Below are 71,785 nucleotides of genomic sequence, written 5' to 3'. Positions count from 1 at the left end.
TGTCTGGTTGCACCAGCTGAGAATCTGGTCCATACACTGTTCTTTTTTGCTGAATGCAGTGACTGAATTGTGTCTGTTACTGTACGGTTCATGGAAAAGGAAGAGGTGGAGGTTTCTGCAGACGAGTTTTAACGAGTACAGTATTTTAATCTCAGGGCATGAAAACCCTTATGACTGTACTCAGCCAAAACTCTGCTCCCACTGACACCAAGTAAGGATTGCTGCATGTGGCCCATTAACTCATATGCTGCACCGTACATTAGGGTCCAGGAAATGTTACCCTAAAGATGTGTCTAATAGTGAAATTGCTCCCAGGTACCTGCCTTCATGAAACAAGGACCAAGAAGCCCGCTGGTCTAACCAGCCCCCAGGAACCACGGTGGTGGTGGAAAACTCCTTCCATGCTGGCTGGGTGTATGGGCTGCGAGGGGGCAGGGTAGGGATGAGACTGGGTTGCTCACACTCCCTGCAGGCTCACTCCCAGGGTGCATGCTCTGGATGATGTCATCCTGTTTCCCTCATAGAGCGCAGGTTGGTGTCTCCCCGTTGCCATGGGAACCTGCTGTTTTGAAATCCTGCTTCCAGAGGGGCAGCAGCAGGAGCTGAGCAGGTAACGGTTCAGGCTGCGCCCCCCCGATCTGCCGCACCCTGCTGCCCCGCGCCAGGGTGGGAAGGGGGCGGCCTGCGGGTCAGGGTCACCGTAGCCAGTCTGTGGAGAAGGGGATGGTTTAGGGAACGGAGGATTTCTTGCCCTGTTGTCCTTTGTTCTGTATTGCGGGGGTTAGCACTGGCTGGGAAGGCGGGGGCAGTTGGGAGGCCTGGAGGGTGCTGCTGCTGTTTCCGGGCTGGCCGTGCGCTCGGGAAGGAGCTCAGTCAAAGCTCACTCTTATTTTCCACAAGGTGAGCTTTATTATTGTCACCCTTGGGAAGGGCCAAGGTGGAGATCATGCCCAGAGAAGATCTCTCAATACTGTGGCCCTGCAGTGTCCTATGGGAAGCTAAGCGACAGGAAGGCCAATAGGGTAAGGTAGCCACTGAGAAGTTCCCAAGGTGAGAAAACAAGATTGAAAAGCAAGATTTTATGGTGCGGGGAGGGAAGGAAGGTGAGATTACTGGGGAATCCTGCCATGTTTGGCCAGAGACAAGTGCAGATGATTTGCCCTTGTGCTGGACCTTCTTTGACCCTACATGGTACAAGGTACTGGTACCGTGTTCTATGAGTAACAAAGCTTTGGAGTGCTGCAGTTACTAGATGGGCAAACAAACCACGGAGAAAACCCTCACTCAAAGCTGTGGCAATGCTGGAAAAGGCAGCAGCGGGGAGAGAGTTTCATGAATGGTTGGTGTGGCATGTACAGAACCCAGACTTCAGAAGCAAGATGTTCAATGTTGGCTGTAAGGATAAGCTCACTTCTGTCAGTCACACATTTATCGCCAGCTAGAGAAGCTCGTTGGGAATGTATGCAACCCGGCTGCTTGCTACCAGGACCTGCTGGCGATACAGTCACAGAAACAACTTTGTCACCTAACAGCAGCCAAGAACAGCCAGAAACCAAATCCCATAGAAAATGGTTTCAAGCATTGGAGGCCACATGATCACTCTGAGTGTTATTGGAGCAGAATATGTGGTCACTTGACCAAAGCCTAGGAGGGTCCACAGACAAGAAACAGGTTCAGCAACCTAGAGGATTGGTACAGCTTCCAGTGAACTGCAGCCAATATTTGGACACGCCGTTTGGTGGAGGAAGCAAGGTTGTGCCAGGAGCACAGGGCCAATTCTGTAAGGAACTGGTTTTGCCTCATGTCCATGAACCCAGGGCTCTGTGCAGGCTTCCTAGGAACAGGGTCAAATCCTTGGAATGACTGTGAACCCTGGTGGGTTTTTACTCAGTGGTGCCCTGTATTATGTTGTTTCTGGCCTGAAACCTGCCATGTACAGTGCCGGTAGTGGCTGCTTTGTAGAACTGCCTAGGACACATGGTTAAAGCCTATTGGAGCTGCCAGGAAGCAGGATAAATACAGGTGACTGCAAATTCAAAGAACCCTCCACACAGTCCTGTACTGGCTTCACAGGGGAAGGTTTCATCCAAAAAATCGGCATTTCCTTCAGGGTGCTGCATTACTTTAGTCATTGCCTGATGGCATAAGGTATTACACTATCATCAAAAATATTAAGGGAGGGTACCAAGGAGCAGTGCTCCAGGTCCCCCTCACACCTTAATAAAGCTAAAGCATTTTTGTTCCTGATAAATTACACTAGTTTTGCACTCAGTCAGTGCTCTTGCTGCAGTCCATGTGAGAATCATTGTGGAAAGGGACTTTCTTGGGAGCAAGCTACTGCAGACATCTCTAGTAGCCAGTTAAGCAGCTAAACACGGTTTTCCACCCCAGTCTTCACTTCTTAAGGCCCTATATTGCAGTTATATTGGCATCTTATGGCTCAGCTGTTGGGTCAGGGACCAAAATAACTCTTAAAATGAGATCGATCTGACCAGCAGTTATTCTCAGGTGGAAAAGGAGCTTATTTTTGGAATCATTAAATGTCATGATTGCCCCAGTTCATCCTTGTCAGGGATTACATCACTTTTTTTGGTTACAATTTGGGGGCTCCTAAAAAAGAAGGGCTGCTTCTGACCACAGCCTCCCTCCATTGTTGGGCACTGTTGCTGGTAGCACAGGGCTGTGATATGTGCTATCAGAGAGGAGAAGGCAGATGCAAGTATGGTTATTTGGGCTCCCCCAATGGAATAACCCCACTCAGTGGGTGGCCCTCAGGATACATCTGTAACAGTTGCAGAGATTTCCTAAGCCCGCATCTCAAGATATGGTGGGATCCACAGTGAAAAACTGATTGAGGACGGCTGGATTCATGAGACTCCCTTGTGAGCCTACTGGAATTGTGGAAGCCCAGGTCTCTTTGCTGTAGATAAGAGATCTTCAGTATGGGTTGGAGATGGGAATTGTAGGCCATGTCGCGACCTGTGGGCTGTACCTGAGGTAAGGATGGCTGTAGCCTGCTCCATTATGTGTGGCAAATTGCCTGTGTAGCCTTCAGCTGGGCAAAATTTGGATGCCCTTGGTGTATTGCCTGGAAAGCTAATAATTGTCATGTCCTTTTACTTTTCCTTCAGGTGAGGTGGATCCAGTATCCTCGAGCCCTGCAACCATGGACATAATGACTAGGGAACGACCCCTGACCAGACAAGAGAAGTTGAAGATTGTGAGCAGTCTCTTGAAGCAGGCTCTGCCTGATGAATTCTGCGAGGCCTTCAGTGATCTGCGCCTGCTGGTGGGCGACGACAGCCTGATGTGCCAGGAAGCTGCCTCCCTCTGTGCCCTGCACAACAAGCTCTACTTCACCCCGGTCATGAGGAAGGAGTGTGAGGTGCTCCTGACCCGCCACAATGAGCTGGAGGAAAAACACTTCCTTGACTCCCAGAGACAAGTCTCTTTCAAATTTGACCACATGAGGAAAGAGGCAAGCGAGTTTCAGGCTCACCCACAGGAAGATGAGAAAGGTGAGGCATGGAGAAGGGCCCTCTATGAGGGCCTGAAAGCATACGTCAGCAGCCACTATACTGGGGGGATTTGCAGTGTCTTCATCAAGGATACAGCCATCCGGAAAATCCTCATCGCCTGCATTGCGGGTCGTCTGCACCGGCCCTCCGCCTTCTGGAATGGCCTGTGGAAATCAGAGTGGACTTTCACCCTGACTCCCACTTCCACTTCCACCCAGGTGGCCGGGACCATCATGGTCCAGGCTCACTACTTTGAGGACGGCAACATCCACTTGACAGTGTGCAAGGATGTGGCAGAGAGTCTGCCTGTCACCACTGAGACCCAGACCTCCCAGGACTTTGTGAAACTGCTGGAGCAGGCAGACAACCAGTTCCAGAATGGGCTGATGGAAGAATACCAGAGGATGAGCAATACCCACTTGAAGGCTTTCCGAAGACAGCTGCCCATCACCCACAACACGATTGACTGGGGGAAAATAGTGACAGCTAAGATAGTGGCAGCACCTGCTGTCCAATGAAAGGCCAGTTTGTATGGGATGTCTGAATAAAGTGTCCAGGGAAGGAAGAAAGTACTAAATACCCAATAAAATAAACAGAGAAAAGAAAAATTGAAAAAAAAATCAGAGAAAATGAAGGACAGGAAGAGTTCCGTGGTGTCAGTATATGGGGCGCTCTCCTGGGAGGTTGGGACAGCCAAGTGGAGGTGTTCTGCTGACCAGTGCTGAGCACAGGATAAGTGCTCACACAGATCAATAAACAGTCACATTGTGTTGATAAAGTTGATAAAGTTGATAAAGTGGAGTGACCAAATTTATGAGTGGGCTGTAGACAGAGTGTGATTTAATGATAGCGGGTAGGTGCTGTCCAGTGCTCTGTCTCCCCACCTCTCAGGCCTCTTCAGTACATAAGACCATAGTTATATAGTACACCCATTCTCAGTGACTAACTTATTAGCATATCATAACTTAAACAATCTCTCTTCCCAATCCCTCAGTGGGACATGGTTCTTCCTTTCTGTGGTCTGGCTGCTTTGCCCTTTCAAGCCATCTTTCTCTTCTCAGCCTCCTTCCGGACAAATACAGTTTCTCAGTCTCCCATTAGACAAACACAATTCCTCCTTCACAAAGTCTGGTCTTCAGTCATCCACAGCTGAACATACAACCTCAGGTTCTCCAGCTAGTCTCCCAACTCTTGTCCCTTTAGAGAGTCATGGAGTTTCCCAGGACTCTTTTCAGGCTGCTCCTAGAAGCAGGTTGGTAAGCCTTCACTCAGGATCTCGGTCCCAGCTCACTCCCCCAGCTGCTCCTGACTGCCAGTTCTCACGTCTTCCTCCTGGTGAAGCAGGCTTAACTTCTGAGTCTATAATCACTATCTATTATATTCCTTATACACTCATATATACACTCTCCACCTACTATATTCCTCATACACCCTAACCCTGTTCTATATCCGTAGACATTAGTTGGGCTTTTTTAATGTTACCCCATGTCCCAGCACTCTCCCTAACCCCTTCATAGTGTATTCTGTCACCTTAAAGCATTTAAATTCTTCGTCAAAATCCTTTTCTGGGAACACGCCCTGCATTCCCCTATCTGGTGATCAACTGTTTCTTTAACATTCCATATGTTATATAACCCCTTTTTGTGTCTAGTCAGTAACTATAAATCATCATCAAACCACATTCTTCCTTTTAGTCCTTTGGAGTAGCACATTATCCTCTGTTTTGGGGCATACTTCATAAAATCTTCCTCTTTTCTCCTTGGTCCACAATTCTTGCTATTCCTTTTTTAACTAAACTTTTAAATTCCTGCTTACTCAAAGGAATCTTTAGATCAATTTCTCAATTTTTAAAGCATTTTTTCTCTTCCATTTCATTGCCAGGTATCCCAGCGTGTGCTGGAATCCATGCTAGTATTATGTTCACACTCAAGCATGCTAGCATTGTTGTCAACAACATTTCATTTATTAGCTCACTTCTGCTTTCTGAGACACCCCTTTTAATTGCCAGTATACCTGATAATGCATCTGAAAAGATAACAGCAGTGGTAGGTCATATGTCCCTTATGTTAGTATTGCTATCATCATCAATCATCATCATCATCAATTCAACTGTCATCATGGCTACAAAATTAGATAGGTTTTTAGATTTCTTAGCTCCAGTCTCAGGGATTCAAAAGGCTATTCCCACTCTGTTTTTTCCCATCTTTAGATCCGTCAGTGTATATATTCGGCAATGGTGACCCCACTTTGAGTGTAAGTCAGACTTTATCAGTCATACAGGAAGACTCTCTCTTTATTTTATTATATAATTCTAAATCCACATCCAGAGAGATGATTTTTCCTGGTATGCTTTACTTTCGAATAACTATTGATTTTAATCTCTTCTAGCCCTTCCTTTTCACCTAACTCTTCTACCCACATTTTAACCCTAAAAGTATAAGGGAATTTATTGTGTCAGGCTACATTTTGTCTGCTTAAATCCCAACATTCAATTGCCCAGTTATCTTTTGTGTGAGGTTTCCCTTGACTTTAGCCCAAAATATCAGATCTAACATTTCATTCTTAAATTGATAGGCATTTCTCCACGAGTGACACAGGACATATCATAAGCACCACATGCAGATTTACAGTGCTTGAGCTTGAACTGATTCTAACTTTTTAAGCTTCAACACATATGCAGAGTTTACGGCTCGACATCCACAATCTATGACTGATCTTATAATCACTCTATACAGCATAGCCACCACTGCCTTATCTGCTCCCCAATTAATCCCAGCAATACTTTAAAGTAGATTAATCCTACCTTTTGTTTGTTTGTAACATTTTCTATATGGCCCTCCCAAGTTTGATGATAAACTAACAGTACATCCATAAACTTCAATGGTTAACTACATGCACCTTCATAAAATATAAATTACACTCATCTTTCATTTTTCTTCTAGAGAAGATCATTCCCTTTGTTTTAATGATTGTAATTTTAAATCCCCAAGCATCTCCCCAGCTTGAGACCTCCCTGAGGGCTTCATTGGATTCTTTCTCCAGTCACTTTAATTCTCCTGTTTAACCATATAGCACAATCGTCTACAAATAAGATAATACCCATTCCTGTCCTTACACTTTTTGGGAGATCATTTATCATAATGTTAAGCAAGGTAGGGTTGGCAACACTCTACTGAGCGGTGCCATTGGCAATACTATAGATACCTGATAAGACTTTCTTTACTCTAACCTGTAGGGTCCTCTCACTCAAAAAACCCAACCAACCAACCAAAAAACCAACACAACAACAACAACAAAAAACCTTATTCACCAAAATATTCTTCCTTTTATCCCTACCTTGACCAACTTATACAACAAACCCTCTCTTCATGACATATCACATGCTTTTTCAATGTCCACACAAAACCCACACAGTTATATACTCTCTTTGTTCCTCATACTTTTTTGTATTTCTGTTTCTAATTTGACAATATGATCAATCATGGATCTCCCTCCCCTAAAACCACTTTGCACATTATTTCAGATGTCATTTTTTCCAACTATGCAACTAGCCTCTCATTTATCATTCTCTTCTCATAACTTTACCCACACAAGATATGATAACAATTGGTCTATAAGCATCAATTCTCATAAGTAACTTGGCTGGCTTCCTTATTGGTACTGTCCCCAGATGCTTCCATTCTACTGGAATTACTCCTTTTCTTATATACTATTATATAATTTTAATAAAATCCTGAAACTCCCTGCAGGTCAGTATTCGAGAAAGCATCATATTACATTTCAAAAATAGTCTTCTTTAGTTCCTGACTATGTGGTATTAAGCGTTGTGCATTCCCACAATTTATTTAAGCACCATATTAGTTAAACTGCAGCATTGCCCTCACACAAAATTGCATTAACATGCAAATACTTTTCTGCAGCTTTTATTATCTGTATTCTTTCTGTTCCTTTCTGTTTGTGAAGCGCAGTTTATTACTTCTACCCTAAATGCTACAAATGCCATCTTCTCTGCAAATATGGCTTCCCCTACTGCTCTTATATTATTTACCATATCCTTTATAACACTGTGTTGTAGCAATGGTTCCTTTCCCTTACTGGTTTTCTCCTTCTTCCCCACCTGTCGCTTTGAATGCCTTTTAGCAGCTTCTGCATAAGATAGCTTGTTGGTAATCCTGGTTCTTTGTATCTCCCTAGCCTGTTTAGCTTATGGAGAATTCATGGTAGCTACTGTTCTTATCCCCACAGGTTTCATATGAATGCTCCTCTACACATTTACCACATCTTGTGTTTCCCCTTTATACACATCTGTCACATGGCCAAATTTTTGGCACTTGTAACATCTCAAAGGGTGAGGAATGTATGGGTTAGTCCAAAATATAGGGTATCCTAGCTTTACCCAGTCAGGTAAAACCCTTCCTCTAAGTGTTGTTTGCACACCTGTTGATGGTTTGTTTTCTCCCCCTCTAATTAATTGCTTGATGAATAGCACCTGGGCCTACCTGTACCTTTTTAAATTTTATCCTCAATCATTTCTAGTGGGATCCCATATATTACCCCGGTTGTTTCTGTCAGAAATTTGGGGGGCTGGCAAGCCATTTTTATTTCCCCAAGAATTTTAGTTTTAAGCAGTTTCTCAGCCTGTTCTTCACCCATACACTCCACCAATAAATCTCCACCCCGTAATAGTCTAGCTCTTGATATAGACCTAACATTTTCCCTAATCCATGTAGCTATTTGCAAAGGATTAATGTTGCTTATCTTCACTTCCTCACCCAGCAATTTGACAATTGCAATATTTTGGCATTCCATCCTACTCTTTGTTCCCCTCCCCTGCTGCTTCTTCTGATATTTCTCATCTTTCCCCAACTTTGCAGCCATTCTTCATTCCTAGCTTCTTCTCCCTCATTGTCCAGAGTGACTTCTGTACTATTCAGCCTATTTTTGCCTTCAGCCCTCCAAAACACCTGTCTCCCCAGCCCATCTCCCACTTGGTGGGGACAGGCATTTGGCTTGGCCTTCTGCTAAGGCTTGCAAACTTTCCCCACCTCTGCAGTGAATTCTCAGCTCTGCTTATATAGTCCTTCCTTAACTCTTTCCCCTGAAACACCAGCTAGGGTCAATTATCACTTGGTTGCTAGGTCACAGGCCAGGCTGAGTCCAGCTTGCCTTAAAGGCCCAGGCAGCCTGTGATAGGGACCAACAGGCCTGAAAGACAAATATGTGGAGAGGGAAAAGGTCTTTGTGGTCCCTCTTCCAAATCCCTACAGTCCTTGTCTGAGACGCAGATGACAGAGGAAACGGGAACCACGAAGTATGGAACAAGAGGAAAAATCAGCAAGACACACAATAATGTTCATGATACAACACCCATCCACATGGTTGGTTTTGCAGTTCCCAGAAGGAACCGTTGCTTTGGATGGTGACACACCATCAGACCATGAAATGGGCTGGCTGCACAGTCTCTCTTGTAGACCAGTGCATGTTCCACGGCTCCCACATCTTGCAGTGACTAGCATGGGGTGCAGTGTTAGATGGAAGCCTGCACAGCTGGCATGCCAGAGTCCTCTTTAAGGGTGCCTGGATGACTCAAGCGTGTAGTTAAATGATATGGAGCCTTTCACCTCTATATCACAAGTTCAAATCCAGCCTAGATCAGGAGTGCCCAAAAGTTGTTACCATTTGCTGGCCTTTTGGCAGTCTATGTAAAACCATTTTGATGGTGTGAGTTCAATTCCTCGTACCACCACAGCTGGCTCTGATTGGCTGTCTTGTGGGGCATCAACTCAGACACCAAGGACTGGAACGAGTATAGAGAATGAAGTCTCCTCTCATTGCTAGAGGTTAGGGCTAGGATAGTTCTGGCCTTGTGTTGCTGCACTCTCGCGGTGACTGAGAACTTCCTGCTCCAGCACTCGGAGGCTGACACCATTCACTGATACGTGTGAGAGTATCTCTTCTGTACCATTAAGGCCCTGCTCCATCTAAACTGGGAGACTAGCTCATTACTAAGAGCTGATCTCAGCAATTCACCCCGAGGCTGAGAAATGTTTCTAGTGCAGGTGGAACCAACACTCAGCTGAGCTTTCTGTAACAGTGCTGAAAATGATTTAGTCCTGGCTACACAAGCAGTGTGTGAAATTGCTTTTATAGGCTATCATAGAGGTCTATAAAATCATGACTCGAGCGGAGAAAGTAAATAAGAAAGTGTTATTTACGCCTTCTCATAACACAAGAACTAGGGGCCACCAAATGAAATTAACAGGCAGCAGGTTTAAAACAAACAAAAGGAAGTATTTTTTCACACAACGCACCGTCAACCTGTGGAACTCCTTGCCAGAGGATGTTGTGAAGGCCAAGACTATAACAGGGTTCAAAAAAGATCTATATAAATTCAGGGAGCATAGGTCCATCAATGGCTATTAGCCAGGTTGGGCGGGGATGGTGTCCCTAGCCTGTGTTTGCCAGAAGCTGGGAATGGGCAACAGGGGATAGATCACGTGATGATTATCTGTTCTGTTCATTCCCTCTGGGGCACCTGGCATTGACCACTGTCAGAAGACAGGAAACTGGGCTAGATGGACCTTTGGTCTGACCCAGTATGACCATTCTTATGTTCTTAAGCCTTCAGCACCAGTTCAAGGCGAGCCACCAGTTCCATTTCCCAGCATAGAGAAAGAGTAACAAACTCTCCACTCTGCATCTGCCATTTCCATTCCATTTTAACAGCTGTTCTGCATTTTTTATTTTGGTCCATAGAAAGCATGTTCGGTTTTACACTAGCAATAGTAAGAAGCCCACTCCAGGTTACTATAGGGCAGGGATCGGCAACCTTTGGCATGTGGCCCATCAGGGAAAGCTGCTGGCGGGCTGGGACAGTTTGTTTATCTGCGGCATCTGCAGGTTCAGCTGATCGCGTCTCCCACTGGCCGTGGTTCGCTGTCCCAGGCCAATGGAGACTGTGGGAAGTGGCATGGGCCGAGGGATGTGCTGGCTGCCCTTCCCACAGCCCCGATTGGCCTGGGATGGTGAACCGCGGTCAGTGGGATCTGCGATCGGCCGAACCTGCAGACTCGGCAGGTAAACAAACCAGCCCGGCCTGTCAGTGGCTTTCCCTGACAGGCTGCGTGCCAAAGGTTGCCAATCACTGCTATAGGAAATGCTGGTATAAGTTGCAGTGAGGTTTGAAATGTCCTTTTTAATGTGGGGGGGAGGGGGAGATAAAAGGGGGCCAGACCCACATATGGAACCAGACAGAGATGGAGAGCAAGAGAGGAAGAGAGTAAAAGGGAAAAGACAGGCAGGAGTAGAATGAGAGTGTGTGCCAACCTGTGTGGGAAGCTGCTGCTGTCAGTTGGGGGGTTATTAAAGACATTCATAGTGCAATACATGTGCTTGAATTCCCATTTGAGCAGCATCAATAAACTTTGTGTTTCATTCTCTTTGGAAGAGGAGCCTTAATTAGGCATGAAGAAATGTATCAAGCAGCAGCCTCCTGGAGCAGGTCGGTCCCAGTGACATCTGGTGTGATGGCTTCCTGCACAGTTCCAGACAGCAGCAGCAAGAATTTATTAAGATCCTCCCCCCCCACCTCCATTTGACTGAGAAATCCAAACTGCATCCATCTAATAGCAGCCATTACAGAGGGGAAGGAAAATGTGAAATTCAGCAGCTCCCGTATCCTCTAACAAAAAACCAACCCGCTGTATTGGCTTGTCTAGGCTCAGATGCTGGGTTAGTGCTGGGGTGTATTGTGCCAGTTGGCCTAGCCCTTTAGGTAAAGCAGGGATGGTAATGTAGATTTTCAGTGAGTTTTTCAACTCATTGGCTACCGCTGTCCATTGGAGCAGGCCTGGCAGCTGTCCAGATGTCATGTGAGAGCTGCCTAGAGGTGGCAACATGCTGAGTAATGTTTCACAGGATGGGGCTTTAGGGCCAAACCTAGTAAAGCTAATGGGATTCTTTCCAGATGCTTTTGTGCACACAAATAACTTATAACTGGCAGATCCTAAATATGATTTTTGCAGGTGATTATTGTGTAAAGCAGAGTCATTGTTTTAAACCACCAAACCTGATCCCACTGAAGAGAATGGAGGGATTTGCCATTGAGTAAATCATCCCTGGTTTAATGCATTTTGTTTCAAGAGTGAATGCCTGGGGTCCATTCCAGGAGCAGCAGTGTCACTGGGATACTATGCCTGCTGAGTTGCTTTGTGTACAGCTGGCATGTGTTTTGATTCAATCAAACAGCAAGCCCAGGAGCTGGCACATGTGAACCAGGGAAACAAAAATGCATTTTTTTTTTAAGGGAAAAAGCTGCCTGTTACGTAATGCCCTTGGCTAGAACTCATGAGGCTTTGCAGGTGTTTTAAAATATCTTGCAGGAAGACCTTTAAGTAATAGCCACACCTCCCTTTTAGCAAGGCAAGCAATCGCTTTCTCTTCTGAGGCCCCCAATCTCCGCCGCAAGGAAACTAGGCTGTGCTCCTGCCACGGACATGGAACGTGCAAGGGTACCAGCTATGGCCCTGTAGTAGCTTTTTATTTTCTAATCGGTTTACAAATAAAAGTCACACCATTTATTTTATTTCTGAAAAAAGTTATGGTCATAGAAATCGCTCCCTGGTCTAGGGCCACTCGCTAAAGGTAAGGAGTTGAGGTCAAGAATCCAGTGGCTTCACCTTTAGCCACCACCGCCTCCTAGCTGGGCATGAATGGCGGAGAAGATGGTCTGTCTTGAATGACCATTCATTACTCAATTGAGTAAAGCCTCTCATGATCATAAAACAGATTTGGTTTTTGATGCTTCTTTCTTTTTAATCTCTTCCCATCTCTCAAAAATTACAAGTAATTATATCAAGGTCCAAGGTAGGATGTATACTCAGAAAATCAAGATGAATTTAAAAACTTGGGCTAAAAAATAAAATAAGGGATATAATTTCCTTGGGTTAGGAAGAAACTTCTCCTACAGGCAGGTTAATCCATAATGGTTACCTGCTCCTTAATGTGAATCAGGTTGAACACTAATTATTAGATTAGACGGTCTTACAGGCATGGCAATTTTTTGTTCATAAACATGACATACAGTTTTACCTTTTAAAAGTTATGGAGGCCGGCACTCAGATTTCAAAGGATCAGTCTCAAGTAGTTTAACCCCACAATGTAGGCATGTAGATAACAAAAAACTAATACTAAGAGGACCTCTTTCACAATTAAAGACAAAATTCTGTAATGCCATTTGTTGCGGTTGTAGTTTAAATTAAACTTTCTGCACTCTTTGTAACCCAAACCCAACTGCGTTCTGCTGACAAATGAGAGATAGGAAAGGAAACTGGAATAGAAACAGGAAGTGAAATTGACTAACCAGATCAATCTAGTCTCACTGACAAACAAACAAACAAGAAAAGTGGAAAGCAAATTTGTTTTTTTAAGAACGACTTCACTCTTTTTACTGTAAGTTGTAATAGTAATGCAGGGAAGGGACTGATTTATTTAAACTCTGAGTGAAATTCACCCGTGTGTGGAGGGCCAGCTTGATATCTATATACAGTACCACTTAAGTCCTACCTAAGTCTTCAACATAAAGATTAGCTAGGTCTTAAGTAGTGCACAGGCTTCATGGTGGTTCTCTGCTCAGACGTGAATGTCACCTGTATGATTTAATTTTGACAGGGTCCTGTTACACCCTCACTTTTGAGATTTCTGCTTAGCTGAGACTTAGGCCCGTTACTAATTTTGGAGTAGGGAGAAGAAAGGGCTGTTTAGCAGGCAGTGATCGGGAAGCAGGAGTTACAATGTGCTTATGGTTTTCATAAGTTCTGGCAGATGCTGAGTGCCTTTGACAGTGTAAGACTTAGCACTGACTGCACTGGTTTCAGCAGCCCACCTGCTACGTTCCAGTGTTTTTGCTTTTTCTGTTAGTTCTTTAGGAGAGGAATAAAAAAACATAAACACAGCATCCTTCTGAGACCGTCAGCCCAGTCTGATCTTCACTAGCCCCTGTGTTGTCTCCCGCTCCCGGAAGGTCCTGTGTCTCCTTTGACAGCAAACTTCATTCAAATCAGCCTGCTTTTGAGGGCCCTGTCCGGTGTCTCCTGGAGTCACAGTCACTAGGGTGAGTCTCACGCTGCATCTCAAGGGCTCTGTCCAGAGTCCGGCAGCCTTTCCAAACAGGCTGCTCTGACGGTGGCACCCTTCTCACCAAACCACGTGGGATAGCTCTGAACTGGTAACCATCTGGACGATGTTGTGTGCCATTCACCGGGAGAGAGTATGGTTGTCCTGCTGCGGAGAAGGGACCACGGTGCTCAGCTGGGTCCTGCTGCGTTTCTCAGTTCCTGTCCAGTCATTCAGGCAACCTCTCAGCTCTTTAGCCACAAACAAAGGCTCCCTCTCCGCTCCCCCCACAACCCCATTATTAGCACTAAGCCAAGAACGCTATATACTGGGAAGTGCCAGCACGTGGGTTCTTGGCCAAACAGACCCTAACTACCCGCCTTGGACCAGTCACACACATGGCCTAACATTTACCTGTCACCCTAAAGTACTCTGAAAAACCAAGGTGACCTTCAAGCATTTTTGACGTTGTAGAACTAACTTCTTTCTGAGCCTAACCAGCCCAAGGCAAAGCCTCGAGCCCGGGCAGCAGCTTCAGACTCTTCTGCAATTCGTCTGTCCTTCCCTTGGGGAACACCAAACAGTTATACTACTCAGGCCAATATATATAGGCACCATGTATATATATGTTTTTGTCACTGTTCTGCACGTTAACAAAGAAAACCAACCCCACTAGCCACTGCTCAGCCTTTTCTCCCGCTCCCCCATCCTCCCATGGCGTGTAGCCTGCAGGAACGTGAGCCACAGAAGCCTGTCTTACGTGGCCCGATCGCACTCTCCGACAGTCAGTTTCAAGGCTCCTTCCTGGTGCAGCGTCTTTAGGGCTTTGAACTCCAATGGCATGGTGTGGGGGCTGGCCTGGGAGGTGTAGCCGTACTTCAGGCTGTCATAGTAGTGGTATTTGACGGGGTTCTGGTTCTGATCCCGGGGAAAAGGCCAGAAGCCATAGAGATAGATCCTGTTGCAGAAGCGGGTGGCCAGGGTGTACATGAGCAGGCCGGTGGTTGGTCGTTTTATGTGCACTTTGTTTGTTAGCCAGTACCTGGAAAGGGGGAGAAAAACAAATCCTGTTATTCATGCCATAGCAAGACTCGCCATGCGCAGCCTTCATGTCACATACTGTCCCCTTCCCTTCCTCTGCCCTCGCTACATCAAAGACAGATTCAGTAGTGAGAGATGGCTGATTGATGTAGCAGTTCTGCTGGCTAAGAAATAACTACTGCTGCATTTGGTTCATGACTGAGCAGCTGTCTCTCTGTCTAGGAATTTACAGCACACTTGTCACTGAGGTATCTGAGTGCTTTACCGTTCTTCAATCCCTTATGAAAAAAAACTCCTACAGTAGTGGCCCACAGTATTTCAGTCCATAAACATCTTCCTTACAGCAGAGAAGACCAACACTAGAGACAGGTCAAGTAGTCTCTGTCAACCTCTCAAAACACACACTCCCACGTACATTATATAAGCAGCTCATTGTTATCACTGATGCATGATGTCTTGACTCTCTAGTAACTGTAATGGGGTTGTGAACATTTTTGACTTTGAATAAGGGGTCGCTGAGTTGAAAAGCTGGAGAAACACCGAACTGCAGACTATTAAAGCCAGTGCTCACCTCTGTGGTCCCTTGTCAGAACATACCACAGCATTTTGGAGTAACCGTGCATAGAGCAGGAGCAAGCACTAGTGTTACTTAGATGGTTTGGGGCCAGCACTGTTAAATACTATATTATTTTTCATGAAGGATGACAGAGAAGATGGGTGGAAGTTGCATCCTGTTGCAATGGGTCAAGATACAACAGAAGCCCTATTGAAAGTGGGAGTGTTTTGGGCTGTGACTAGAAAATACTGCAGTAATATTGTATTGTCACAAAGAATGTTACTAGCTCCTGGAGTTTGACAGCACAGAGCATCTGTCTGCCTTCCTGAGCAGAGAGCACTGTAATGGGGGGAGGGTGGAAAATCTCCCCCAGGTGTATCCTTTCCCTACCGAATCACATTGATATTGTCCATGTTCTACACCTGACATCCCTGGCTGTAGACTGAACTGCCTGTAGTGCCCGCAGCTGCTGCTTGCCTGTGATCATGCTTGGCTTGCACTTCCCCAGAGTCAGCCTGTTCAAACGCCTGCCATGGGGTATGTTCACGTTAGATGCCCATGGATTATGGTTAATTGGGATTTCAAAGAGCCTCGTTTCAGACTCTGCAAGGCTGACTGGGCTTTCGATAGGAAATGCAGAGCAGGGTTTGGCGGCTCTGTGCAGCATTTCTGGGAGGTTGCTCAGCATTCTGAACTTCGATTTTGCCCTCACAGGTCCCACTCCACAGTGCAGGCCTTTACACTTGCGTGCATTCCCACTGACTTCTGTGGGACTCCTTGCAGGTGTCCACTCAGCGGAATCCCTGTGCAGGAGCTGAGCCTCAACCCTGCAAATTAGCTTTGCTGAGGAGCCATGAACATTTAGTAGCCCAGGTATAAAACCTACTTGTCTGCCTTCGATTAGATGGGGGGAAAATGACACTCCCCGAGTGAGCTGGTGAGTAGAAGTTTGTAAGTGTAGCTAAGTTGGAGTAGAACTCTCAGGACATGCTAGGAACACAGTCCTGCTTTCCTGTAGGTTAGTGGTGGTGACTGCTGGCTGCTAAGCATTCACATCACCTGCTATCTGAGCGCCTGTGGCTACGGCAAAGCACTCTGCTGTGACCTTTCTGGAAGGAATGTCTTGGTAAGATGGTGCTCCTTCGAATGGCTCACCTGCTCGCCAGACAGCATTTGAGAGGGGTGATGCTTCCAGGGTCTGCCAGGGAAAGAAACATGGTGATGTGCAGCTGCCTCTGAAAATCCCTGCTCAGAGGCCTTATCCCTGCAGCTTCAGCCCGGCCCCATATGTTGTCGTAAGAGAAAAGCAAACTTTGCTATTGTAAAGCCGCACAGGGTTATCCCACAGGTGGCCGCGAAACAGCTGTGCCTGTGTATGTCACACGGCAGCCCAGAGGGCAGCCATTAGACCAATACAGCCAACGAGAGACATGGGCTATTATTACAGCCATTTAATACTGAGAAGCCAGGGAAAGTCCTTCAGCAGGGAAGTTACTGTAATCCAGCTGCACTGGAGATACCTGTAAAGCCAAATTCATTCGTTCGTGCTGGTGGAGTTACACCAGGGATGAATTTATCCCATAAAGTTTAACAGCCTCAAAATTCCCTCTGCTACCGCTGCCAGTCTAGCACCGGCATTTTAACAGTATCTTATATTGTGCCACACCTTGGGCCGTCATACAACCCCACAAAGCAGAACACTGGCTGCATCGCAACCTATCAGAGGTATTTTTTTCAGGGGTTGTTTGTTTATAGATACCAGGAAACCTATGTATGGACCACAGCCTTGTTCAAGTTCCACTGCAAAGAATGGGAGGCCCGAAAGGATACCCAATGTCCCAGTCATAGAGACAGCTGAACCGTTAACGGTAAGTCTACATTGCAGTCAGAGATGTGACCGCAATACATGGAGATGTAGCTGAGCTTGCTTTGATCTAGGTAGCTCGAATGACAACAGCAGTGAACCCATGGCAGCATGGGCTGTCCAAGCCCACCCAGGACCCTGGGTATGTCCTCCAGCAGCTAGTCAGAGCTGCCATGTCTTCACTGCTGTTAGGTGAGCTAGCTAGATGCATGCTAGCACAGGTAAATGGACACGTGCGGAAGTCCCACTTCTGACTGCAGTGTAGACAGACTCGATCTGTCTCCACTGCAAAACAAACCCCACGGCAGCACATCTGAGTGCCCAGGTCAACTGACTTGGGTATGTGGGGCTCATGCTACTGAGCTAAAATTAGCAGTGCAGATGTTCTCACTCAGGCTGGAGCCTGGGGTCTGAGACCTTCCCCCTTGCTGGGTTTTGGAGCCTGGGCTCCAGCGCCAGGGAACGTCTATGCTCTATTTTCAGCCCTATAGCTTGAGTCCCCACAAGCTGGAGCCAGTTGACCCTAGGCTTGGAGACTTGCTGCTTTGAGGTTCTTTTTGCATTGTGGCTATACCATAAGGGTTTTAGTAATTGGGGCCTTAGGGCTGGAGTACCCAGTAGCAGGAGGGCATGAGCTTCCCTGCACTTCAGCTGCATTTCCTGGAAGGGGAGATCGGACAACCCTGCAGGCAAGGGGTGAACGACTATTTGTAAAGCCCCTGCCCTGAGGGGAGAAGGCCTGGCATGTGTGGTTTCTGGTTTGCACTTTTGGGTACCCTGGAAAGGGAGAGCTTTTGATTTGGCTGGCAAGCCAAATTGCCCAACTGCTAGGAAACGGAGGTACTGAAATGGGGGAAAGACATGGCTGCACCTGGATGCCAGACAGATACGGCCACTCTCTTGCAGTCCCTCCTTGCATCTATGTACAAAGTCTGAGTAATGCTTGACGTTTCATGTCATTTTAAAAAATGTTTTAATGGTAGAAAAAAAACCCAGTGCCAGCAAGAGGAGCAACCCTACAAAAACAAACTTATGCATGCAGCCCAATATTCACGAGTAACCCTACAATAAAAATCCATGCATCTTTCTCCTGTATTTCCTTGTATTGCAGATATGAAATTCTGACACCGAACACTGAGCCAGAAGTACTTCTGGGCGGCACATGGGCAAAACATTTTCCCTTCTCAACATCCAGGGATCTGCTAGTGCCAGTTGGCAAAGGTGCCTCCCGCCTTAGTGCTGAAGACTTGGGAGGGAGGGAGGCTCCAACTCTGGGCCCTTCTGGAGACAGAGAAGATGGATGTGTGAAAGGAAAGAGCTCAAGGGTTGTAAAGCGCTCGAGCTATGGCGCCGGCTCGACTGTGGTGAATGCATCTCGTCCTCGCTTTGCGGGAACCGAGAGCTCCTCCGGTGATGTCTGGAAAGGACACAGGGGGCGCTATTTAATGGGCAGCTTGTCATAGAGTATCAGGGTTGGAAGGGACCTCAGGAGGTCATCTAGTCCAACCCCCTGCTCAAAGCAGGGCCAATCTCCAATTTTTGCCCTAGATCTCTAAGTGGCCCCCTCAAGGATTGAACTCACAACCCTGGGTTTAGCAGGCCAATGCTCAAACCACTGAGCTATGCGGCCACATGAGTTATGCAGGAACAAATCACTCTCTTGTCGCTTTCACTGCTCTGATCAATTTAGACAGCATCCACATTGCCAGCGCATGTGCTGTTCCCAATTCGGGAGAACAGCTGGGGACTGAAACAAACACTAATTAATTTTGCAAACCCAAATGAGGCTGTCTGGGTGCACATGGGATGCTGTGTCAATAGCACACCTTTACTATGCAAGGTCCGGGATTTTAATTAGGAGGCAAGGTAATCTTGAGGAAGGCAGTAATTATTTTTCAAATTGGCTACTCCAATCACCATAACTATTAAGTGTAATGTTTTATGGAAGCAGACAGCAATTAAAGGAGACAGTTAAGAGGAAACTCTGCAACTTGAGACTCCCCTTTCCTGAGCTATTCTGGCAGTCTGGACCTTCTTCAGAAGGTAGCTGTATGGCATTTATGTAAATAAATCGTCAGAGGCTGAAGCAGCCACAGAGAAACGGGCTGATGTCTAGGTGGGCCTGGGTGAGTAATAGAAACTGTAATACCATCAGGCAAAAGCTGTCTGAAACAATTCTTGTACAGGATCCACAATAGTTACCAATGAAAAACCCAGTTAGATCATCATGTCTGTCCCCTGTAAGGACAGGATGCAGCTGCTTATGATGGACCTGTTCCCTATTAAACGGATACTTGATTGTAATAAAAAAGGCAATAGCTTCAAGAAATAAAGCCCCAGCAGTCTTGTGCTGCTTGGGACACATTGTTCCTGTGTAGCATTGCTAGAGGGACTATCTTTCGTAGATGACTTAAAACAGAGATCCTGAGCCCTGTGGTCACTGGAAGGTCCCATGGAACTGGTTTTTCCCTAAAAGTAGACCAGATATAACTGCCCCAGTTAGAAGCTGACCAGGACACTGGGCTGATGTCAATTTCCAATACAATTCCCAGTGGCTCAGTATTCCTTTTCACCTTGTCTTTTAAAGTGTTGCATAGCATTAGTGTGTGCTGTTCAACGCTTGGTATGTTCCACTCCAGAAGTGGTTGTATCCTAATCCTGGAGGAAGTGATCTCTGTGCAGTACCTCTGTATTGTAAAGTAAGTCCTGTGAGCCTCCAGGATGAAAAACACTCTGTCATTCTCCTTCGTGAAACTGTAGCCTCCACCGAGGATGGTGGCGGTTCCTCCACCCTGCACATCAATAAGATTCACAAGTCTCCCTTCCACTCATCTCTGCTTAGCATCACTCTGCATAGAGCCTGTCCGTAATTTGTGTGGAAAAGTTCAGTGTGCGGAAAAGTTCTGCACAGCCAGACAACATTGTGGGACTGCCAGCTGTTCGTTTCAATAACAGGGAGAGCTGATTTGCAGCTAAACATCACGTCTGATCCCCATGCTGATGGGTCCTACAAAAGCCTGGGTTGGATTGCATGTACCCTTTGAGTTGAACAGAAAAATCCTGTAATAGGAGAATGCCACTAGTGTGAGTATAAGAAACCCAGGTCAGCCAAGAAATCAGGTTATAGGAGCATCAGCTGCTGTTTTTCAGCGATGAACGTCACAATAAATAAATGTATTTATGTATGTATGTATGTAACTCCAGGCTTTTTTAAACCAACTTATTCATAAAAGTGAGATAAAAAATCAAACACACTCTTCTGGAGAAGCTGGTCCCTCACTGGCAGAAACATGCTATAGGTCTGCCCTCTATACAGCAGTCAGATCAGTGGGTCAAATTCTACTCCCAGTTACATTAGTAGAAACCTGGAGTAAATCTATTGCAGTTACTCCAGATTGACGTTGGTGTAACTGAGAACAGAATCTGGCCCATTATCTGTTAAGCGCCTAGCATGCTGTGGCTGCTATACATAATCAGAATGCACCTAAAATATAGGGACGATCATCCTTCCACCAGGCTAGCATCTGGCAGACCTATTCTGTCGGTCAATCTAGGTTCTTAATCTACCACGCTTAACTATGTAATAACTGAACGCCATATAAAACAATCAAACTTGCATTAGTCAATGTAGAAATGGGACCAGATCACCTTAACGCCCCTTTAACTTTGGCAGGAATTTAGATTCCAAAGCTGGATCAAGATCTGAATTTTACAGTTGGCCCTTACTGTATAACAAGCCAGATCAAACCCCTGCACTGTGCAGAGTTTGGAATCCACAACGACATTCAAAGTGTGTGGCTTAGGCCCATCTCTAACGATCAGACATAAAATCAAGTTGAGGGGAGAGAAGCCTTCACACATCACCAGTGTCTCTTGCTTTGAAAGTAAACAGCGCAGCCTTTACTGTACACAGAAGCTGTTATGTGCCATTCAGCCGCTCTCTCTTCATTCCCAATTCAGATCCTTTCTTACAGCTCACTCCTTGTGGTCTAACTTCTCCTTTGAAACTCACCTTAGCCCTTTGCAGTGACAGCTGTGTACTTTTCACAACATAAAGAGGAGAGAGCGTGAAAGTGACTCTCAAGAGAGCTATATGCCTGCCTGCCTTTTCCTCGCACTCCAAGCAGGAAGACATGTCCCTCTGGGCATATCCCCCTCCTATTACTTTCCTTTGCCTCTCCACTCCCCCACACCTGTCTGTTTCTTTTGTCATTTGTTGACTCTATCTTCACCTTGTAAGCTGGGACCTCACCTGTAAAGCCTCAGGCTACGGGTGGGACAGCGCAAACCCTAGGCCCCACTTCAATCCCACTTTAAGTCTTATTTTGAGGACGTCAGTGGTGCACAGACTTTGCGCAGGGCCCCCCCTTCACAGGGATGAATGTCACCCATTATTACTGCTCGGCCTTTTGGCTAAGATCAAGTGTTTAATTATTATTTGTGCTGCTGTAGTGCAAGCAGCTCCAGCCCTGGGCCAGGCCCCGTAGGTGCTACATCTGTACAAATGCAGAACACAAGGACCAGTCCCTGCCCCAGAGAGCTCACATGACTCGTACTCACTATTCTGATGCTGAACGCAAAAAGAGACCCCGTCCAGTAGGTTCAGGCTAACATTGATTTATCCATTTTTTTAACAGAGGGTGTTAATAAAAAGCCAATAAAATTAGAAATGGTCCAGCGCCTGGAGGCCATGGTGAGGGGTATAGTGACAATGCCAGAATAGACAATGGAAGGCAGACTGAAACGTGTGCATGAAGTTTCTATACAAACACTTACACTCAAACCTCCACATACACAGCCATTTAAATTTCACCCCCCATTCTTTTCTCCTACCTCCTGCAAATGTACGTCTCTAACACAAGCTGCTTGGCAATGAGATTACAGGGCTCTTAGGAGCCACTCACAGCTGCCTTGTCAGGTGGCTTGCTTGCTTTCCAGCCTGTGAGGGAACCTCTCAATTCTGCAAGCCCCTTGCCAGCTTGTTCAGGGGGCATTTTACAGAATCACTCAGAAGTGCTTGTGCATTCCAGGAACCTCATGGCCCCAGGGCTGCCCTGGAGTGCTGGCTGCAGGTGTGATGAGATATTAAACCCCATGTTTTTAGGTGCGGCTATTCTTATTCCTAGGTAGAAATACCATTTTAGAACTGCGATAGTCTCTCCCCCCTTCCCTGTGTCCCTCATGTCAAGATGTTCATGCTCCTTTGGCCTCCTGCCTTAGAATAGGATGACCAGACGTCCCAATTTTATAGGGACAGTCCCAATTTTTCGGTCTTTTTCTTATATAAGCTCCTATTACCCCCCACCCCCCATCCCGATTTTTCACACTTGCTGTCTGGTCACCCTAAGGAATCCCATCCACACCATAGGGATGCACAGCTTGTCGTGTCTGACTGCATAAAGACGCCCTCTTTGCCTGTTCCACAAATCATCTGGAATTTCCGATACCCTGCTCCACAGCATGGCCCTCAGGGTGCCTATTTAAAGTGCATTCCTAGCCAGAGAAGCGATGTTTCGGCTGCCATCAGGGTGGACAATAATAACCAATATTTTACATTTACAACAGCGCCTTTCCTTCCAAAGGATTCCAAAGTGCTTTCTGAACAACCCGGCGAGATCTTGTTCCAGCCACCACTGAAATGCAGCCGTCTCTGGGTGGAAGACAGCCACATTCTAGCGATGGTAAATAAATTCCTACTCTGGTTCCACCAGATCCTCACTTCTGATCCTACCCAGTGCACAGCTAAACAGCTTGTAAGACACAACTTTCTCTCTCCAAAGAGTGCTGTGGAATCTTTAGTAACTCCAAGCGTCAGGGCTGCTTGGCTGGCAGACAATCCCCGGCCCTGTCTTGATGACATTCAGCTCAAGCTGGCTTAAAGCTCACAAGTCCAAAGATATTTCCCCCTAACAGCCAGTTCTGAACATTCCTCCAGAACGGTCACTACATTCCTGCTATCCTGCGCAGACCCCGGCCCTGCGAAGGTTTAATCACGAGCGCAGTCTCAGCCGTGCTCCTGGGCTAGTGCAGCTGCATAAGCAGCTCACCTCTCACCCAGCCTCAGTGCAGCGATTGTCGTCATACTGGAAATTCACCCGCCAGCTTCTCTCCAGATGCTCTCCAAGCCAGCTAGTGGCTAACCCTCCGAAGTGCCCATACCCAGCCCTGTGTCCCTGAGGGTGACCTGGAGTCAGGATTGCAATGATGCACCGCTAGTCATTCATTAGCTCTCAGTTTGTGAGCTTGTTCTCCTGCCACTGGACTGATAGGGACGAGAGCCAGAGCGGGAGGGCAGGTCAGTCTGTCGCCTTCATGGCTGCAGGGCTGATCCTCTTGGTGGGGTTGAGCTCACTCTGTGCCTGTAATTGAATTAGCTCTGTTCTGTACCAGCTGCCAGCTCTCCTCGTCCCCTCTCCTCACTGCCATGCTCATTACAGACGTGACTAGTCTCGGGAAGAGCCAGCAATTCTGCCCTTGTGCCGCTCACTTCACTGGCTGCGTGTCCTGGCCCCTGAAGCCTTTAACTAGCCCAGTGGCCTCTGCTGTAGCTGTGACCAGTCATGCCACATGAGCCTGCCTGAAACTGGAAGGGGAGACCAGTCTGCCTTGAGTTTAATGGCAGCCCAGAGCCTCACTGAATGGGAGCCAACGTGGTACTTAGGATCTGTAGTCTATGCCTGGTCAACATATATCCAGCTTCCATTTGTAAGCAAGCCACCTGTGCACCAGTGCTCTGGCCTTCTTGGGCACCCATCCTAGCTCTGGGCAATGCATCAGTGCCATGGCCTTACTGGGCACCCATCCTAGCACCGGGCAGTGCACCAGTGCCATGGCCTTACTGGGCATCTGTCCTCGCACTGGGCAGTGTACCTGCCTCCTGGTTTGACTGGTGCTGTCTGGCTGGGCACCCTCGCTCACAGGAAACATTGTCAGAAGGCTGAGAGAAGGATGTCCCTTCCTAGCGTCCCAGTGTGGTTCCCTCTTGCTAGCAGATCCCATCAGATTCTTTACACTGTCACTTTCCGTGTCCTGAATAGTCACCGAGATCTGCTGATAGGGAACTCGATCCCAGAGCAAGGGAGCATGCACGGAAAGAGGCCCTGGGAATGCATCCCCAATTGCACCGAGAGACGCCACCTAGGGGCTGCCCGTAGCACTTCTGAGCCTGGCACTTCCAAGGCCCCAGGGTTCTGGGACGTTCACGCTTTGTGGCTCCTCCATCCCCTCATTCACTCAGGATCGCCAGCCCCGCTTCTCTAGCAGCTGCACTATACAGGCCGCATGCAGCTCCTCTTGCCAGCCTTGCATCTGGTTTATTTCGGGAGACACTCGGGAGAGTACAATATCCATCAGCTCCCTGTCAAGCCCTGACAGGCCTCCATTTGGCTTGCTCTGTGTGCCCGAGGCCTCCAGCCTGGCTTGATAGGCTGCTGCCGCAGGGAGCCGTTCTGCAGGGCCCGGCCAATCAGCGAAGGAGCTGCAGCATCAGTAGTCATGATCCATTACCAGACTGGCCCATGGAGCCCCTCCTTCGCCCTGCTCTCCTCCCACCGGGAGACATCACGAGGACCTTGCCAATATCTCATGCAGCGTCTCCTGTGGGGAGTTTCTTGCACAGGGACGTGCTGCAATCATAGGATTAGCAGCCTGTTGATTTAAAGGGCTTATTACAGGAGCTTAATTTTATTTTGACAGATGAAAGTAAGTCAATTACAGCTGGAAATAGCTCAAGGTTTGGGCTATATTTTGTGCTTCCTGTGTCCTGTAGGATCCTTCCCCCACTTCCTTGGATAGTGACTCTCCTGCCTGAGAGTCCTCTGACCCAAAGGAAACCACCACCCTGCCAAGGGAAAACAGGTATTAATTTTGAGCCCAATTTCTGGTTCGTCCAGACAACAGGATCCCCCTGCTGTCTGCTCAGGTGGCCGTGCTCTGAGTCAGACACTTGTGCAAACGTGTGCTCAATAGTCCTTTGGGTTTGTTTCTGCTGAAAACCAGCCCCTGCTCCCTTCACATACACACCGGCCCTCAGGTGTGTTCCCAGGAGCTGCCCTGAGTGTACACTTGGTGGTGACCGTTCTGCCCCGCCCAGGCTGGGATAAGGCTCTACGCAGCGCAGATCAATGGATCAAATGTACAGAAACTGACAACAACGCTCTGGGAGGAAAAACAACGTTCGTGGGGGAGGCAAAGCCACAAAGCGGCAGTGGGAGGGGAGTGCACGTGCAGACAGGTGTGTGCACAATTCACATCCCAGGGGAAAAACACCTCTGCAAGGAAGGGGTTGCTGCTGACCCCCCTTCAGAGAGCAAAGCTTGAATCATCTCTAATAGTCCAAGCTGACAGATCATGGCTCAGCTGCCCATTACCCAGTGGATTCTCCTTTTCTCCCTCTTTGGTTTACATGACACCTCAACCCTGCATTAATAAACCCCTTTCTCTTGGTGCCTAAACCACTACTCATCTGACCTGAACAACACATACATCTCACGGCTAACCCCCACTCACCTGAGGCTCCGCTGTCAAAGTGGGCAACACCTTCTCCTCCATTCCATCCATCCATCCATCCATCCATCATTAAGCTAATCTATACACCTGGCCCTCAGCACCGGAGCACCTTGTACAAACGACGCGACTGACCACCTCCAGCCTTCTCTTTGGCTTCCTCTGCCAGAGCAGTAGGATCAACGCCAAGTCCACACAACAGTGCTGAATTTCATAGCCGTGCCAACGACCGACCACCCCGTCCCAGCCTGCAGGACAATTACCAATTCCTCAGCGTTGCCACAACCTGACGATGTTGCATCTCCATGCAGTGTTACAATGGTAGACGAGGACAGTCCTCAGCTGTTACGCCAGCTCCCTCCTGGTTCTGTGAAGAAGAAAGCCAGTTCTAGGGAAGTTCTTGTTTATCTCCTGTGAGCCTGTGATCTCAGGAGTCTTTAGTAGAAGCCCTCAGACTTTCAACTTCAGTTTTGGATCTGATGCAATTAAAACAGGGAGCAGAAGAACTTCATCGCATCCTCACCACTCTTAAGCCTGCAGTGTTTCCAGGGGGAGGAGGATGTAATAGAGAGAGTCAGAAATAAAAGGGGAGAAGGATTCTGTATTGTTAACCCTGGGGAGAAGAACCAGACTGACAGCCTGCGAGTCTCTCTAGTCACAGAGAAGGTAGACCAGAAGCTCCCCTCACCTAGACGTAACCCCCTGAGGCGTAAAAGGAAGTTAAAGCCCATAAAGCTAGTCTCAAGCAATGAAGTTGCCACTTACGGTGATGGGGTTTTATGAGGTGAATGCATACCCACCAAGAAGGGGGCTGAAACCACCAAAGTCATTTCACACGGGCTACTCTGGAACAGCCATCAGATGGTAGCAACTTTCCTTCATTCCTGACCCAGGCTAGATTGGAATCAATGAAAGGCTTTGTAGCCCATTCCCAATCTCCTGATCCAACTAGCTCCGCAAGGACCATGCCTGTGACTGAGACAGAAGAATGGGGAAGGAGCAAGAAGATTAATCACTAGCTAAGCTGACCACAGCACAAATTCCTCACAGGGAAACAACAAATACGCCAGTCAAACTGCAGGTCTGAAAGTTACGCTGATCGGAAATCCAAGCCTAGAGCCAACAAAGCATTCACAGCCTGAGGGACACGGTGTAAGGTTTGCTATCACCCCAAATTCCAGGGCTATACACAAACACTTCCTGCAATGGGACCAGAGCTGGGAGCCTCAGCTTGCAAATGATCTAAAGCGAGGGTTCTCCATCTCTGGTCTATGGACCATCCATTGCACACCCAGCCCTTCCTGGTGGTCTGCAGAATGAAACACCGGGAGACTTGTAGTGGGTTTGGCTCAAGCCAGCTCCAGCACAAAGCGCTCTCACTCGAGAGGTTCATGAGATACCCGCTACTAAAACAATATCAGGAACATTCTGCTTTGTTGGGCCTGCAGCCCATCTGTGTCCAACTGCCAAAAACTGGTAGTAGATTAGCCAAAAAACCCCCACAGGTCCCCATAACCCATCCTTGTCACTGAGAAGCACCTGCCTAGTCCCCAGCGCAGTGTCCCGGCCCAGCAAGAGGGATGGGGAGCCAGGCAGGAATTCTCACCCTCGGACGGCGTGCAGCAGGCGCAGCGAGGGGTAGGCGGTGCGGACGTTGACGCGGTGCTTGAGGATGAGCTCGTTGACCCACTCCACGCGCTCCTTGCCCCCTTTGGCCATGAATGCCGGGATCCAGAGGATGCTGCCATTCAGGCTGTGGAGGTGCTGTAGCAGCTTCTCCCGCCAGGTCTCGTTCACCAGGTCCTCGAAGGCCCGTTGGATGACAGACGGATTCATAGTCACAAGGTCCGTCTTCATCCCCACGTCCCAGGCATAGTCCTGAACTGGGGCCAGATTACACCTGCAACACAGGAGAGAGCATCACAGGGTGCTCCAGGGAAGGGGAAGGACACACATTAGTCGGTGAATGTTAGCACTGGGGAAAGGTGCCTGATTGCCAGGCCTGGGGCTGCACAGCTATGGCACAGGCAATGCCAGGGCAAGCTCCCTTGCAACGCCCCGTGGCAGCGTGCTGCCATCCTGCCCCGGAAGGACGAAAGCGGAGCTCCGTCAGCCTTTGCCCTCTCTTCGCAGCGACCACCAGCAAAGGGGCCAAACAGCGTGGTGGTGACGCGGCAGCCTCGGGTGGTGGCGGAACACAGTTCTAGGGACCAGGAATGCCTCACTTTGACTCCTGGCTCTGCCACTGACTTCCTGTGTGACCCTGGGCAAATCCCGTAGACGGTGTCCCCTGCCTGAACGTCGGGATAGCAACCCCAGAGGGATGTTATGAGGATTGCTTAATGTTTTATAAAGAGCAGGGGAATGTTAATGTGATGAGGACACCTGCCTATTGGCGGAGTCTGTTCAGCGAGCTACATGAAATGCCTTTCAGTCACTACAACCCCAGGTCAGACTCATAGCAGATACTTTGAGGAAAGACCTTCTGCATCCCATTACCAATTCCCTAGAACATGACCTATCAAGAGCCTGCTAGGAATATTAGTGACTAACTAATGGCCCCTGGGCACCTGACTATGTTGCGAATGTGACTTCAGAGCACACAGTACTAGAATGTTATAGTAGTCATTCAGGTCAAGGCGATGGTTTTAATACAGAAAAAAAACGCTATGATCAGAGCAAACTCAGGAAGTGTGTGTGTACCAGGCCAGAATGTGGGGTGTGTGTCTGCCTGCATGTATGCGTCTGTGTACATGGGTCTACGTTTGCACAGCTGGGTGAACGGCTACATCTGTGCATATACAGGCCTACATTGGCTTTTGAATGTGCGAATGCGTGTGTGAGTATGTCCGTCAGTTTGCATGCGTGTCTCTGCGTGGATGTTCAGAAATGTCAGGGCATGAATTTTTGGTACACATGTATGCTTGTACCGACATGTATCTGTACATGTGCACAGTTAACAAACACAAGGTAACAAAATACCTATGGTTACTGCTATGACAAATTTGAATCAAAGTGATTCTTCCAGAGCCGGGAAACCCGCTCTGCAATAGAGGTCTTGTGTGTCTCATTGTACCAGTATCACAACAGCCGGTTCTGACTGTCAAGTGGTGTGAGGGGCACAGAGTCCACTGTTACCTCTCATGATGGTATGTGCACCAGGGGGAAGGGGAGACACACAAAGCCTGCAGCTTGCAGGAGCAGCGCCCATGGGGGGGAGAGAAGAGCTGGTCGTGTAGCCTCAGGAAAGCCGCAGTGGCTGAGGAGCAGAGTGGGCCAAGGCTGGCTCTTTCCAGTGAGCCCTCCTGCTGGAGCAGAACCTGACCAAAAACAGAGGGTGCACCAGGGGGCTGGGCATGCTTGTGAGTGTGTGCATTGAGTCACCCATCTCTAGTGACTCGGCAAGTCACGCCAAGGAACTTACCGCATGCATGCAGACAGCTGCTCTAATTGGAAGGGCTAGTGATATCCTGTGAGAGAGTTTCCGTCTCGCCCGGAATGACAGTGTGACACCTGCGGTCCTTAAGTCTAGCCTGGCTGGAGTAATATTATCCCGAGTCCCTTCTTCCCTGCCCGGCAACTGTGTGTTAAACAGCAGACCCCACAGTACCAGCAATGATAGCGATAGCAGCAGGAGGTGGAAGCCAGGGATATCTGCGATTGTGGGCTCCAGAGGGCCAGGCTGCTTATGGGCTGCGACTTTGGGAAACCTTTGTGCAATGCAAGAATGGGACGTATGCACGTGCGCACACACAAAAGGAATTCACTCCTGGTGCTCTGGAAACTCCTCACACTCACTCTGTCTGTGATTCCAGCCCACGTGCAAGGGCACGGAAAGCCGTGAGGCACTGTGACTGAGGGCTCCATTTGCATTGAGCTGGGACAAGATCACCCCCTTTCCCTGTTGCTCCTGATGGTGGAATCCAAGTCACTTATTTGTGTCGCTTTGGGTGTTGGACAGATGACTCTACTGAACTATACTGTGCACCAGAGCCTGGTGCTGGCAGAATGGAGTGTGTGAGCAGCTGATGTGGCCTCACAGGGCCCTGAAAGGTTGCTATGCTCCTGACAATGTGCCGAAAACCCCAGAGCACCCCTACGCTGCCTATCACATGCATTTCTGTCTGCCTGTCAACTGAAGGTCTCAAAGCACGTACTGAACATAGATGAATTAATCCTCCCAACTATCCCTACAGCACATCATTATCCCCATTTTACAGAGGGGGAAACTGAGGCACGGATAGATTAAGTGAAAGCAGAAAGCCTGCAAGGAATGGAAGCCGGCAGGGATCAGCAAGGAATGCTATCTTTTGGAGGTCAGACGGTGTAGGGATAAAGTGAGAACTGCCAAAAGCCAAGCAGAGTTGGATCTTGCAAAGGGAATTAAAACCAACAGTAAAGAATTCTATAGCCATATCAATAAGAAGAAAGCAAGGAAAGAAGAAGTGGGACCACTAAACCCTGAGGATGGGGTGGAGATTAAGGATTATCTAGGCATGGCCCAACACCTAAACAAATACTTTGCCTCAGTTTTTAACGAAGCTAATGAAGAACTTAGGGGTAGTGGCAGGGTAGCTAATGGCAACGAAGATATAGAGGTAGAAATTACCACATCCAAGGTGGAAGTCAAACTCAAACAGCTCAATGGGACTAAATTGGGGGTGGGGAGGCAGATAATCTCCATCCTAGAATATTAAAGGAACTGGCACATGAAATTGCAAGCCAAGTAGCATGGATTTTTAATGAAGCTGTAAACACGGCGGTTGTACCCTATGCCTGGAGAATTGCTAATATAGTTCCTATTTTTAAGAAAGGGGAAAAAAGTGATCAAGGAAACCACAGGCCTGTTAATTTGACCTCAATTGTATGCAAGGTCTTGGAACAAATTTTGAAAGAGAAAGTAGTTAAGGACATAGAGGTGCACGGTAACTGGGATAAAATACAACATGGTTTTACAAAAGGTAGATCATGCCAGACCAACCTGATCTCCTACTTTGAGAAGACTGATATTTTTGGACAAAGGAAATGCAGTACATCTAATCTAATTGGATTTCAGAAAGGCATTTGATACAGTTCCACATGGAAAATTAGTTAAATTGGAGAAGATGGGGATTACTATGAGAATTGAAAGGTGGATAAAGAATTGGTTAAAGGGGAGACTACAACAGGTTGACTTGAAAGGTGAACTGTCTGGCTGGAGAGAGGTTACTAGTGGAGTTCCTGAGGGATGGGTCTTGGGACCAGTTTTATTTAACATTTTTATTACTGACCTTGGCACATAAAGTTGGAGTGTGCTAATAAAATTTGCGCATGACACAAAGTTGGGAGATATTGCCAGTACGGAAGAGGACCGGAATATCATACAAGAAGATCTGAATGACCTTGTAAACTAGAGTAATAGAAATGGGATGAAATTTAATAGTGCAAAGTGCAAGGTCATGCATTTAGGGATTAACAACAAGAATTTTACTATAACCTAGGGACTTATCAGTTGGGAGTGACAGAGGAGGAGAAAGACCTGGGTGTATTGATTGATCACAGGATGACTATGAGCTGTCAATGTGATGTGGCCGTGAAAAAGGCTATATAGTCCTAGGATGCATCAGGTGAAGTATTTCCAGAAGAGATAGTGAAATGTTAGTACCATTATCCAAGGCATTGGTGAGACCTCATCTGGAATACTGTGTGCAATTCTAATCTATGTTTAAGAAAGATGAATTCAAACTGGAACAGGTGCAGAGAAGGGCTACTAGGATGATCTGAGGAATTGGAAACCTACCTTATGAAAGGAGACTCAATGAGCTTGTCTTGTTCAGCCTACCCAAAAGGAGGCTGAGGGGAGAAATTATTGCTCTCTATAAATATATCAGCAGGATAAATACAAGGGAGGGAGAGGAGTTATTTAAGTTAAGTGCCAATGTGGACACAAGAACAAATACTTATAAACTGGCCGTCAACAAGGTTAGGCCTGAAATTAGGGGAAGGTTTGTAACCGTCAGAGGAGTGAAGTTCTGGAACAGGTTTCCAAGGGGAGCAGTGGGGCAAAAAACCTAACTGGCTTCAAGAATGAGCTTGATAAATTCATGGAGAGACTGGAATGATGGAACTGCCTACAATGGCATGTGTCCCATTAGCAACTACCAGTAGCAAAAATCCCCAATGGCTGAAGACAGGACACTAGATGGGGAGGGCTCTGAGTTACTACAGAGAATTCTTTCCCAGGTATCTGCCTGGTGGGTCTTACCCACGTGCTCCCTGTCTAATTGATCACTAGATTTGGGCTTGGTAAGGAATTTCTCCCTGGGTCAGATTGGCAGAGACCCTGTGTTTTTGTTGCTTTCCTCTGCAGCATGGGGTACAAGTCACTTCCAGTTTAAACTAGTGTAAGTGGTGAATTCTCTGTAACTTAAGGTCTTTAAACCATGATTTGAGGACTGCACTAACTCAGTCAGAGGTTAGGGGTCTATTACAGGAGTAGGTGAGCGAGGTTCTGTGGCCTGCAATGTGCAGGAGGTCAGACTAGATGATCACAATGGTCCCTTCTGACCTTAAAGTCTATCAGTCTAAGTGACTTACTCAAGGGTATGCATAGTGAGAAATAGGATACAAGGGTCCTGATTCCTAGGTCCTTGCTCTAATCGTTAGGACATGCTGCCTTAATGGCTAATAAACTCAAAGGAAATACAGGGACTGAAAGCCAAAGACATGGCAATCTGTGTGCCCAGGAATGCAGGAGCCAGCTCTCCTTGTCACCATCTCTGCTGACGCCTAGTCTACATTGAAAACGGCTGGCTGGCATGGTTATGCCGGTTTAGTTGTACCGGCAAACCCTCCTAGTGTACATTCAGTTCGTTCCAGCGAAAAGAGCTTTTGCCAGTAGAGTTTATTCTGGTTCCCTGAGCAAAATAAGTTATACGGCAAAAGCACTTTTATGTAACTGCGTCTACACTAGGACTTTAGTCATAGAAATGTTGCAAAAAAATCACCCCATCAGTCAACCTTACTATACTCGTTCCTAGTGTAGACCTTGCCTAGGACAGTTGTCACCGTCACTGCCATAAGACCACTGGCCTAACCCTTACTGTGACCACGACGGCCTTTGTTTTCTAGGCTGGCTTTTGTTTCATTTCAAGCTGCAAGCAAACTACCCGGGGACCATTCCCCAAAGATCAGAGAGAGGCCCTGGGTTCCACTCTGACCCACAGAAAGGTTGGGTTGGCTGTGTTCATCCAGAGGGCAGAGGTGGCATTATCTTCATTCCCACGCCTTTATAAGCCACTGACAGATTGGGCTGTCTCCATAATAGACTTGCCAGAAAGCAAATGTCTGCACAGACATAAATCACCAGCAGACATGCACAGCTCCTCAGCTAACACATCTGCATAGGCTTGAGGGATAAAGAGGCAGGATCTTTTCCTTCTCTCTCTTTGCTACTGCAGGTGTTATTTTGACAATTTAGTGTGTGTGTGTGAGAGGCGAGGGTATGGTAAATGTTTGGTTTGTGTAGGGATGGTATGAGTTTCTGGAGGGGCAGAGGGAGTGGTACATCTGTGTGCACATGGTAGCTTGTGTATGTGTGAGTGTGTTTATGCGTAAGAACAGAGTGTGTATTGGGGTGGGAGTGATGCATGTGAGGGAGGATTGAGTTGAGGTGTCTGTGGAGAGTGTGAAGGTGACAGCTGGAGAAGGTAGAGGGTGTTTGTATAGGAATTATGTATGTGTCTGTAGGGGTGTGTAGGATAGGGTTTGCTTGCATCCAGGCGGTTTGGCAGGGGTGTGTGTCATCAGTGCTCTGCCAAGGTGTGGGGGCAGAGCGTGTTGTGGGAAGAGAGTGGTGTATATGAGAAGATGTGTGGGTTTGTAGGGTGGCCGGGGCACAGTGTGTGTAGGGTGTGAGTGATGGGTGTGTGAGAAGGACGTGTGTGTCTGTGGGGGTATGGGAGGGTGATGGTGGAGGTGTTCATGACTTGAAGGGCGTTTATGTGGATGGAGTGTGTGTGTGACAGTGCGTGCTTGTGGAGTGCGTCAGGTTGTGGCGGGCAGGCTTGTGATGTTGTGCAAGGCCCCCTTCTGAAGTACTCTGGGTACATCACAGCTCTGGCTCCTTTGCCGACTGTTTCCAGCTCTTTGAACTCATATTAAACACTCCCCGTTGGATTTTGTTCAGTGCCCATCCTTCCCGTCCTGACAAGGGGGCTCCCTGCACTCCTTAGGGCACACCGTAGAAAGGGGAAGCGAGGGTGGAGGAGCGGGGGTCGGAATACGCAGCACTCTGTCAGTCCCCCAGTGACAGGAAAGGCTCTGGCCCAATTGCCTGGCTTGGAGCCTGGGGGTCCCATCCCTGGATCCCTGTGTGTTTTGTGGGAGGGAGTAGGAGCCCTGCTGTATGGGAGGCTTGGCCTCTCTGACCCCTCACTACCTGATTACGAAGCTGTGAGCATCGATTTCTCTCCCGCAGCCACTGTTCAACAGGATCCCTGAGTTGCCCACTATGGCGCAGGTCCGGAAGTGCTTGCCCTTCAGGGGCGAGGTCCTTGGCAGCAGCTCATAGAGGTTCTGTGAGACATTCATAGTGCTGTCCCGGTCAAAGACGTAGTGGATGACGTCCCCGGGCTTCAGGGTCCCCTTCAGCACCGAGATGTCTTTCTCCGCATCCAGGAACTTCAAGATCTGTTTCCTTGGGAAAGGAAATAAAACAGATATAGGGAAAGCTTGCAGCACGACCTATGACTGCAAAGCTCCCTCCTCCTGCCTGTTTATGCTCCACAGCCTGGCTGCAGAGAGACTGACAGCCTTCAGGAGCAACTCAGACTTTGGCACCTTTTCCCACCTGCTACCGCATGTGTGCTATAAAATGGTGCCCCATCTTAATGTCTGCATCTCCCATGCCCCCCTTTCCATCGGAGGAGGTCCTTAACAAGCCCATCACTACCGGTCTCCTCTCCGCCAGCAGGGGTCACTGTATTTATGCACAAGGTGGCAGATTTCCTTCCCCCCATGAGTGGCTGATCATGGTGAATCTGCAGCGCCCTCTGGCCTCTGCTTGTCTCCAAGAGCGGAGGCTCAAGCGTGTGTTGCTCTGTTAACGCGACGTGGCTGAGCTGGGAATTCATTTCCAAGTGATCGCTTACAGGTATGAAGGCTAGCCCAGCAGGAGATAAACATTTTATTTCTTTCTTGACTTCTTTAGATGATATACAGAGGCAATTTGCCAGCTTGCACTGGGGAGGACCAAATCTGTCTCTTGTCCTATAGGTAATTACCAGTACCTGATCTTCAAAGAGAGTGTCTGGTTGTGTCTCCATCGGAATGAAGCTGGTTTAATGTGCTTAATGCTTTCATTACTTCTGTCAACAACAGCTGGAGATGAAGAGCCATTTATTACTACTTCAGCTCTAGAGAAAAGAGAGACAGAGAGAGGGGGAGAGACATGATCCGTTAGCTTCCCAATGGCATCTCTAATCGCTCTGAGGTGGCTGGGATTCAAACTTCTGTAGAAAAGCAAAATTGCGGTTATTACCTGAGCAGGGAAGGAAAGCCTATTTATTCTCTGCTACACACACACACAAACACAGACACAGACTTACACAAATACACACAGATTTACAGACAGACACACAAACACAGACAGACTGATACACACACAGACTCAACAGGCAGACACACAGATATACAGGCTCTCACACAAACAAAAAACACACAGAGATTCTCAGAGAGACTTAGACAGCCACAGGCACGGATTCACACGCGGAGATTCTATACACAGACAGCAAACACAGTCATGCTTACAGATGATAACACAACCAGATACACATCCACCCACACGCATGCCCGTCTCACAAATGACAAATCAGATCCACCCCTTGTGGTGGGTTAAATTCACATCAGAAAAACGTGCTCTTTACTTCACCCCAGCAAGAGAAATGAATTTAGCTGAGATGCTGGGGATCGGTACTACTGGCAAATGCCCCATTACAAACAGCAGGGCTCTTTGATAACTTTTGTTTCCTTCAGAGGAGAACAATGAAATTTCATGGCATCTACTTTGTGCTAGGGCACCAGACCCTGGCAAATGACTGGTCGGGGAGGGCCAGAGAGCAGTCAGGTACCCAGGTGTTGCAGCTCTGGAGATGATCATTGTGAGACCCCAAATTTAATCACTGAATCAGCAAAACAATCAAGGCCCCAACATTTCAATTCAATTTGCATCAAGTGGCCTAAATGATGGGAACCGCTGCATGCTTTATGTCTGCGAACCTCCCTCCAAAAAGAATAACCGAGAGGCTTCTCAGGAAGCAGAGCATGTGTGTGCAGCCCAGAAAAACCCTTCACACTCCAGAGTACACTGAAAAATTCACAGCCAGAGTGTTTGCTGCCAGCTAAGCAGAATGTCCCTCCTCATTGCAAGAGGCCACTCTCAGCAGGGAGAGAGTTGGCAAATAAAGAGATTTACACCAGGCAGATAAACACCCCAGAGGGAGAGGAATTACCTCTAGAGAGCACCTCTAGGAGACATGGGGTGAGAGTAGAAAGGGATGCTTTTGAATGTACCATGTAAAACTGTCCTGACAGTGAGCTACGGCTGCTGAGGGCATCATGACATAAGGCTGTGTCCATTCACAATGGTGCAATGTGTGGTACAGCAGTGCTGTGTTGATTCCATTCCTCCTGGAATGATGGCTGCTCTCCGTGGGCCACCTTGGCAATTCACTGCCAGTTGAGAGGAGGCTTGTTTGCTTCAGGTACAGATGGGGAATGATTGACGGGAGATCTCAGGCACATGTGAGGATATTTTGGGACTCCTGCTACTTAATATTTAGGGAGGCAAGCTGAATATATTTCTAGATGCTAGTTGTCACTGTGTGTGTATATACAAAATAGCAAAGTATGATCTGCGGAGACTGCCAACAAGGCTAGCTATCAATCTTGCACTTCACCACATAATCTGATCTCCTGCAAGGCAAATTTAGAAAATGCAAAAAATGCCAAAGTTAACTGAGTGGAGAAAACCTTCCTAGCAATAACTGATTTTTTTTTGTGCTTGATGCTTTTCGTATTTTGATGAAGTGTGTGGCATCGCCATGTCACAATGCAGTGCGATGACACCCAAGCTACCCAATTATAGCACATAACAATATTGTGATGACATGGGATGATCTTGCAAATGACCTAGAAGGCACTGAATGCCTGTAGTGTCACAGAATGACTTTGTGATGGAGTGATGTCTCCGTGTCATTGAGTGCCATTATGATGCAACAGAATGACAGTCTGATGTCATAGAAAGAAATCCCTTTTGTAATACCATGGTGGAAAATTGCAAAGGTGGCAACTTTCCCGCTGACTTATTCTGTACAATAAGTAACTCTCTTCCATATTCTCAATCACTGCAACTTGCAGATCCTTGGTCATTTTTGCAAATAATTATTGCATTGAATAGAGGGGGGAGAATGATTAAGAAATGTAAAGCAGAAGGGAAAAGAAACAGATACATTTGCTAAATAGGAAGAGTACCATGCAGCAAAGAAGAAGAAGAAGAAGAAGAAGATTAATAGCTGCCTTAGAGCAAAAACAAATGAACACAAAATCTAATTTACAAACCTATTAGATTTGCTATGTAAGCTGTTCACAGCTGATCTGATTGTACCTCTGCCTCCAGAATTCCTGCAAGACAAAGGAAATGCATTATTTATAAACCCAGCTCCTCTTTGCAAAGCATTGTTCAACAATCAAGAGATCCTCAAAGCTGCTACAACACTCACACTTCACACCATCCAAAATGGCAACATCTAGGGGCGCTTGGGAAGGGGTTCTCATGCCCTTCTTCAGAGTGGTGCCCCATTGTGACTAAACCAAAAGTGGGGAGCAACCCTCTTCTGGTAGTCCAAAGAATCAGTTAAAAGTCATGTGCATTAACCACTTCAGAGTGCCATAGGCTTCAAATAAAGGGCCTGATCCTCTCACCCTGACAAGCTGCACGTGGAGCAAGACGGGGATGGGCAGCACAGGATCTTTAAACCACCTTTATGCTACCCTGATCCTAAGGTAGGCCACGGGTCAGTCCAGCCCAGTTCCCAGCATGCCCCTCTAACTTACACTTGACTGGCCCAATGTGGCAGCTGCAGATCAGAGGGGAGCAAGGATTCCCTAGCCACACCCTTTTTCACCTGGCCATGCTCATATAACAGTGACTAGAAGTGAGAGTCACATAGGAGCTAAATTTCCAGCCAATGGTCATATGTAGTAACAAAAAATCCTCAGATGGGCTGGAATCCCAGACCCAAACAGCTTCATAGAGAGGAAATTTGGATCCGAATCCTGATCTGAATATCATGGTTTGGGCCAGTCTCCAAATAGAAGTGTGTGTCTGTAGATGCCCCTTTCACCGGAGGATTTCATAGTACTTCATGTTAGTCCAGTTTTACAGGTGGGATCCAGAGGCTGAGAACGTACACTGGAGTCCTCTTTTTCCTCAGTCCCCATCCCATCCTGTCCTGTCCCTAGAATGTTGTCAGCGTGGGCAAGGGGAAGGACTAGTTTAATGGAGGAGGGTGCTTTTTTGGTTGTTTGTTTCTGTGGGTTCATACTCTGAGTTTCAAACTAACATCAAAACAGCCCAGAGCGCTAGGTTTTTGCATGGTGTCTGCCACTGCCACAAATAATTCACAAAAATAGCTTTGGTGACCCTGATGGATGACCATCCCATGGCAATGGATACAGGCCGAATCTCAGCCTTTGACAGTGGATCCCAAGGGCCCACTGACTCATTTACAAGCCCTGGCTGGGGTGGACAGCATGGCTCCAACCTGGTCCTGATCATTTCTCTCCAGCAGATTCCAGTTGAGTGATGAGTAACTGCTCTTTATCCTCCCCAGCCCTCAGAGGCTAAGTGCCTCAGTGGTCAGCCCTGGCCCCCATCCTTTACAATGTACAGAAGAGCACTTCAGCAGAAATGGTCAGATTCCATGGCCTGCTCTGCTACCAGCATGTTGACTAGACCCCTGGCTAGATTACACCTCCCATCATGCACCTACAATGTGCCACACAGCTTAGTCAGAGGGAGGACTGCACTGCATCATGGAAGCTGTAGTCTGGCCAGAGAGCCCAGCCCACTGGACAGAATGGTGTTATCAAGCAATGCAAATTTCAGCTCCCATGAGGCACCATGCCACAATAGAGAAATGCAGTTTAATGTTAAACTGACTCAAAATAAATGTTTTGGGTCAGTACAACAATCCAAAATATTACATTACCATTCAAACTGACCTGAAAGGAAATATGTCATGTCAGTTTTCCCAATGGAAAAACAAAAATTTGCAGCAAAATCATAATTTGTCCCCAGAAAATTCTGATTTTTCCAAAACTCCATTTTCCATCAGAAAAATTCCCAACCAGCTCTATTAATAATAACCTCACCCACCATCACAGGTGTCTGGCTCCCAGATCATCAAAGCTGTGCACAGCCTAAGGGTCACACTAAATACATCTCTGCTTCTCAAGAACTAGGTAGCAGCGGTGGCTAGGAATGCCTTCCTCTATCTCCAGGTCGCCAGGAGACTTCACGCTTCACTCTCCGAAGAGGATGTGGCTAACAAGATCCACTTCTAGACTTGACTCCTGCAACTGCTTTTATCTTGTGCTGTCAGTTAAGGCCAACCAAAAATCTCCATCCTGTCCAACAGAGAGCAGCCCACCTCCTGGGCGAGTCACGGAGAACACATCACACCAGTACAGTCTCCACTGGCTTCCTGTGCCCAAGGCTGGCTCCAATTCAAGGTCCTGGTATTAGTCTATGAAAACCTTCAGGTCAGACTGTGGTACCTTACCACAAATAGTCTCAATGAAATCATGGGGACTATTTGGTACAGCCTATTATGGGCTGGACTAGATTACCCAAATTAAGCCTTGTCAATCACAATCCTGAGACCACTGCACTCACCAGAGACACAGAAACTAGATCTTCCCAAAGTCAGACTCTTGGGAGCCGCAGATAAGACATTTCTCATGCTGGCTCCTAGGCGAATGCAACATTCTACCAGGGGAGAGGGCGAAAAAACAGGACAAGTGTCCAATCTGCTGACTGCCGAGCTCACTCCTTCTTTAGCCTGGCATTCTCAGGGAATTGGCCCCCAGTTCCTACTGATGCTCAACAGGAGTTGGGCATGTAACTCTCTTAGACCTATTGCAAAATAACAGCTTTACATCTTTTGTCCTTAGTTTTCTGTGCCCATGGCCTAGGTACTAGATGATTGTGCTCTATAAGTACTAAAGCTGCTCAAAAGATTTGTTTGAAATGTTCAGCTTTTCAACTGGACATTTTTTTTTTTAATGAAAAATTCCCGTACGGGCCTCTTTTCTCCCACAGCCCAGCTGCACCAGTCCCAAGGGGATAAGCAACAGAAAAGAAAAGTGTACTGTACCTCCAGAAATAATTTAAGTTGGGAGTGAAAACTCAGGGAACTGGGAGACAGGTTCCTTGTTTTATCTGAGCTGGATCCTTACCCCCTCTTAATATCAAATCCTCTGAGCAGCTCATCTGGGACATGTTGCTTTGGAGCATGCCACCATATGCAGTTTCCTGCTTCCCATAGGACACTGTATATTATCAGACTGGAGGGATCCCTCCTGTAACAGCTTTTTCATTCCTTTGACAAGTCTGAGAATCAACTGCTATTTCATCTCGTCAAGGGGTTGGCAGGGCTGATTCATTCAGAGAGCATTTATCAAGCATCCATTTTAATAGGGTTCATCGCAGGGTGTGAGAGCAGTCTAGATGAGTGTGCAATCTGTGCATTCTTTTCAAACACTTGTCCTTTGAAGAAACCGCCCAAATGGGATTCACGCTCCCTCACACTCTCTGTAATACAGATAGGAACTGGATTAAGGGCTTAGAAAGGGAAACAAATAAATGGTTGCCCAAAATCTCTGCAACACACAGGAAAGGGGAATCCTGAGAAATTAGGAGAGGGAGAAGACCCTTGTGGCTGCGGCTGTGTCAAGCTGAGAAGATGGTTAATCAGTGGGAATGATGTCAGTGGAAGAACCCAGCTCCCTAAGGACAAAGCTGTATTGACCCTACAGTCATGTGACAAGAGGGAATGTAAAATGTGATCCATGGCAGATGATCATCCCGAGCCACTTGTGCAGAGTTCTATTTCCAGTGCTCGCTGGTTAATAACCTAATAGGAGAATAACTTCAGGAGAAAACAAACAACGGTTCTGCCTGTAAATATTTCTTGTACTTGCTTTCCCCTTTTTCTCATCAGCGTTTGTCAAGTTTTTCTCCCGAGGGTGGATTTAAAGCTCATAGTCTGGAGGGTATGTGAATGCCAGTCATCCAAGCCCATCCGGGGTTGGAGAGGTATCCTCCCATTTACATCTCTAGCCTGAGGGTATCTAAACCAGTTCTGGTGACTGCTCTCACATAAGGGAATCGCAGAAGAACTCTATGCCCTATGTCTCCAACCTGGTGGCATCTCAAATGAGGGACAAGGTGTGGCCTGATGGAAGGAGTTCAGGCAAATGTTTCATTTCCCCAGCTGAAACATGCAGCAGATACCCAACTTGAGGACATCTGCAATGCTAGTCATGGTCACTGCAGCAGGCACACAGCTGGCATAAAGGATTCTGGGTGGCACTCTCTTGAACTAGGCGGGCAGCTGAAATGCTGCCCAGGGTGACTGCGCCAGGCCCTGAGCTGATTTCATTTATTCTTCACCATCACCTAAAGCCTCAGGTGTTGACCACTGGTTTGGCATGACATCAGGCTTGATGGATCAATGGTGTGAGCTGGGGAATCTTGTTTCTCTCCAGTGAATAAATACTAAAAATATGATTGGACTCTGCACCTTTTCCTCTTTGCACTCTAACATTTGGATACTTTCCCCACATCTCCTCTCAGTGTACAGTTCAAGTCATCATGCAGCATGAACATGGTCTGCAGGGCTGCTTGTCTCTTCCCAGTTGGGTCACTGGGCAGCTCTCCAGTGGTGACTGTCCAAGCAAATCTACTGTTTAGACACTGTGATCCTGACAGGAAAAAGATTTTTCCAGGTTTGTCATGCTCACAGACAACACATGCAGGGCAATACCCCTGGGCCACTCCACTTCACTGCCCTGCAGAGAGGAAAATACTAAAAGGTGGGCAGTGCTAATTAAAAGGAATAATCAGAAATTCAGCCCATTTTACTCTTGCTCAGTTGATCCAGACTTAAATCTCTCAGCCTCACATGGTAAAGACCAACCACTATTAAAGTTATACGGACAGACGTTGATGTAAAAAGCTTCCTAATGCTGCATCGCTGTATTCACTTATTGATCTAAGTGTTATCAGTTTGATCTTACTGTCAGCCCCACAGCACACTAACCTGCTTCCCAATTCCATTCTCATAGCTCAGGTTCTTTGACTTCTGTTTGGAGAGGTTTCCCAGTGACCAAGTAGCATAGCTGTATGGTAGTTCTATATCATGGATGAGTACTCTAGGCCCTTTTATTTTCGCTTTGAGGTGGTGGAGCTGAATTTGGGCTATGGAAGGTGTTATGTTGGTCAAGAAGTGCTGTATACAAATGTAAGGTGACATGATTTATATATCACAGGATGGGGAGGAAAGATTGTCCCATAGTTCAGACTCTAGAGTAGAATGAATCGTTTATGATGAATAATTTATTTGAAGAATTTTCTATTCACAACTTGTTTGTGACCAGCCTGTGATTTTTCTCAAAGGCACTTTTTTTTCTGAAATGATTTATTTACTCTTCTTTGGGAACCATTCTTAGTCTGTAGCTTATTCACAAGCCATGTGTTGTGAGTTTTCAATATGCGAGTTCCAGTCTGCTTTGATTGGACAACTAGGTCACGTTGCATATTAGGATGAGTGGAACTCTGGAGGCAGTTTTCTGGACCAAATTCTCAGGATTACGAATTTGAAATAAACTCCAATATCCACTTACAATTCACAGTTGCCATAAACATCCTTGCCAGTCAGCTCATTCACTAGAATATTCATGGAAAATGAATACAAAAAGGGCACAGTAAAAGCGAACTGGCTGAAAAATTACAAACAAAGCTCAATGATCGTTTTTGCAATATTCACCTCGTTTTAGTGGCTCTATAGCTAGTTCTGCCACAGACTTCCTGAGTGACCTTGGGCAAGTCATTTTAGCTCTGTCCCTCAGTTTCTTCCCTTTGGAAAATGGAGACAATCATAGCTACATAGTCCATGGCGGTAGGGGACTGTTAAACTAAATTCAAGCCCTTTGATATTCCCAGAAAACAGGTTCTATCAAGGTACAATGTATCATGGTTATAAGTGATGATCTCAAATACTGATTCATTAAGTTCCACCACCCTCCTTTGAGCCAAGTACATTTGATCATCTCCCTATGACAGATAGGGCAGGGAAGGTAAGTGACTTGGCCATGGTCACCCAAGAAGACAGTGTAAGAAGCAGGAACAGAAACTCACACACACTTACACACACAAACACTCAGGCACAGATTTACACAAACAGAGCCATAAACTCATACACAGACACACAGCCTTACAGACAGACACACAAACACATGCATACACAGACACACCTACACACACACACACACACACACAGAGAGACTCAATATGCAGACACATAGATATACACACACAGACAGAAAACACACAGATTCTCAGACAGACACAGGCACAGGTTCACACAGAGATTTTATACAGACAGCAAACACAGTCCTGCTCACAGTTGCTAACACAACCAGATACCACCCCCCACCCCGACATACCCCATCACAAAATGACAAATCAGATCCACCTGTTGGAATGGGTTGAATCCACATCAGAAAAAAAATGGCCTTTCTGTTACCCCAGAGAATGAAATTAATTTAGCTGAGATGCTGGGCATTGCATACAGGAATTGGTACTAGTGGTAAACACCCCATTATGAATAGCAGGGTTCTTTGATAAGTTTTCATTGAAATCAGACCATCTTTGCAAAGCCTTTTGATATTGGTGAATTGGCAAATTCCTACCAAAAATGTTTCACTGATGTTTTTCTGACTAGCTGTAGATTTGGGGTTTTGGCTTGGCTCTTTACAGAGATAGGAGCCAACTGTAAGATTTGGGTTTAAAGTATGAAATCCCCATCTGCACCCCAAAATGCGTAGGTGCTTGGATCTGTGATTTTGCGTTGGGACAATGCCCAGGTGTGATGCTGTTTGGTGAAAGTTCGGCTTGAGTCCAGCAAGCCTGACTGTGGATGGTTCAGCTGGGCTTCAGTTTATACATGAACCTTTCTTCTGGACATGTGATTCTGGCTTGAAAATTAATTTGGTTTGTCTCACCCTGTTCTCCATTGGAGCATATCGCAATACAGCACAGCTGGCTCAAGACAAGGCGAGCTGTGGAACAGCAGTGGGTGCTGTGCATGAGGAGTGAACCGAATGGACAGAACAATGGGGGAGCCAGGAATGGACTAGCAGTGGGCATCAGAAGTGAAGTGAGGTGCACTGGCAGAATTGTGCGTAGCCTAGGACTGGGACAGCAGCGGGTTCTGCAGGTCAGGCTGGTTGAGGTGATTTGCAGAGCTTGTTGGGTGCTGGCCTGCAGTATGCCTGGTTCTCATAGGGTGACCAGACAGCAAATGTGAAAAATCGGGACAGGGGGTGGGGGGTAATGGGAGCTGAAATAAGAAAAAGACCCAAAAATCGGGACTGTTCCTATAAAATCGGGACATCTGGTCATCCTAGGCTCTCACCACCTGTCTTAGTCCTATATTTCCGTAAGTACTAACCTGACTCACAAGTCAGAAATAAAATCCAAAGTCAGTGGAGAAGTGAGGGGATCAGAGCAATAGTTTTGACGCTTGAGGTCAGATACTTAAAGGCCTCCTCTGACGCCACTCCTCCCAAAGCCCAGATTTGTCACTACCATAGACACATCTTGCTCGAACGTATCCCATTTCACAACCCACTGTAAGGAGTCAGAACATTTGATAGTGGCAGATTGTCCATCTCCCCCTGCCCAACTTTTCAGCAGTGGCCTTTGCACTTGTCACTGCAGGGTATGAAAAAGACCAAGATTGAGAGGACATTGGAGTGAGGGCCATTAGAGAGACCTGTCAACTCCCACTCTCATGGCAAGTGAGGTTCTCTCTTTTGGGATTAGGAAATTGTGAATGCATTTCTCTGCTGGGATGAAGGACCTGGCAATGTGTCTCAATGAAACATTTGAAATCTTGCTTACAAATGTTTAAAATCTCACTTGTTTGCGTTGTCACAGCTTGACAGCCTCAGTGTTAAAACCTTCCTAAATATCAGATGCTATTTTTATAGCTGTGAGCTTAATTCCTGCTAATGTCATGAGACTGAATTCTAGAGACCGCGTCCATGCTGAGCATTTCAGGGAAATTCCCTCACCCTTGCTGTAGGGCTGATGCAGCTCCAACAGGGCTAGCACCAAGGGGAGTGCTGGTGGAGATGAGCCACTGATGAGGTCTAGAGCAGGTCTACAAGACACAGTGGTAAAAATGCTGACTTCTGAACTATGCTATATCTCCCAACTTTGCTTGCATCAATGGAGGTGCACTGGTGCTAGACCAGTGGTGGGAGAATGCTCTACAAGTCTCCATGCAGACATGGCTACGCCATTCAGATACTGACTTCAGTGGAGCCACTCCAGTCTGCCTCAGTGTAAACGAGAGCAGAATTTGGCCCTCAGTTTTCTGCCTTGTCACAAATACGTGTTTGTCTCATTGCAAGTGTAACCTGAAGACACAGGAACCGAGACCTTGGCCTAGTGCCTGGGAGAGGAAAAGCGAATTATGTTGAAGTGCTGACATGGGAAAATCAGTGAAGAATCAGTATGAAAGGAACAAATCTAAACACAGAAGTGCAGCTGAGGTAGCTTAAAGTGAGGCAATGAGAGGGAATCGTCAAACTGCCTTTCACAAGGACATGATGCTGGGATCTATTTTCACTGATGGTGATGGGAAACCCCTTTCCGTTGCTTTCAAACATGCAACCCAAAGAACCAACAGATGGGAAAATGGCACTTGGTGCAACCAGATCAGCACTTGTCATGTGTTATCTCAGTCTCCTTTGGTATCTGTCTTGCTGTTTATGGGTAAGGTTACCAGGTAGCAACTGTGAAAAAATGGGACAGGGAGTGGGGGTAAAAAGGTGCCAATATAAGAAAAAGTCCCAAAAACCAGGATTGTCCCTTTAAAAATTGGATGGATGGTCACCCTGTTTATTGAGCACCCAGCCCCAGGTGATCTTGGTTCTAGGTTTTTGACTCTTTCTCTTTCTAAAACTATCTTACTGTCTCTTTAACTTGTCTTAAAACAATGAGCTAGATGGATAAAAAAGCAGGCATCTCTGAAGTGTCAGGTTTCAGATCCACACACGCCCAATATAACGGCAATGGGGCATGACTTATCAGTCATTATTACTCTTGTTTTACAGTAAAAACAGTAGCATGTGTCAGGAAGTGGGATTATCCACACATTTCACATCACCATGCATCTATGTGTACAGCCAAAGGGGTATTCCTCATTTATCCTACAGCAGCTCTTTCAATGGTAGCATTGGCTCCTTTTGGCGCAGAACACCTCTGCCTGCAACCCCCCTCCCCCATTTGCTCTTACTTCATCACAGCTGAATTTACACTAATGAAACACCCAGCAAAGGAAGACAAGAAGCAGCCACACAGAGTTCAGAGAGAGACTCGGGTTATTTTGGATTTTTTTTAGTTTACTTGGGTAAAAAATCCCCTGAAAACCCTAAGAGAGACTTGGACAGGACTGGAAGAAAAATCACTCTAAAACTGACAGGTGCTTCACCTCTGAGACAGAAGCCGCAGATCAGAGTGCCTGAAAGACGTAAGCAGACCATGAGTGCTCCGTGGACCACAGGGAGAGATCCTCTGGGCCAGAAGTGTTATAAATTCAAGTTGTCACTCCAGACTTGTCAACACAATCAAGTTAAAGCATACAAGCATTCAGCCATCATAACTGACCCCCGAAGCCACCCCCTGTTGTTTCTTCTGCCTCACAGCCGCAAACTGGAAACAAAAGCAAAAGCACTGACAAAGCACCAGCTAATGCTCAGTGAGCACTCAGAAGCCAGACACAGCCCTGCAGTGGGATCTGAAGCTGGCCAGGCTGAGGATCTGTTGCACTGTGAGGGGGACTCTCAACTGAGAACCGTCTGCCACTGAACCGGGAAAGCTGAGTTCTAGACAGTGGCAGCAGACACACGTCTGCCTATAAGGAGACAGTAACGGGGTCCCAGGGTTCAAACATTTTCACCCGCAACACCTTGCGTTGCACTTTCAACTGAAGAAGTAGCCAAGAGAGAGTACAGACCTGGTGAGTGACCGTAGAAACCCACACCACTCGAAGGGTGAGGTGCCACTGTGTTCTGCAGCCCCTACAGCTTTCAGAAGCTGGATCAAGGGCAGGTTTACAATAATCCAGCCAGGAGGCATGGCTGGGAGAGGCCAGCTTTATGCCTGAGAGGAAAGGCCACAGTCTCCTGGAAATGGGCACCACAGGCTGTTGTTATTCTGTGCACATCCAGATGAAGTGAGGGATTCAATGGGACTTTTAAGCCACACTAGCAAAGGGTAGCATGCCATCCCCAGTTTTCCAAGCTGGCCAAAAATCACAGGCAATACCATTCATTTGAAAGAGCAGTATATATTTTCTCTAGAACGGAGGCTGAGAGGCATGCAGTCTAGTCCAGCAGAGAAAGCGTTAATACATATTAAGCATGACTCAATGTCAAGTGTGCACCAGGATGGCTTATTGACGAAGTCACCTGGTGACAGCAAGGGCACGGGCTCCCTTAATGTCTGTGATGGATCATCAGGGTAGGGAGGGATCCCTGCAGAACTTGCTAGGGGACGCTGTCCCTTTAAACTTCACAAAGAGAACCACATTTTTACTCTCAGTAACTGACAATAGTTATTCCCCCAGTCACTGCAGCCTTAGTCTCTCCCTGCAGTGAGAGGCAGAGGGGCAGGGCAATTATTTCCCATTACACTACACTGGCTAAGGTGAATAAGAAAACAGCCACGCTCATGTCACAGCTTCCCCAAGGTGTGTTCTAGAGGGAAGCCTTACAAGGGAACTTTGCTCTGAGTATTTCAGGGGAAACAAAGGACACAGCATAGAGGGACCTACGCAGAGGAAGTCTCCACAAGATTAAAGTTCCAGTAGCCTGGAATCAGGCGAGTCTTTGAAAACTAAGTACCAATGTCATTCGAAATGCCAGTGCAACATACCAGAGAGAGGTGAATGGACTTGCCTACCCACACTTCTTTTACGATGCCCATACAGCCAAAGTGGCACAACCCATCTAATGTGGACACTATAAAGGCGTAGCTTATTCACATACAAGAAGGGAAACTATTATAACTCACTAAATAGATGATCTGGTGTCCACGGTAGGGGTTGAATCAAAATAACTTGTTGGCACAAATCCTACCCCTAATGGACATAGTTATACAGCTACAAAAACAGTGCACAGGTCACGCGGAGCAGAAAGAGAGGGCTGGGGTGGAGGTCAGAGCACAGCCCTGGCAGTGAGTAGTTCTTGAATTCTAAAGCTGGCCTCTGTTTTAATTCTTTGCCTCAGTTTGCCCCCATCTGCAGCAAAGTTGCAGTGGGGGAGGTTTAAATTGGATATTAGGAAAAACTTTTTCACTAAGAGGGTGGTGAAACACTGGAATGCGTTACCTAGGGAGGTGGTAGAATCTCCTTCCTTAGAGGTTTTTAAGGTCAGGCTTGACAAAGCCCTGGCTGGGATGATTTAACTGGGAATTGGTCCTGCTTTGAGCAGGGGGTTGGACTAGATGGCCTTCTGGGGTCCCTTCCAACCCTGAGATTCTATGATTCTATGATTCTAAGTGGGGGCGGCTAATAATACGTGGAGCAGCAAGAAGGATTGCTTGAGAAACAAACAAACTAAATGACTGGCTTTCTCTGAAACATCTGTCACACTTCAGTAGCTACAGCCACCCCTGCTCCTTAGCTCTCACTATAGAGACTGGGAGTGGCTAAGTCATTATGCAAGGTAACCTATTTCCCCTTGTTTTTTCCTACCCCCCCTCCCCCCACTGTTCCTCAGACATTCTTGTTAAACACTGGATTTGTGCTGGAAATGGCCCACCTTGATTATCATACACATTGTAAGGAGAGTGATCACTTTGGATAAGCTATTACCAGCAGCAGAGTGGGGTGGGGGGAGAGAAAATCTTTTGAAGTGATAAACACCCATTTTTTCATGGTCTGTGTATATAAAACATCCTCACTGCATTTTCCACTTTATGCATCCGACGAACTGAGCTGTAGCTCACCAAAGCTTATGCTCAAATAAATTGGTGAGTCTCTAAGGTGCCACAAGTCCTCCTCTTCGTTTTTGCGGATACAGACTAACCCGGCTGCTCCTCTGAAACCACTCTTTAGACTGTGATGCTGAGGACTTATTGTCCTTGAAAACAGCCTGATTGTTTTTGACACCCGGCCAATTATATTCACACCCTTCACTTTGCATTTAATGAGCATTTTATCCATTTGTGCTTTTACTGGGATGCTTGAGACTTCCCGGTGTTTGAGGGTGAGAAAAGCAGGTTGTTCCCCTCCCATCCAACCCCCTTCGCATACGAGCCATCTTCTTCTGGACAGGACGCATGGCCCCAGTGTCCGACTCCAGAGCTGGGGGGAAGGGCATGTGTAAAAGTGGGCAAGCTGTTCTTCTCCTTACAATAACCAAGGGGCATGTCTGAGCCAAGGAAAGACATGAGGGGAATAGAGCCAGTCCTGATTCCCAGCCCCGGTTGGTTACTTGGTCCTTCCAGAGGACACATGACAGACTGTGCTTTCATTTCAATAGGCCAAGAAAGCTGAGCAAAGAGAAAGGAGGGGATTGAGAGCAGAGAAGGGGGGCTGAAACATAACCTGGGATCTGAGCATTCTTGAATTTGGGGGGCTGAAATGCAGATCTGGATGCAAATCCAGCTTCCTGCCATCTCTAATTTAGAGCGACTTTGCTCTCAAAGATACATTAAGAACTGTTGGAAAACTTTGAAAAGTTCTGTTTCTCTATGCTGTCCCCCTTCTCTTTTGCACATTATGCAGCTACTTTCTCCTGTTCATAAGCATTTAGGGTATGTCTACAGTGCAATTAAACACCTGCAGCTGGCCCATGTCAGCTGACTCAGGCTTGTGGGGCTCAGGCTATGGGGCTGTTTAATTGCTGTGTAGACATTCAAGCTTAGGCTCTGGGACCCTCCTCAAGGGCACCTCCTCCGAAGCCTGAATGTTTACACCAGTGGTTCTCAAACTTTTGTACTGGTGACCCCTTTCACACAGCAAGCCTCTGAGCATGATCCCCATTCTAAATTAAAAACACATTTTTAAATATTTAACCCTATTGTAAATGCTGGAGGCGAAGCGAGGTTGGGGGTGTAGGCTAACAGCTCACGACCCACATGTAATAACCTCATGACCCCCTAGAAGGGTCACGACTCCCAGATGAGAACTCCTGGTCTACACCATAATTAAACAGCCCCATAGCCCAAGCCCTGCGAGCCTGAGCCAGTTGACATGGGCCAGCCATGGGTGTTTAATTGAAAGGTAGAAATACCCATAGTGTCTCCAAAAGATGCTGGAATCACACAGCCCCGAGTCCAAAAGCCAAGATTATATCCCCAGAACAGGTGCAGAAAAGACAGTAGCAACTTGGCTCCATTGCCCCACCAATGCCCCTTAACCCTAACAAGGAGGCACCCCTGAGTAGATTATTATTCCTATTTATTTGTATTGTGGTAGCATCTCGGGGCAACAATCAGGGATCAGGACCTCTTTGCACAAGGCACTGTACAAACATGTAACAAAGAGCCGGTTCCTGCCCTGTAGCATTTACAGTCTAAGGACAACTGTGCAGCTGAACCTCCAAGGGCCATTAGAGCTGTCTGACTGATGGAAATGGGGCAGGGAAGAGAAGCCACCTTTTAAATACATTGTAACAGCTTTATTATTTCATAGGAGCTGCCAAACCAGACCAGAGCAATGGTCCACCTAGGTCAGTGTCCCTGTCTCTTGGTGATTCAAAGGAAAGTTATTGCCCTCTGTAACCCCTCCTGCCCTCAGCACCAGGAAATGCACCCAGTATAATGTAATAATAAAACCATGAAGAGGATTAATGAATTTATTTTATGGTGCCAGCTGTGTGCTAGGCACTCATTTTGCTGGGAAGGAGGAGGGGAAATCTTTCCCTGCTCTTAACAGGAGTGAGGGGACCCTTGTCGTTTTAGCCTGGATGGTGTTAGCGCGACTCTGATTCATAGAAACGTCAGATCTTTTGCCTCCATGCTGCCTGCAGCAGTGAGTTCCGCAGGTTAACAGAAATCCCGCGCTGTTTATAACGTGCCCCGTCCATCCCCACTCTGTGCCCCTATAGAACGCTTGGCCTTTTAATGCCAAGCGGCCCCTAGGAGTAGGTTATTATGGGATGGAGTCATGCCCAGCCCCACCGCAGATAGCTGCTAGGCTTGGCTCAGCCTGGGGCTGGAGTAGAGGAGGTAGGAGCCTTCGGAGCAAGACACAGAGGGCTCCAGGGGAGGAGGGAGGGCCAAGCGCAGCAGAAGGGGGAGCTGGGGACGGGGGGGGGGCGGAATGGGGCGCACAGGGAGTTAATCACAGAACCCCAGCCCCACCTCGTGGAAACCCCTGCACATTTCAGACTGGGCTCTCTCCACTCCCATCCCATCCCATCCGGACCGGTACCGGCTCCCCGCATCTCCACCCGGACCGGTACGAGTTCCCCGTCCCCATCCGGGCCGGTACCGGCTCCCTCTATCCCCATCCGGACCGGAACCTGCTCCTCCATATCCATCCGGACCGGTACCTGCCACTGCTATCCCCACCCGGACCGGCATCTGCTCCTCCCATCACATCGGGATCGTACCTGCTCCCCATCCCGCCGGGACCGGGACCGGGACCGGTGCCGGCTTCCCCCATCGCTAGTCGGGCCTGTTCCTGCTCCCCGCACCCCCTGTTCGCCTCTCAGAGACCCTCGTTCCCCACTTGCTCAATGCTCAGTCCCTGAGCGGAGAGAGCGAAACACGCCCCCTTCCCACACCGGCAAAGGCAAGAGACCCGGAGAGCCAGACAAAGAAACTCTCCTGAACCCCCCGCCCCTCCTTCCTCTCTCCTCCATCATCTCCTTTCCCCGGCACCCACCCCCCAGCACCCACCCCAACACCCCTCTCCTCCCCCAGCACCCACCTCTCTCCTCCCTACAGCACCCACCACCCACCCCGGAACCCCTCTCCTCCCCCAGCATCCACCTCTCTCCTCCCCCAGCACCCACCTCTCTCCTCCCTACAGCACCCACCACCCACCCCGGAACCCCTCTCCTCCCCCAGCACCCACCTCTCTCCTCCCCCAGCACCCACCTCTCTCCTCCCCACAGCACCCACCACCCACCCCGGAACCCCTCTCCTCCCCCAGCACCCACCTCTCTCCTCCCCCAGCACCCACCTCTCTCCTCCCCACAGCACCCACCACCCACCCCGGAACCCCTCTCCTCCCCACAGCACCCACCTCTCTCCTCCCCACAGCACCCACCACCCACCCCGGAACCCCTCTCCTCCCCCAGCACCCACCTCTCTCCTCCCCCAGCACCCACCTCTCTCCTCCCCCCAGCACCCACCACCCACCCCGGAACCCCTCTCCTCCCCCAGCACCCACCCCCAGCACCCACCCTGGCACCCCTCTCCACCCCTAGCACCCACCCCGGCACCCTGTCCCCTCCAGCAAGGAGCACCCCCTTTCCGCCGGGCAGTCGACCCCCCTGCAAGCAGCCCAGCGCCCACCCGTGCCTCCCGAGCGCCCGTCCCGGAGCCCGCTCCCCGGCGGCAGGCGGCGGGGAGCCGGGCAGGGCGCGGAGCTGCTTACCCGGTCTCCTCCTCCTCGAGCTCCGAGATGTCCACGAAGATGAGGAAGCCCACGAGCAGGGTGAGTAGCGCCAGCGCCCAGCTCCGGCACGGCAGCTGCATGGCTCCTGGCCGGGGGCGGGGGGCGGCTGGCTGGGGAGCCGCGCTGGGGTCCTGGGCGGAGCCCCCCGGGAGGGCCAGCGGCTCGGGGGCTCGCCCGAGAAACGCCCTCACCCGCTGCCCGACTCGCCGGGTTCGCTCCTTCTTCGCCCTTCCCCGCAGCCCGGGGGTGGGCAGGGGCTGCTGGCAGAGCCCGGTCCCCTCTTTGCAAAGGAGCAGGAGAGAGCTTTTTCCACCCTCCCTGACACTGATAGAGGGAGGGAGGGAAGGAGACAGAGGCTGGGAAATGTATCCCCCTCCTCCCTCCCTCCCCCCCTCAAAGTTTGTCTGACACACAGACCGGCACCTGGGGACAGCAGTGGGAGCAGCTCCTGCCTGCACTCCCCTCACACAGACAAGGGCAGGTGGGCAGAGGCAAATGCTTTGTAACATCCCCCCCTTCTCAAGTGTGGGGCAGATCCATTGCCAGCACTGGGCACACTCCTCCTATGACATCGGAGGTGCTATACCCTGGCATAGGCAGAACCTTTGGCCTCTCCTTATGGACCCATGTGAGATCTACCATGTGCAGAAGATGGACTTAGTATGATTAAAACTTACCCCTGCCCAGGGGGTGTGGTGAACCTTCATTTATTAATGTCTGCTAAGCGCTAGGAGATCCTCAGATGAAAGGCGCTATATGTCATGGACCAGCACCCCATTGCACAGGGGTCCAAATTTTATAGCCAAGCCCTCTAGATTTGTACTGGCAAAAATGCCCATGGAAGTATTTTGCACCTACAAAATGATGTGTGCCCCAGCCTTCCTGTGTACACAATCTGCACACGTAAATACAGGTGTTGGAGGAATTTTTGCAGGTCAATTGCTTATGCATGTATTGGAGGGAGTGCCAGCTGGTAGCAGGTTTGTCCCTCTACGAACAAAACATACTCTTAATAATGATGATTATTATAATCACATTGCTTACAGTAGTGATTGTACCTTTCCACTTCTTGTATAATGTATACATTAAATGGGGTCCTTTGGGGTAGAAAGCACTATATAAAAATAAATAATATAAGATTAATTGTTAACATTCCTTATTAGTATTAATATATAACATGGGGAAAATAAGTATTTGAAAATTGGGATGCTGCTTTTGTAATAATAAAATATTGTCCTGCTGTGACTCAATCTCACTAGAGTTACATCAGGGATTAATTTGGCCCATTGTGTTTACCAGCAAAGGCACACAATAGTCTTACTTCCCAGAGACCTGTCACACTCCTAGCCCCAGTAACTTGCTGCGAGCTACAGCCAGAATCTTAGTTTCTATGCTGGAGAGAAATGGCTGCTGGGGTCAGAGCTGCAATTTCTTTCACTGGCAGGGTTGTGATGGTGTGTGTGTGTGTGACAGGGTGGGAGGAGGGAAAAAGGAGGAGGGGTTGGACCAGAGAATGACCCAGGAGGTTCTTGCCTTCTAGCCTTATCATTGATGAGGCTATGATTCCAGGATGGATCCTGCCATGGAGATAAAGGGCCAATAATGCAATGGGGTTAGCCAAGGCCAAGCTGGCCTGCTGTGTCCAAACCCAGGCTTGTTACAATTGAGCTAAAGGTTGCTGGACAGAACAGTGAATTATCTGGTGTAATACATGCCACCAAACTGGAGAGGTATGCAGTGGATTATAATGCAGCAGATAGGAGAGGCACAGATGGGATGGGAGGGGAAGGGAGGGAGAGAGAGAGACTAATTGCTTACATATTTAAAACAGCATCTTTAGCCTGAATAGGCGGACTATTAAGCAAAACAGGGCTATTAAATGGGCCACTTGGAGAACTGCCATTTTCTATTCTACACTCAGTTTTGTACTGGTATAGCTATGTTGAGTAGGGGTGTGATTTTTTATTATTATAGATATTCTGGTACAAATCCAGATGTGGATGTAGTTATATGGGACTGAGATACACTGATAAAACACGTCTACCACTATAAGTGCACCCACACTGAGTGTATGTGGAGGGTTGTACCAATATAACTACACCAGTATAGTTAAAGTGGCACAATATTTTGTGGGTAGCCAGGGGTGTAGTGTGGTGTGTTCCCCTAGTACTAGATGCCAGTATGAAAGAGGTGCGGGGGTCTTTTGTACCTGTTGCCCTTTCATAGCCTCCTGTGGGAGCTGGGTTTTTGAAATTTAATATAATTGTAAATAGGGGAAACAAACCATCAGGGACTGTGAATTTATAGGTTAAAATACAGCATAGGCCAGTCCAGTACAATTACACTGTGCCTCTGTATATACTAGAGCATATCCAGTAGATTTAGAGTCTGTATCCAGTATTCAGAATGGAGCATAGCAAGAGCTTTGGGTTTAATTAGATATTGTGGAAGTGGAAACAGCTCCATAATTTCCCCTCTGCAGTAATCCAGAAAAAAAGGCTTGTTTTCCTTCCAATTTCCATTTCCTCAGCTTCTCTGCTCACCACATCTTGAGGCTCCACAGGAAATGGGCAGCGTGGCCAGCCTCACGAATAGGCTGTAGAGTGTGCGGTGAGGAAGGGCTTTGAGAAGGAGGCTGGATAGTGTGATGGCTGGCATCTGGGATTCCTAGGAGGAAGAGGAGTGGCGCTCTCATCCTGTGACTCTTGGGAACACCACACAATCGGCACTTTCCCCTGCTATGTGAATCTCTAGTGGTACAGAAGTTCTGCTCCTCAGGGTCCCTGCCTGCTCCACCCCAGATGGTGCTTCAGTCCCTTCTGTCTGATCCTTCTGTTTAGAGTGTGCCAGCCACATTGGCTAAATATCAGAACAGCCTCAGAGCGGTCTGGGCAGGAGGGCAGGATTCTATGCTCTGCCTGTGGCAGGAGTCATACTCCATAGGCTGTTTGTCTGTCCGGGTGAGGACTTTATTAGGAAATGGGGCTTGTTGGCTGGAGAGTCATCCCTTCTGCTAAGGAGAGACTTGTGTAAATAGATGCCTGCTCTGGGTCTTGATCCACCTGCCATTAAGTCCGTCAGTGGGAGCCCTGCCATTGACTGCAATGGAAACAAGATCAGGCCCTGAAGGAGGCACGCCGTGAGTTGAGTTTGATGTCCTATACCAGAGAGCTCCATAGTTAGGTTCTTCCACAGAGAACACTGTAGAATCTTGCTCTTGGTGCCATCAGCTGCCTCATGCCTATTGGTGGAGTGTTCTTGGAGCACTGCAGAGGGAAAGACCTTATATAGGTGATCAGGCATTGGCTATGAGGACCAGAACCTTGAATTTGATCCAGTATTGGAGGGGGAGCCAATGTCCTGGGTGAAGGATGGTGTCTGGCTCCCTTGACTTGGTGTCAAGTCCAGCCTTGAATATAGGCACAAAATCAGTATAACACATACAGACCATAGTACAATATATTTCAGCCTGCACACAGTCCTTCTGGAGGAGTCTGAGACTCTCCCATAAAGGATGGTGCAAGATTTGGGTTTAACACACCCTATTTTGCTAATATGCTATTTATCCCAAAGTGCGTCACAAACAATGGGCCTGATTCTGCAGCTCTTGGTCACACTGTATATTGAAGCCACTGGGACTATTCCCCACTTAAAATTAAACAGGTGCACAAATGTGGCAGGGCCTCAATTTTATATCTCCTCTACAAGACAGGTTGCAGGAAGATTAGAGTAAACTGTGGAAACAGTCCGTAAAGGAAGAGTAATATGTTCTGAAATAGAATAAAAGACTATTATATCGTCTTGCCTCTGGTAATTTGGAGAATAATTCTCCACTCATAGAATTCTGCACTAAATACTGGGAGTACTGAAAAAAAAATCTTTGCATAGTGGCAAAAGCAAGTTCTTTATGCAATGTTGCATTCTCTGCTTTGAAGGCAAGGAAAAGAAAGGAAAGACACTTTTACATTTCCTTTTGACCTTTTATAAATATCAGTTTGTACTAACCAAATTCCCATACAATAGCTCCAAGGATTCAAGAAATAACAGTTAACTCTCTAGGGACATTAGAATCATAGAATATCAGGGTTGGAAGGGACCTCAGGAGGTCATCTAGTCCAACCCCATGCTCAAAGCAGGACCAATCCCCAACTAAATCATCCCAGCCAGGACTTTGTCAAGCCTGACCTTAAAAACCTTTAAGGAAGAAGATTCCACCACCTCTCTAGGTAACCCATTCCAGGGCTTCACCACCCTCCTAGTGAAAAAGTTTTTCCTAATATTCAATCTAAACCTCCCCCACTGCAACTTGAGACCATTACTCCTTGTTCTGTCATCTGCTACCACTGAGAACAGTCTAGAGCCATCCTATTTGGAACCCCCTTTCAGGTAGTTGAAGGCAGCTATCAAATCCCCCCCTCATTCTTCTCTTCTGCAGACTAAATAATCCCAGTTCCCTCAGCCTCTCCTCATAAGTCATGTGCTCCAGCCCCCTCATCATTTTTGTTGCCCTCCGCTGGACGCGTTCCAATTTTTCCACATCCTTCTTGTAGTGTGGGGCCCAAAACTGGACACAGTACTCCAGATGAGGCCTCACCAATTCCAAATAGAGGGGAATGATCATGTCCCTCGATCTGCTGGCAATGCTCCTACTTATACAGCCCAAAATGCCGTTAGCCTTCTTGGCAACAAGGGCACACTGTTGACCCATATCCAGCTTCTTGTCCACTCTAACCCCTAGATCCTTTTCTGCGGAACTGCTGCCTAGCTGCTCGGTCCCTAGTCTGTAATGGTGCATGGGATTCTTCCGTCCTAAATGCAGGACTCTGCACTTGTCCTTGTTGAACCTCATCAGATTTCTTTTGGCGCAATCCTCTAATTTGTCTAGGTCCTTTTTTATCCTATCCCTACCCTCCAGTGTATCTACCACTCCTCCCAGTTTAGTGTCATCTGCAAACTTGCTGAGGGTGCAATCCACAACTTGAGGAGGCATGGTGGATTTAGAATGCAGATATTAAATGACAACTTGAGGAGAGAGAGTGGATTTAGAATGCAGATATGAAAGACACAGATGTGTAGAGAGAGCAGAAGTTCTACATATTTAAAACCAAGTCTTTAACCTGAGCAGGAGGCACCATTAAGCCAAGCAGTGGCATCCTGAACTGGCAGGGGAGGGACAGACAAAATGATCTAATAGTGTCTTCTGCGATATGATGAATGATAAGTCCTTGTGCAGTGAGACCTTTCTCCTTCAAATTTGCAAAGCTGTAAAATGCACATAACCTTTATCACAGCTGTCAGTCCCAAATGAACAAAGTTTACAGTCCATTTTATACAGCTAAACAGTGTGGTGACATGACAAACAGGCGTGACAAATGGAAGCCTATATTAACCACGGCCACAACCTTTCATAGCCTCATTATCAACACTATAACCTGCCTACAGGCGCTTCCTCCAGTGAAAGCCTCAGGCCTCCTGAAAAAGTGAAACATCTCCCACAGGCCAGGAAGTGTCTGTTCCTCCTCAGCAAGTTCATTAGCAGGAAGCAGCATTGCAGATTTGGCAAGGTTCAGTGTCCCCAATCTTCTCCTGAAGGCTCTTGTCATACATAGCAGAGCCCACTTCTGCATAAACCCCACTCTTGCAGAATTGCAGCCGTGTAGTCTGTATCCGCAAAAAGAAAAGGAGTACTTGTGGCACCTTAGCGACTAACAAATTTATTTGAGCATGAGCTTTCGTGAGCTACAGTTCACTTCATCGATGCAGAAAGAATCCATTGCATCTTTGGTTGGCGAATGGATCTACATCTAATTATGCCTAAGCAGCCCTACAGTGAGCAGAGCAAGGCACTGGGAACCAGGACACCTCGGTTCTTTTCCCAGATCTGTTTGACTTTAGACAAAGTCACTCAAACTGTGCCTCAGTTTAACTATATGCAAAACAACACTTACCTACCTCACAGAGATACTGTGCTGCTTGCAAAGTGCTTTGAGATCATTGGATGACTTGGCTCATGGGTCTAGAAGTGTGTTTTTCACTTAAGAGGCAAGACATATCGAGCCAGATTCTCAGTTGTGGTAATCTGATGTAGGTTAAAATCAAGGGAACAGGGTTGATTTATTCCAGTTTAGGATCTGGCCCTCTAAATTCCACTTTTTGGATGAACCATTCAAGAGAGAAATATTTATATCTGGTTCACTGGGCTGGAGCAAATGATCCTCACTGTCTTGGGATGGAGAGTGTAAAGTATCAATGTACTCCTCTTCCCAGTGTTTATTGTCCTCAGGAGTCGACCTCTGCCATATTCTGTATACCTAGAGCTGTGCAACAGCAGCGAAGATCCTCATTTTGGCACAAAATAAATGGAGAGCACAAAATTAAATTGTATTAATTTCAAGCTCTATTAGGATTTTCTGGAAGTAAAAATCAATAGCAAAGGACGGAATCAGTAGGGAATGTGACATGATTTTCCCAGCTTCTGAGAGGGAATTGTAAACAATGAAGAGACAACAAAATACACAACTATAAAAATGTACCAATTTCTCTGATGGGGAAAAAGAGAAAATAAAAAGCCTGCATAAACAGCCACTTGACTGTTGTTTGGCATGAATGTCCAAAACAGATAATTGTCCATTATTCTCCTTTGTTTTTTCTCTCCCATAGGAAATTGCAAAATGGGGTGATCCATCCCAACATTTCATTGTGTACAACTCACTATTGTCAGAGTGAAATGTTTGATATAAAACAAGAATAATCTTTCTTTTTATTATTATTTTTTTTCTGGTCAGATAAACTGTTTTAGATGAATAAAAAAACTACGTTGCAATGATATTGACAATTTGCATGTGAAAAGCTTTCCACCTGGTAACAAAAACAATTTTTTCAGTTGTGCCACCACTAGTCACAAGAGATAAGGTCCTTCCTCCTCCCCCTCAATTAGACACGCACAAAAAACTGAAAAGGTAGAAAACGTGTGACAATTGTACCTCCTGTTATCTGAGACTGGTGCTAATGTAGTGATATTTCCAAATGCATCTGCACAGCTGGCACTGTATCCAATCCGTTATAGCCTGGCAGTTTGTGCATCTCTAACAGGGCACCTCCAATTTGGGAAGGTGGAACATAGCTGAGTACTGTCGGATGTCAAGTTTTTAAATGCAGCGTTAATGGCATTTGGCTGAAATCCCCAGATTTGCATTGCCCCTCTTCGTTGCTGTCAAGCTTTGGTGGATTATCAAACCACTAGGTGGCAGTGTGTGTATGTAGCGGGTGGGGAGCATTCTCTCAGGGGGGCCATGCACTTGGGAATGTTTTGATCATGCTTGATGAGCACAGGGTCACAGAGGTGCCCAAGGCAGTGAGAAAGAGAAGGAAACAAGCGGGAGGAGGCTTTAACTTTAAAGAATGTTGGTTCTTGCTGCGTTTTCATCGACCCTTGTAAACCTCCACAGCCAAAGGGAGCAAATCCACTAAGTTCAAACCCAGTGTCAGCTTCACAGGCTCATGGAAGCAGTCAAAGAATTCCATAGAAATCTGCATTTGCAAATTTTCCTTACATAGAGCCAAACAAACAAACAAACAAAGGAATCTTTCATAGATCATGTTGCTGTAGAAAAGGCACAAGAGTTACCTGTTCTATTCCCTACTTACCCTGAGCCTACACACTTCAGCCTTATTCTTGTCTATGGCTTTGTCTACATTACCAAGTTTTGTGGCCAAAAACTGCCTTTTGGCGACAAAACAGTGAGAGCGTACACACTGCAATGAGACTTTTGTGGGGAAAAACGCCTGGTGTTGGCGACAAAAAACTTCCACTCCATGAGAGACTCTTTTCTTTTCCCCTCCCTTTATTGCTGACAAAGAACCAGTGTAGACACTGCTGTTTGTTTTGTCGACAGAACTGGCTTCCACCAGTATCCCACAATGCTTGCCTGATTGCTCTGCTCAGTGTTTTGATCTCTGCGGGCATGCGCCCCTCCCCTTTCAAAGCTGCGGGAAATATCTGACAGCTGAGGGTGCTGTTCCGTTTGGGGAACAAAGAGAAAATCATTGGAATGCCCGTGTTTTGCCCTGCACTAGGAAGGCAGCGGCAGGCAGATTGCTGTCTCAGGGAGGGTGGGAGGAGAGACCGCTGCACTGCTTTGACATTCCTCAGCATGGAGAGCTTCCAGAGCTACTCATGATGCTGCTCCCGGCAGCTGCGGAGGCTGTGGGAGAACCGGGAGGGAATCCTCGCAAGATGCGCAGTGATCACCTCCACTTTCCCACAACACTGCACTGTGGGATACATAGCCACAATGCATGGCTCACCCGGTTGATGATGGTGCCCACTATGTGGACATGATCTGTCGACAGAGGGAGCAAGTGTGAACACCCTTTGGCAATTTTTCTTTTGTCGACTTTTGGGTGTCAACATTAAGTTTTGTCGACAAATCTTGGTAGTGTAGACAAAGCCTGTGTTACAACTGGAGGTGTGACTGTCGCTCGCGTAGGCATGGAGTTGTACATATCCAGTGGGCCAGCCTGCTGATTTAGAAGTAAAACTCATTCATAAGAGCAATAACATATTGGTAACTTGCACTATAATGAAATTGGGCTAAACAAGACCGTATTTTCAATTAATCGGACTGGATTGTGTGTGTGTGTGTGTGTATAACACTGATATTTTCTATAGCCAACCTGCAGTGATTCAAATTTAACAGCACTTTGCACTAAATAAGCCCCAACTGGTTATTGTTTCTCCTTTACACTGATAGCTTTAAAGTGACTAGTTAACATAGAAGGGCTTCAGATACAAAATTCAGACCTGGATTTTGTCCTCAGCCCAGTTCAAAGCTGTTAGGATGTGATATTTCTCTTTGGCCTGATATTGTAATAAACCCTAATCATGATGTTTATGGCTGAGTTTCAAAAGCGCTACAGTTCAGGGGTATTTTTGGATTTGAAGCTCTTGTTCTGGCCTTTCTCTACTAGAAAGATTCCAGTAGTTCATCTTGTCCTGAATTTGGCAGAAACTCAGTCACTCTTTACAGCTGTGTTGAAAAGCAGGTCAGAAAACCTGACCTATAAGGAAAGATTTAAAAAAAACTGGCCATGTTTAGTCTTGAGAAGGACTAAGTGGGAGACCTGATAACAGTCACTTTTGGCCACATTTTCAAAAGAGTTCAGTATGTTGGATGCATGTAAGTCACAATGGGAGCAGTTGGGGCTGGGTACTTTTGAAAATCCTGCTGTCTTTTCAGGTGCCTAAATGGGAGCTGAGATAATTTTGAATATCTGGCTCTGCCATGGTACTGAGCCCCTGAAAACCCACTCCTTTGAACACCTGGTCTGTAGGTTTAGATGTCTACATTACCAGGGAAACAAACTTACATTCAGGTAATATCTACATCTGATTGTACTATGGTATTAGATCATTAGGGTTCTTTGTGGTCAGGAGTATGAATGATCAGTCTTCTGCCGGATTAAGCCTAGTACACAGAGATACCATCAGAGGGGAGCAATCAAAAGTAGCATTCATGGCAGGTTTAAATGATCTGTACAAATACAGAGTGGAGGGTGTGAGAGGGAGAAAGAGGGAGACTTCCTGACCTAGTGATTTATTTATGAAATTCCTAGAGCAGAGAAACGGCAGAAAGATCTTGAGGCTGCAGAGTGAGGTAAACAATGTGCCACAATATTTAGCAAACAATAACACAAGCTGCAGAAAGAAAAGGAGTACTTGTGGCCCCTTAGAGACTAACCAATTTATTTGAGTATAAGCTTTCGTGAGCTACAGCTCACTTCATCGGATGCAGAATACTCTATGGAGGGTGGAGATATACATCTCCTGCTTGGGAGGTTCGTGACTAAAGCCAGGGAACGGAGAATTTCAGTGTGGGGAAGCGGAAAGATTTCCCTTCCTTCTTTCTATGAATAAATCACAGCTGTGAGTCTGCTAAGAAATCCAGATCCTTGTTACCTACTTCCTAAAAAGTTCTGGCATCTCCCCTCCTGGTGCACACATCATCTCATGCCCTTTTGGTGTTCTGTCCTACCCACTCGTGGGCCTCCCTGTGGAATTTTGGACACTGATGCTCATCGACTTTATAGACATCTCTAAACTATCTGGGGAAAAGTCTCTATTGGGCGCAAGAGCCCTGAAAGAGGCATTTCACAATGAATTGCAGTCTCTGGAGCATGGCCTGGGGCCCAGTGAAGGAAGAATTACAGAGGATGAGTCTAAGGCACAGTACAAGAAAGGCACGAATCAATGTTTAATGGCATCAGTGGCAGATAAGACTTCTTTAGCCTGGAAATTTCTACTGAAGCTGGATGGAGAAGCAGACTGTACTAACTGCAGAGATATATTCACCAAGAAGCTAAGAAACCAATCCTGTGAGGGGCTGAACTCCCATATCTCCATAGGAGGGCATGTTATACTGGAGATATTGTACTGTTGTTGCTCTGGTGTAGCTAGCCACCAGTGTAAACACATTATACCAGAATTGCTCACCCCAGTTTCAAACCAGAGTAAGCCACACCAATTCCAGCCCTATATTACACCAGAGCTGCAACTGCACATCTGTATTTGGGGCTTGCACTGATGTAGCGCCATTCAGGCTTCCTGGACGGCTCTCAGCACTGACAGGTTTATTTGCATTCTGGCCTTCCAAGGAGTCTAGGTGGCTGTGCTCATCCAGGGGGGTGCCCCAACCTCATAATGATGCATCTGTGATTAAGGGTCTCTCAGGTGTGGAAGAAGGAAGTGAACTCCCACACAAACTTTCTGTGTTTGCCCACCAAGTTAGAGGATCCTTCACATTGGAGGAAATCATTACTAATTTGTCTATGCTGTCTTTTCTTGGTGCATAAACTGTTCAAAGCCAACCTAGCAGATACGGGAGAGAAGCCTTGTGAAAGGTGTTGCATAAGTGTATGACACCGTGTGGCCTACAAGGATAAGGAAGGAATGAACTGATGTCTTTGGATTCTTCCTGACTTGATTGACTAGATTGTTCATCTACTGGAATCTGCCTATGGGAAGACAAGTTTTTGCTCTGATAGAATCCAGAGTCACTCCTATGGATTGTATAATCTGTGTTGGAGCCAGGACAGACTTTTCTGTGTTCACACAGATGCCAAGTGATGCCAGAAGATTGAGCAACGATTTCACTGAGGTCAGAACTTCCAGCCAGGACCTGCCCATCAAAAACCAATAATCTAGGTATGTAAAGACTGTCAAGCCATTGTGACGAACATGTGCTGCGAACTACTGAGAATATTTTTGCAAACACACTGGGTACAGTTACTAGTCTGAAGGGAAGTACCCTGTATTGGTAGTTGTTTGGACCTACGACAAACCTGAGGAACCTCCAGAGGGAGGGATGAATGTCTATGTCTGTCAAGGTTCCTCCCCCACTCTGAACTCTAGGGTACAGATGTGAGGACCTGCATGAAAAACCTCCTAAGCTTATCTTTACCAGCTTAAGTCAAAACTTCCCCAAGGTTCAAAATATTCCACCCTTTGTCCTTGGATTGGCCGCTACCACCACCAAACTAATACTGGTTACTGGGGAAGAGCTGTTTGGACACGTCTTCCCCCCAAAATATTTCCCAAAACCTTGCACCCCACTTCCTGGACAAGGTTTGGTAAAAAGCCTCACCAATTTGCCTAGGTGACTACAGACCCAGACCCTTGGATCTTAAGAACAATGAACAATCCTCCCAACACTTGCACCCCCCCTTTCCTGGAAAATGTTGGATAAAAAGCCTCACCAATTTGCATAGGTGACCACAGACCCAAACCCTTGGATCTGAGAACAATGAAAAAGCATTCAGTTTTCTTACAAGAAGACTTTTAATAAAAATAGAAGTAAATAGAAATAAAGAAATCCCCCCTGTAAAATCAGGATGGTAGATACCCTACAGGGTAATTAGATTCAAAACATAGAGAACCCCTCTAGGCAAAACCTTAAGTTACAAAAAAGATACATAGGCAGAAATAGTTACTCTATTCAGCACAGTTCTTTTCTCAGCCATTTAAAGAAATCATACTCTAACACGTACCTAGCTAGATTACTTACTAAAAGTTCTAAGACTCCATTTGGTCTATCCCCGGCAAAGACAGAATATAGACAGACACACAGACCCTTTGTTTCTCTCCCTCCTCCCAGCTTTTGAAAGTATCTTGTCTCCTCTTTGGTCATTTTGGTCAGGTGCCAGCGAGGTTACCTTTAGCTTCTTAACCCTTTACAGGTGAGAGGAGCTTTCCCCTGGCCAGGAGGGATTTCAAAGGGGTTTACCCTTCCCTTTATATTTATGACAATGTCAAAATAGGCATCCTTCATGTCGAGAGTTATGAACCAAGTGTCTCTGTCTAGGGATGGGATTATTAATGCTAGGGTGACCATCCAAATCCTCAATTTGCAGATAAAGACATTGAGTTGCTGATGATTCAGGATGGGTCTCCATCTTCCCTTTTTTCTTGGTGATCAGGAAGTATCTGGAATGAAAACCCTTTCCTTGATGTTTATATGGCACCAGATCTACGGCTCTGCATCAGAAAAGGGAATCCACCTCTTGGATGAGTATCCCATCGTAAGAGCGGTCCCTAAAGAGGGAAGAGAGAGGAATTTGTCATGGTGCTAGCAGGCGCACTTCTCAACACCTCTGCCCAAAGCACAGGGTTGGCCTCGTTGCCCAATCCATGAAATGTTTCCTAAGCCTGAACTCCTGTGATTGCTGGGTGAGGCTGGGAAAAGAGCAGCAAATGGTACACTCCATGAAAAATGGCTTCTCCCAAGCAATAAAGGCACTGTTCGTGGTCATTGCTGACTGGAAAGGAGTAGGGGCATAATCTCTGTCCTGTATTGGGAAGGAAGGGGGTTCCCCAAGGGGAAGAGAAGTCCTCACATTCTAATTAGAAATTAATTCTAGGAAAACTAGAGCTAAATCTAACTAACAATAACTCTATTTACAATATTTGCAGGTTTGAAGACAGGATCAGCTTGGGATGCTGGAGCGTTCTGATTCAGACCATGCGGCAGTAGAGGACGAATGGGAGAGGTGATCTGTTCACATCACCCCTTTATGCCTTGGGTTTGGAGCATGAGGAGGAGAAGAACACAGGCCAGACCAATGGACATTGCTAGCAAGAATCCTATGGTCTCAGATGCAAGGAGCTCATGCATACTCCACAGTGTTACACACACAAAAATCAGCACTGGAAGAAGAACTAGGGAATCCACCCATTACAATTACTTTGACTTCAACTATAAATAGTACATCCTTATCTAAGGGCCTGACCCTGCCTTCCCTGTGCACCCAAAACTCCCACTGAAGTCAACTATGGCATTTTTAAAATAAAAACTCCTTTAGTTTTTAGAATTTCAGGACATGGGAACCCACATAATACCAAACTAACAAAAAAGCTTGGATGAAACAAACCACTAGATCGCACATAGACCTTCTCACCAGATTTCCAGCCCCGTTTTGCAAACTTGATGTCCCAATAACCTGACAAGTACTCGGAAAAATCAACGTAAAGGTCTTGACCTCAGCGAGTTTACACTGGAGCTGGATTTGATGCCTGGTCTTTGCATTCAATCAAACTCTTGAACCTTCTGAGGTTCACGCATTCCTAGTGGAAAAAAACCCCTCCATTTATACATGGAAAAGTAGTGATCAATCAACTTTTATCGCTCCAGCTTTCATTACAGCAGCTTAGAACAATAGAATAAAAGCACGTAATGAAAACATTGTAAAAATGTAATAAAAACACACAATCCTTGACTGTGCAAGCTTTGCTGTTTTAGCACATCTTGGGGAACTGCACAGGAGAGGGCAGTCCAGTCTTCTGGTGTGCTGCCAGTAACCTCCATAACACTACATCACACTCTTTCCACTCCGGGAATTGTGCCGATTTAAACCACAGGAGTTATGGGAGACTTTCACAATGTTTAGATGCAGCAAATACCTGAAAGGTCTCTGGATGGGTTTTGTCATCTTGGCATGGAAAGTTAGGTGGGAAAATCGCTTGAGAACAGCCTCTCTCGTTGTACCACGGAGCTTCCTGGAAATAGCAAGGAGAGAAAAGATAGGTTCAGTTTGGGATTTGGAAGAAAGTTAAGGGAGGTGTGGGTGGTCATGATGTTCTTAAACAATTTGACCTGTCCAGACCCATCTCTAATTTAAACTTTTTGGACCAGATTCAGCCTAGATATGAATAGACTCAACTCCCAAAGTACCTGCCAAAGGCTGGATTTGGCTCTTCGTGGCTGCCTAGTATCACAAAGGTGCCACCCTGTTTGCTTTCAAGAGATTATTTCATCTAATCTAATCTAATAATAGAATATCAGGGTTGGAAGAGACCTCAGGAGGTCATCTACTCCAACCCCCGGCTCAAAGCAGGACCAACCCCAACACCAGTCCATGAAGCACAATGGTATATGAGCACCTAACTATCCCTTCTCCGGCTCTCATTATTATAATATTCTGGTTCCAGAATTAATCCTTTCCCACATACATTTTCAGTTTGGAAAAAAAAAAAAGTAGGAAATATCTCCCAGGATGGGAAAATCTCATTAATTTACCCCACCCCCATGTGGTGTGTTCATGCCCATGTCTCTTTTCACAGTGATAAATAAATCTAGGCAGTGATTTTACTGTCAGTTCGAAGAGGCCCAGAGAGTTTGCCTTTTATTTTAATAATTAACAATTAATGTTTTCACCTTCAAAATGTTTCACAAACATTAAAGAAGCACTATGAATTTAACAGTCACTCTCCGATTTGAATATTTTTTTGCCTGTTATTACAAGTAACACCTCAGATGACTGGACTGTAAGAGGTTAAAGAAAATATTATTCTTGATTTTGTTTGCTTTTGACAACAGTTTGAGCATAAACATTTCCACTGCTTCTGTGGAACAGTCAATCGCCGCCCCCCGCCCCTTGTTTGTGTGGCTCTTTTTAATGGAAAAAACGGAAAGAGAGAAATTTAAAACAAGTTGAAGTCACTGGAGTTGCCCCATTTACCCCAGCTCTGAATTTAGCCCGATGGAATTTTATTGTTTCTTTATCTACTGGAAAGAATGTTTAAAAGTTTAATTGGCATATAACGAGATAACTATAACAAGTTAATTAGTTCTCAATTACGTTGCATTTGCCATACGTTCTGAGCGTGCTCTTAGCAATTAAGGACACCTAATGAACTTGCTATAGTGATTGGGTTTACCATGTTAAGAAAACTAAACTAAAATACAGATATAAAAAATAACGCACACACATATTTTTATAGCACATTAGAAGCAAAGCATGGTCTAGTAAGAATGGACTTACACCTCCAGGGCTGCTGCAGATTCTATAAGGGATATGGCTCGTAAATTTACTCTGGCACACCCAGTCAAATCTGCTATGAACCAGCTGGCTTTCAAGATGGGCCTTGCTGGAAAAAGTTTTCCTGGGAGCAATATGAGAATTTCAAAGGAAGACGAGAGGAAAGGAATCAAAGTTGCATGATAATGTCAATCAGTCATTCACCATAGCTGTAAAATAACATAGTTCAGATCACTAAGGCAATTGATTGTGTTGCGGTGAACTGAAGATCTACTGTGTGACAACAGAAGCTGCAGTGGGTGAAGGAAAAGGGTTAAATGCCCTTCAAAGATCATTTAGCCAGGTGAGTACATGGAGATCAATTTCTCTCTGTGCCTAGAGTCCCACTCTTTTGAACACTCTGTGCAATTAAAGTACCACACTGAGTAGGCATTGGAAGAAAAAAAAATTTCCAAACTAATTTACATTTTAATGAATTTTTAATTGAACCAAAATCTGTTGTTTCTGTTTAAAGATGCAGTGTTGACTTTGTGGTCTATGCTGCTGAGAGCCAAGTGGGATCTTAATGTGATAAAAACAATGATAATGCAAAGCTTAATTAGGTTTGAGAGCCTGTCTGGTAAAGCAGCACGGAATATGGGAATAAAAGCGTTACCCTCTGATGATACTGAATTTAGAAAGTGGGAGGCTGGGACAGGATCTGCACTGCTGGGACTAGCTGGGATTACATGTGAAATGACAGCCAGTGTTGCTCATGTGCACTGGGATCAACAGATCTGGAGCTGGACAGAAACCTGGCCCGGGGGCTTACAGGTGTTAAGACTTTTCTGCTGTGCTTTGATCAGAGCTCATCCATTAGGGTCAAGTAGTTTTATCCCATGTGATCAGTGTCCTTTGACTGTAGGGTCTTCTGACCACCTTCAGTCAGATCCAAACATTTGGGATAGCCAGCTTCTGAACTTGAGTGTGGATTTTCAAATGGCCTCTGTTTATAACGGGCTGAACCAAAACTTGACATCCCAACATTTCCACCCTTTCCAGGCCTGGAACTGAATTTTGCAGGCATGGGACCATTTCTAGTTTCTGTGTCTTATTGGAACAATCCCCCAGAACAATAAATGCTCTTACCCCTCATATGGCTGCTGAATGGAGAAGACCCTCTGGCCTGTAGTGAAGGCCAAAGACAGACACTTGAGATGGATCTGGACTATAAAGTTTGAATCTACATCTGGAGCCAAACTTCCCCAAAATCAGGCGCTAGAGAAGAGGGCACGTGATTTCATTTTAAAAATGGCAGCATGCAGGGATTTCTACAGAGTTTCACACTGGAGATAAGCAGCCAAAACCCAATATTCAAACACTCTCAGACTTTTAGCAGGCAGGGATGTGCATACATGTATAATCAAGTTCCAGATTTCACAACTGACCCCTCTCTTTATAGTGGTATGTAAGCAGGAGACACTCCATCTCTGTTTCTGACACATACGCACATTGGGTTAGGTACAAACTTACCCCCTGCTTCAGACTTATCTTTAGTGCTATCTTAAATTACAACAGATCAACCTCACTGTTTCAATCATGGTTGCTTGCAATCTTCTGTGTTTCTGGCTCAGTAAGGGATATTTTACTCCTTTTATATGCTTGGGTTGCAGCTAATAGGACCCACCAGGACTGGTTTCCAGGTGAGTCAGCAGAATAGCTTTGCATCTCCATGGAGGATTTCTAGCACATGATACCCTGTCACCTGGATCCAGCCAAAACACTAGATCTGAATATCCCAGAATTTTGGGGTCTGAAAGTTATGACTGGGAGTCCATCTTTACTGCCAACAAAGGTGCCAATTGTGGTGGCGCTTTTTGTCATTGCAAAACATAGTAGGCGGACCACTTAGGCCTTCTCTTAAGGGCCATCCTTTATTCTAATGTCCTACATCCCTCTAGGAAGCACTCTGTCCTGCATTTAGCAACATGCTATTCTGAAGTCATCATGCAAGGGAATCATACATTATGAAATTCATACATGAGTTTGTACAGTGTATGATTCTATACTATTAACAACACATTTGTGGCTTGCCATCCTGCATTTTTCATACCATCGTCCTTTTTGCCTGAATGTTGGTGATCATTTAACATCTGATCACTAGGCACTGTACTGAGAGTCACCAAACTCATCTCACACATGCCATCAAACAGCTATCAGGTGGCAATAACTTTTGTTCACTACTCAGGAGTTGGATTCACACTCACTGCTCCAAGGCTTGTAATAAAAATATCCTTTGTTTTGTGCACACTGGGAATGAAATGGGATGCAATCACACATGCACACATTTACAGAAGCTTAAAAACCCTGCTTCATTTTAACCTGGATCAAGTCCTCCCTTCCCCCCATCAGTTTTTTATACAAGTGTTGGAGGTTTGGAGATGTTGAACTTCGTAATATTAAGGACCTACCCCCATCTCCTAGTGTGTCTGCCTGGTCTATTGCTGTCTAGATTAGGCTTTGCTGCCCCTCTCTACAGCAGGATAATTAGGACAGAGGGATCTTCAAATCTTCTCCCACCTCCATGGATTTGGAAATTAGACCCCTCTCTGTCCTTTCCTCCTTTGCACCAGAACAAGTTTGCTATTGATCAGAGTGACAAATAAAGTGGTGTGAGCACAGCCCTTGGCCCGATCTTATCTCAGCAGAACTGGGACATTAGGAAATTAATGAAAGGGGAAAGAAATCGCTGGGAGTTTTGAATTTCAATCAGGGGCACCAAGACCCCAAAATCCGGGAGTATTAAGAGAGCTAATGTACTGAGGGCAGGAGCTCAGCTGGCTCCCACTTTCACACTAGACCTCACAGTAGGAACTTGGCTCATCTTCCTGTGCCAGACAATCAATACGCTTGTTGGGGGAGGCAGGGTGATTCTGCACTGTAGCAGGCATGCAGCAGAGAGAAACAGCTTTCCAGGATGAGTAGCTGGGGAGGGAAACATACTATGGCCTTGCTCAATTCCTTCTTGACTGGCCTGGTGAGTAGGGGGTCTGCTCCAGGCGGCCATGTGGAGATGGAAGCCAGGAGCCCTTATGCACACTGAGCCAGCAGGCCCTGTGCTTCATAGGGAATGGAGGTGTGATTGTACACTTGCACAAGCTATTCAAAGAGGGAAGAGGGCCTCCTTACATGTTTCCACCTGTCAGCCGGCTGCACAGGTGTCAAAACATCCACAGTCTTGCCCATGGGAAACAATGTCTTAAAATCCAAGAAACATCTGTTCAAAGGGTGTGAGATCTTGACACGTTTTTACAGAGATCCCCACCAGAGTCAGGGCACCTAATAGTTTCAAAATCTCCAAAGACTGGCCTGTAGTCATGTCTTACTCTTTCCTTCCTTCCTGCAAAGATGGCCCTTTAAGGAAATTTGCCCTTCTTTCTTCATCTACCTTTTCCTTCTCTTTTTCTGCCTCCTTCGCCTTCCTGGTTGATAGTGTGGGAAAGCTGCTGTCGAGTCAAAGGAGTGATTTTTTTCCATTTTGTTCTGACACTTCTGAGTTCCACGGTCATTCAGATCTCCCGAGGGAGTGAGTAGCCACAGTGAAAGCTCTGTCTCCTGCTCTCATGAGTCTCACCCTTCCAGCTGACAGGTCCTGAGGAATGTAGCAGTGAGGGGAGATCACTGTTGCAGAGGCAATTTCTTGAGTAGCTAGGGACAGTTCCCTGGAAGGCTTTGAAGAATAGGACCAAGACTTTGAATTTGACCCAGTATTCTGAGGGGGCATAGTGTAGTAAGCCAAGCATCTAGATAATGCACTCCTGATGATCCATGTTACAGCTGCTCACCTTCTTTAAGGGAAGTTTATTTTCATCCCTAGCCATGAACAAGTAATCCAGCCTGGAGGTTATGAAAGCGCGAAGGGCAAAGA

The 71,785-nt window shown here is 46.8% G+C and overlaps 1 protein-coding gene, 1 long non-coding RNA gene and 1 pseudogene across 4 annotated transcripts; 2 read left to right on the top strand and 1 right to left on the bottom strand.

Moving 5' to 3' along the window:
• Positions 1-2,633: 2,633 nt before the first annotated feature.
• On the top strand, positions 2,634-4,719 carry LOC140917961 (F-actin-capping protein subunit alpha-1 pseudogene; annotated as a pseudogene).
• A 9,516-nt stretch (positions 4,720-14,235) lies between these two features.
• On the bottom strand, positions 14,236-52,880 carry ST8SIA2 (ST8 alpha-N-acetyl-neuraminide alpha-2,8-sialyltransferase 2). 2 transcript variants are annotated; one of them, XM_073304211.1, is made up of 6 exons: positions 52,546-52,880; positions 37,196-37,258; positions 34,867-34,992; positions 34,017-34,274; positions 27,204-27,497; positions 14,236-14,673 (listed from the first exon to the last, which is right to left on the bottom strand). In XM_073304211.1, exons 1-6 carry the CDS (start codon positions 52,644-52,646, stop codon positions 14,388-14,390), a joined length of 1,128 nt encoding a protein of 375 aa, XP_073160312.1. In that variant the 5' UTR covers positions 52,647-52,880; the 3' UTR covers positions 14,236-14,387. The 2 variants fall into 2 exon arrangements, with proteins under 2 accessions (XP_073160312.1, XP_073160313.1); XM_073304212.1 differs by lacking the exon at positions 34,867-34,992.
• Positions 52,057-68,216, top strand: LOC140895054 (uncharacterized). 2 transcript variants are annotated; one of them, XR_012154054.1, is made up of 4 exons: positions 52,057-52,605; positions 63,681-63,769; positions 65,041-65,142; positions 65,534-68,216. It is a non-coding gene; the product is annotated as an uncharacterized lncRNA (long non-coding RNA). The 2 variants fall into 2 exon arrangements; XR_012154053.1 differs by having other exon boundaries at positions 64,975-65,142.
• The last annotated feature ends 3,569 nt before the right edge of the window (positions 68,217-71,785 follow it).

This window comes from Lepidochelys kempii, chromosome 10, assembly GCF_965140265.1.
Source record: "Lepidochelys kempii isolate rLepKem1 chromosome 10, rLepKem1.hap2, whole genome shotgun sequence".
In the NCBI taxonomy this organism is placed as follows: Eukaryota; Metazoa; Chordata; order Testudines; family Cheloniidae; genus Lepidochelys; species Lepidochelys kempii.
This window is presented reverse-complemented; position numbering and strand designations above follow the sequence as displayed.

Bases quoted from the DNA above. Each gene is read 5' to 3' on its own strand.
- ST8SIA2 (XM_073304211.1), bottom strand. From the start codon at position 52,646: ATGCAGCTGCCGTGCCGGAGCTGGGCGCTGGCGCTACTCACCCTGCTC. The intron at 34,275-34,866 runs GTACTGGTAATT...TCCTTTCCCAAG, and splicing joins ACACTCTCTTTGAAGATCAG to GAAACAGATCTTGAAGTTCC. The intron at 27,498-34,016 runs GTAGTGAGGGGT...CCTGTGTTGCAG, and splicing joins GCTCACAGCTTCGTAATCAG to GTGTAATCTGGCCCCAGTTC.